The 72,089-nt window shown below is 39.3% G+C and overlaps 3 protein-coding genes across 3 annotated transcripts; all 3 read right to left on the reverse strand.

Moving 5' to 3' along the window:
- Positions 1–3,475: 3,475 nt before the first annotated feature.
- Positions 3,476–17,525, reverse strand: LOC119501238. Its single transcript, XM_037791475.1, has 4 exons — positions 17,465–17,525; positions 16,840–17,163; positions 4,105–4,239; positions 3,476–3,945 (listed from the first exon to the last, which is right to left on the reverse strand). The coding sequence occupies exons 1-4, from the start codon at positions 17,523–17,525 to the stop codon at positions 3,584–3,586; spliced, it is 882 nt and encodes a 293-aa protein (XP_037647403.1). The 3' UTR covers positions 3,476–3,583.
- Positions 17,024–34,823, reverse strand: LOC119501239 (deleted in malignant brain tumors 1 protein-like). The gene is made up of 7 exons (XM_037791476.1): positions 34,551–34,823; positions 29,245–29,305; positions 29,100–29,135; positions 28,981–29,002; positions 27,932–28,218; positions 27,196–27,489; positions 17,024–17,163 (listed from the first exon to the last, which is right to left on the reverse strand). Exons 1-6 carry the CDS (start codon positions 34,821–34,823, stop codon positions 27,386–27,388), a joined length of 783 nt encoding a protein of 260 aa, XP_037647404.1. The 3' UTR covers positions 17,024–17,163; positions 27,196–27,385.
- A 3,803-nt stretch (positions 34,824–38,626) lies between these two features.
- LOC119501111 lies at positions 38,627–56,050 on the reverse strand. The gene is made up of 7 exons (XM_037791241.1): positions 55,977–56,050; positions 55,834–55,869; positions 54,220–54,528; positions 53,468–53,761; positions 51,094–51,417; positions 43,355–43,510; positions 38,627–40,323 (listed from the first exon to the last, which is right to left on the reverse strand). Exons 1-7 carry the CDS (start codon positions 56,011–56,013, stop codon positions 39,953–39,955), a joined length of 1,527 nt encoding a protein of 508 aa, XP_037647169.1. The 5' UTR covers positions 56,014–56,050; the 3' UTR covers positions 38,627–39,952.
- Between the last annotated feature and the right edge of the window lie 16,039 nt (positions 56,051–72,089).

Consider the following 72,089-nt stretch of genomic DNA (forward strand, 5'->3'; position numbering starts at 1 on the left):
CGCACATTCTCCCGTCAAGTTTGTTTTTATAGATCACAACTGTTGCGTGGGAAGTGGCGTACGCACATTTCAGGCCTCGTTTTGTGCATACGCAACGATTATAAATGAGATCCCTGGACACTTCCAGTCTTCCCCTCTCCATTCCACACTATACTGATAATCCAATCGTCATCAACACCCTCAAGATATGGTTTCAATTTAGACAGAACTTTGGGTTCAAACAATTCCTCAACACAAGTCCTCTATGCAATAATCACCTTTTACCCCCAAGTAGATTAGACTCGACATTCTCTCTCTGGCAAAGACAAGGCATCTCTAATTTCAAGGATGTGTACATAAACTGTGTATTTGCAAGCTTTGATGACCTATCACACAAATTCAGCCTCTCCCAGTCCAGCTTATTTCGGTATTTCCAAGTCGGCCATTTCCTTCAGCGTCATGACCCCAACTTCCCAAATATACCCTCCGTCTCAGGTTTAGATGAGGTGCTGGAGATCCCTTTTAACTCCAAAAGGCTACTTTCAAGATTATATGACTGTATTGCTTCTCTAAAAAACATACCTGGGCAGGTGAATTAGGAGAGGACATGGAAGATAATATTTGGAACTGTGCTCTACAAAGAGTGAAATGACAGTACCTCATGTCCAAAACTAAATATTATACAATTCAAAGTTCTACATTGAGCTCACTTTTCCAAAGCAAGACTAGCCAAAATATACCCAAATACAGCTGCACGCTGTGACAGGTGTCATAATACCCCTGCCAATCTGACCCATATGTTCTGGTCATAACTTACTGGTCTGTGATCTTTAAAACACTCTCAGAGGCACGTAGCATTGATTTACAACCTAATGCAGCAGCAGCTAGATTTGGCTTCACAGATGGAAAATACTCTAGAGTAAGGAAAAGACATAAAACCATTATTGCTTTTACAATGCTACTTGCACGCAGAAGACTATTACTGCACTGGAAATCAACTAACCCACCTAAAGCATCTACGTGGTTGAGTGACCTGATCCATTTTATACAGCTAGAAAGGATAAAATACTCACTTAGAGGGTCCAGAGACAAATTCCTATCGGTCTGAGATCTGACTCATTTAGACAAACTGAAGACTCTACCTGACACCCTTCAGCAGTTCCAGTCAATTTAGGACACTCAACCTCGTAGACTTCAACTTACAGTATAGTCTAACTATCATCCTGACTTATTCACTTTGTTTTATTCTAACCACTTTATCTTATTTATATATACAGTACATGCATGTGGGTATATGTATGTGTGTATTTATATGCAATATATATGTATATGTATGGGTATGTACATGTAGGTATATGTGCGTGTGTATGCATATATACATGTATATATTTTTTTTCTCAAATAGAATGCTTGCAACATTGCTTTAAACCAATTACTCTCACTATTTCTATATTTATCAATATTAGTTTGCTGTCAATCTGACATGGTGCTCTGTTTCCCTCCACATGGCACCCCAAATGTATAGGCTTCTTGGGAATATGTTATGCCTGTAGGTGTGAACCCCATGAGTAGGCGGGTGAGACAGGTGGGACGTTTGTTATATATGTACACTTAAAAAAAATAAATGGAAACACTCTTTTAAGTGTATGTTTCTCACCACATCATGCTACAAATATATACATCCCTTGAACATTGTACAGTGTCAATGTCTCCAAATAAATAATTATTGAAAAAAAAAACATGTATTAACAATTTATTTTACACTGAAAGAAATTCAACATTTTAGGAAATACACTTATTGCCTTTAAAACAACCTTAAAACGTATTTGCGTATTTGAGTATAAGAATTTTCACCAATGAAACAAAATATCATTATTAGCTGGTCATGTTGCCCTGTATCATAATCTATCGTTTTGGGGAACATGAAGCCAGTTAGTGCAACTCCATCAAAGGAGTACTGCTTGGTCTCCGAATGAAGCTTCAATAGGACTATAAAGCTTCATTAGGCCTATGAAACTTCATTAGGCCTATAAAGCTTAATTTACCTATAAAGCTTGGTTAGACCTATAAAGCTTAATTAGGCCTATAAAGCTTCATTAGGCCTATAAAGCTTCGTTAGACCTATAAAGTTTCATTAGGCCTATAAAGCTTCATTAGACCTATAAAGCTTTGTTAGACCGATAAAGCTACATTAGGCCTATGAAGCTTCATTATGCCTATGAAGCTTCATTAGAGCTATAACGCTTCATTAGACCTATACAATTAAAACAGTTTTAGTTCATCTATGTATAGGCTATTCAATTAAAAATAATGAGAAGTGAATGAATAGCTGCTAACTTGGAGCAATCCTTTGCAGTGGGTCAAAAAGTCTAAACCAGTTTCACGGGAAAGCGTATAAATACTACGACATTACACGGACATTCTGTTTGTTACGAGTACGCATTAAGCATTTTCATGTGTCATTTGTTGTTACGCCCTTGTCTAGGGGGGTCAGAGCGCAACATAAAAATATGAAGAATTTTCTGTCCCCGGTCCCCAAACCACAATCTCAGGACTAGATTTTTGATTTAAGTAAAAAGGTTTATTACCAAACTCAATTCAACAAACAAAACAATGAGACAAATGAACTCAGGGTAAACTAAGGCCAAAACAACAAACAAAATCTATCTTTTAAACACCCTGACTAACCTTAAACAAAAATAATCAAACAAACAGAATACAATGACTGAGTCTGGCTCCCTAGGATACAGCAGATGAACAGGAGAAAAAGTTAATGAAAGAAAACGGCAGTTCACCCCTACCAAACAATTTACTATTTTGAAACAAAGAAAAAAGACTATTTCAAGTTATATAATCTACCAAAAACTAAAGGCTACTAAATCCACAGTAATTCACAAGTTAACCACAAAGGTTTGGAGGCCGAGGGCAGAATGAGGCTGCTGTCAGTATCTGTCACCGGACTGCTGGGAACCAGAGCATTTTAAACTGCCGGGATGATGGAGGGACCAATCAGCAGCCAACACAGCCCAGACCGAACCCACACCTCCAGCCAATCAGAGAGCGAGAACCTAATAAGGAAAACAAAGATCCTCACCACGCAAAGACACTCACTCTCACACAAAACACAGTCACACAAAGATCCTCACAAGAAGGAGGACACTCACTCTTTGACAAATACATTTCAACATACGGCCGGAGCCGTAACATTTGTACGCCACACAAACGACCACAGTTACGTTTAGACAAGACAACCACTTAGTTAGGGTTCAGGAAAACATCATGGTTGGGCTTAAAATAAGTGACTAAACTAAGTCAAACATCCAGAAACAACATAACACAACTACAGAAAAAATGTCACAAATATCAATAAAAAACATGTGACAACCAGTAAAGTAACTTACAAAACAAACTCTTACCGTAGCATTTATACGTGGATGTGTTTACATTGCGGTCAGTACAGGATACATGGTGTACAAAAGACACGAAAATCGAGAAAGGCGTTGTTATTGCACGCTAAACACCTTGCGTATTATCATGGCATTAATACTCCTGTGCGAACAGGCTGAAAAATCAGTGTTTTATCCACTGTTGACCATTGGACACCTCAAAAGTTTTGATAAATATCATGTTCTCCATTAATGTCCACAATTTGTTCACCAACATCTGGCTGGGTTACATTTTCATAGTCATCTTCATCATCACTGGTTGTTTCTTCTTCTTCTTCTTCTTCTTCTTCTTCTTTTCTGTCTTCCTCTGCTCTGAAACAGACATGTGCATGGCCCACTTCCTCATAATCATGATCTTCGTCACTCTCTGGCTGCTCGTAATCATCACTCTCCTCTTCTTCCACTCTCCCTGCTTCCTCTTTGAGTTTCTTCACGATGTCCACTGGATTAACGTTACCGTAGTCATCCTCCGCGTCGTCATTCGTGTCATCTACGTAATCGTTCCTGACTGTGACAGCCACTGAAACACAAGCATCAGTGTAAAATGTTTCAAATCAGAAAAAATCTTTACAAGCATTCAGACACAAACGTTGGATGAAAATGTATTATGAAAAAATGGAAAGCTAAAGGCAACAGTTAGTCTTTTCATGTAATGTACTGTGTCCTGGTGAGCACCGACATTGAGTTTGGACGAGGGCTCCGGGCTGCTGGGCTCGTCGTCTTCTCTTGCAGACCAGACAGACCAGCACCAAGACCACCACCAAGACCAGCAGGATCCCAGCAGCTACTGAGGAAACCAGCAGCAACAGCGGCACTAGGAGGGAAAAACGTTCATCGGCTCAGTCCTCAGGCCAAAAGTCAACATTTATTGATAAAAGATAGATGTAATCATTTTCCAAAATTCACAACATGTTTATATCTAGCAACAATATTCTGCTTCAATCCATTGTTGGCGTTTAGCCTTTCAAAAACATTTTCACTGTGGTCAAAAACTTTTTAGGCTATACTCCCGCACGCACCTGTATTAACGGGGTGGTCTAGCATAACAGCACCATAAATTAATTTTATATTACCACAACAGAAAATCATATTTTATAATACAATTAAATAACTCAGCTCTTCTTATGCTCCTCCCTTTTTCTTACTGAACTAGGATAAATCCTCGGTAAGAAACATTTTCAAAACAACTGAACATTAGAAACATTTGTTTTTTCCGGCTACACAGGCTTTATAGTAAACAGCCCATGTAGCTTTAGCTTACAGGTTCAGTCTGCTGGGAGGCCGTATCTGACGGTCATAACGAGACAGAGCAGGGGAATGAGGTGAAGATGAGACAGCGGGTGTGTCCAACGTCTGTGGTGGTTCAGAGGCATGCAGGCTGCTGTAGCGCCTGCTGGGAGCAGGTTGAGGGGAGAACATGCATGTCCACTCACCCTCCGCCATCTCACTCTGGCTATTACCTTCAGATGGAGGCCCCTCTGAACCAACCCTCGGATTTTGTGATGGCATTGGCTCAGCCCCACACAGATCTACATGATTGCTACGATAGAGGGAGCCTTCGACCTCCACCAGATATGACCGTGGAGCCACGATCCGCATTTTTTTGACATGCTATACTATGACTTTTTTTAATATATATTATACTATGACTGTATTGGAACCAGTGTGTTGTGTTTCCTTTTATGTCCTTTGGCACCACCTAGTGGCGTCTGCAAATAGCTGTTATGAAGACGAAGTGAGGTCATTGTAAACAAAGAATAACAGGAAGTGGTGCTGAGAAACACGTTGCCTGCAACAATTTTGAGTGAGGACAGCATAATGACTTTTTTTTTAACATACTATAATATTACTTTTTTTAGACATGCTGTATTATGACTTTTTTTCATCATGCTTTACTGAGACATTTTTTTCCAACATAGTATACTATGACTTTTTTTGACATAATGTGCTATGACTTTTTGTCGAACCCTATACCTACTATGACTTTTTTATGACTCTTTTTTCGACCTGCTATACTATGACTTTTTTCAACATTTTATACCGACTTTTTAATGACTCTTTTTTGACATAGTACACTATGACTTTTTTGACATACCATACTATGACTTTTTTTTAATATACTATACTATGACTTTTTGACATACCATACTATGACTTTTTTTTAATATACTATACTATGACTTTTTTTATATGCTATACTATGACTTTTTTTTATATACTATACTATGACTTTTTTTCAAAATGCTATACTGTGACATTTTTCCCAAAATGCTACATTGTGACATTTTTTTCCTGTCATACAATACTATGACTTTTTTGGGCTATTTTTTTACATAATACATCATGACTTTTTGTCGTCATGCTTTACTGTAAAAAATGTTCTTCATACTATACTATGACGTTTTTTTGCATACTATACTATGACTTTTTTTCTACATAATGTACTATGATTTTTTTTTTGACATGCTATACTATGACTTTTTTTCGACATGCTATACTATGACATTTTATGACTGTTTTTTTGACAAACTATACTTTGACTTTTTTTTCGACATGCTATACTATGACATTTTATGACTTTTTTTGACAAACTATACTATGACTTTTTTTCGTCATACTTTACTGTGACATTTTTTTTCTTTTTTTTGTGATCAATTCTTTTTTATTGAAAAGGTATAGAGAAATATGTTACATATCATTCATTTTATCCCTTTTATACACCCCCCTTACCCCATACACAGGTACATATACAAAACCATCATTCCAGGTCTAATGCACAACCCTATGCCCCCCCTCCGTTCCCAAGGCGACCCGTAAATACCCCCCACCCCTGATCTCTTTCCCCCAAAACAAAAAAAAAACAAAGTTACTGTCGGTCATGCTATGTCTTATCTTTAACTAGATTGTAAGCTGCATCCCACGCTCTGAGGGTCTTACAGCTGGCCCCGTGCATTCGGGCCACGGACCCCTCCATCAAGATAATTTCTAACATCGAGTTAGTCCACTGTTGTCTAGTCAAGGAGTGCGGTGGTTGCCATCTTAAGGCCAGCATTTTCTTGGCTGCAGTAAGACCAGCCCATAAAATACGTTTCTGTTGCAAAGACAGATTTAAAGAGGAGTCATCAGTTAATAAAAATAAAATAGGTGAGAGTGGAATCCTAACTTCAAGAATGTCGCTTAAGGTGAGAGATATTTGCTTCCAGAATTGAGACACATCATGGCATTTCCAGTACATATGCAAGAATGAACCCAGAGCACCAGATGGACACAGATCGCAATTTGGAGATGTAATGATCTTCATAGAGTGACGCTTTCTAGGGGTGAGGTACATCCTGTGGGCAAATTTATAGTGTATTAATTGATGATCTGGATTTTTAGATGTACCACACAAATTTTTCCACACCGTGTCCCAGGACACCTCTTCGTCATTTATATCGGTTAAGTCCCTACGCCATGCAGCTTCTACTGATAAATGTTTACATGGTACAGAAATAAATGTGTAAAGTTTAGAAACCATCCCTCGTGTTAATCCCACTGAAGCCAATATTTTATGAAGAGGGTGTGTAGGGAGCGTTAATCCCCATGGTACACCATATGTCCGCATGGCTGACCTCAACTGCAAATAGAAAAAAAACGATGAGCCCGGGAGATCATATTCAGCGCGTAAATCGTTAAAGGCTCGTAAGCCATTATCACCATACAGGTCCTTTAATATATTTACTCCCCTGGTCTTCCATTGTGGAAATGAGAAAGGTATGTTGCCAGAAAGAAGGGAGAAATTATTGAAAATTGGTGAGTGATTGTGCCCTTTAAGATCTGCATGCGTCTGCTTCATTACAGTACTGTAGGTTACAAGTAGAAATTAAATTATAGGGCCTAAACGTAATTTGGCTTTTTTCAATGGTATGTTGGAATACACTAGGTCTTGTAGTCTATGAGGCGACGATAAATTTTCCTCAATTGGTCTCCAAGAGGCTGAAGAACTAGGGTTGAGCCATGTAGAGAGAGGACGTAACACAAAGGACCAGAAGTACACCTTAAAGTTTGGTAGACCCATCCCTCCCTGTGTCTTGTCTCGTTGGAGAGTTGTGAATTTTAAACGAGGCCTCTTTCCTTTCCATATGAATTTGGAGATTGACGTGTGAAGTTTTTCCCAAAACCCAATAGGAGGAGCAAGAGGTATCATAGAAGAATAAAAATGAACACGAGGGAGTACATCCATTTTAACTATTGCTATTCGGGCTTGGAGTGAATTTGGGAGATTTGCCCAGCGTTCGAAATCCTTCTCTAAGCAATTGTATATATTTTGAAAGTTTCGTAGTGCAATGGAAGATATAGAGGGGAAAATATCAACACCAAGATATCTGAAACACTTAACTATTGGTATATGGGAGGGCATGGGAGTTTGAGAAATAACTGAATTTAAATGCATCAATGCTGATTTTGTCCAATTGATTTTATATCCCGATAGCAAGCTGAACGAATCGAAAGTGGAAAGCAAATGTGGTAAAGAAAGACCTGTGTTACCTAAGTAAAGAAGGATATCATCAGCATACAATGATATCCGGTGATCAGTGTTACAAAAAGTGATGGGATGTACTAATGGATGTTGTCTGATTTTATGCGGTTCAAGGGTTCAAGGGACAGAGCGAATAGTAGCGGCGAAAGGGGGCAGCCCTGGCGAGTTCCCCTAGAAATTGGAAACTGAGCGGAGCAAGTATTGCCAGTGATGACCATTGCCGAAGGATTTGCATATAAAACTTTGATCATGTTAATGAATTGTGTACCTAGTCCAAATTTATCTAAAGTAGCCCAAAGATAGTCCCATTCTAGCCTATCAAACGCTTTCTCAGCATCCAACGATAGGACCGAACAGGGAGAGTCAATACTACCTGCTGCATGGATAATGTGCAACAGACGGCGTACATTATCAGATGCATGACGAGTTTTAATAAAACCAGTTTGATCATTGTGGATCAGTTTCGTAAGATGTACCTCTAATCGGGTTGCAAGTACTTTAGCATATAATTTAATATCTCCATTCAGAAGGGAGAGGGGTCTGAAGTTACCGCATTGAGTCAAATCTTTATTTGGTTTGGGAAGCACTGTGATTATGGCTGTGTTGGCACTTATGTTAAATTTACCCTTGCCAATTGCTGTATTAATCATATCCAATAGCAGTGGACCTAGTTTGTCCCAAAAAGTAAGATATAGTTCCGGTGGAATTCCGTCCAAACCTGGGGATTTGCCTTTCTTCATATTACTCAAAGCCATCCTTACCTCTTCTAGGGAAATGGGGGTATTGAGCACTTCGTTGTCATTGTCAGATACAGAAGGCAGATTGAGTCCTTGAAAAAAACCTGTACATGTACTTGTATCAAGTGAGATTTCGGATTTATAAAGGGTGGAATAAAAGTTCTTAAATTCAGTGTTGATATCCCGAGGGTCAATCAAAGTACGGTGAGGTGTTTTAATGGCCGTAATATTTGAATATTTTTCATGTTTTTTCAATCTTAAAGCTAAAAGATGGCTTGGTCTGGCTCCATTAAAATAATATGTTCTTCTGGTCCTGTGCATCAAAAACTCTGCTCTACGTCTCAACAAAGAGTTGAGTTCAGCTCTTGTCACCACTATACTCCCCTGTAACACCTCTGAATGTGTAACTTGTTGTTGAGCTTCAAGCTGAGCGAGAAGATTCTCCAGTTCAGCTATCTTGCTAAGTTTACTTTTATGAAGGTGAGAGGAGAACGCAATTGAGGAGTCCCTAATACAGCCCTTTATGGCATCCCATAAGAATCTAGGGTCGTCTACTGAGCCTACATTAAAACCTATAAAGGTATTTAGTTTTTCCCTAAGAGAGACACAAAATTCTTCATTTTTGAGAAGCAAGACATTAAAGCACCATCGTGATGCCCTGGGAGGCGTGCCCAGGAGTGTGAACTGCACTGAGACAATACTGTGATCTGATAGAGAGCAGGGCTTGATTACAACACTATGTATTTCAGAGAAAGATGCAGGTGAAGCTAGTATATAATCTATTCTAGAGAAACTTTGATGTCTTGCTGAGTAAAAAGTATATTGTTTAAATGTAGGATTGATCGTTCGATATAAGTCTGTTAGATTAAGTGCTGACATGAAGTTCTGAAAATCAAATACATACAAATACAAAAGAATTCATGTCTGCACCAATAACAAGTGAGAAATCCTGAAGATGTAGTAAGATTGCTTTTAAATTTGGAAAAAACTCTGGTTCATATTGGGATGGAGCGTAAACAGAAATAAAAGCGAATTTACGCCCAGATACACTAGTCTTGATATAAGAAATCCTACCGTCCTCACTACCAAATTGTCCTATTACATTAATTGAGAGATTACGTTTCAGTACTACTAATGAGCCCCTGGTTTTGGTATCTACCGATGCAGATGCAGCCACATAGTAGTGTTTATTCGAAAAACGACGAACATCTGCCGTTCTTAAATGAGATTCCTGTATAAAGGCAACATCCACTCGTAATCTACGCAGGAAGTCTAAACAGGCCGTGCGCTTAATTTGACCATTCAGCCCGTTTACATTCCAGCTGATTACATGTATATTAATCATTGACTAAAAATAACTAACATATGTTACAGTATATTTGAAATCAGAGAGGAAAAAATAGCATATTCCCCAAGTAATGCAGTGATCCGACCACAGTATGAATTTAGAGAAATGAAAGAGATCAGTCCCATAATAGAAACAATTGTATCATACCTTAGTAGTTTTAATTACAGAGTAGATTTAAACTACATGAATCAAGTGTACTGTATAAGTATTGAGTTTTAAGAACAAAAAGAGTGCAAGCTTAGGGCTTGTAGCTTATAGCACAATTAGCATCATTTTTAGCGACATTTTTTTCTGACATACTACACTATGACGTTTTTTTCGACATACTAAACTATGAAGTTTTTTTAATACTATACTCTGACGTTTTTTTCATACTATACTATGCCTTTTTTTCGACATGCTATACTATGACTTTTTTTCGACATATTATACGTTGACTTCTTTCGACATACTATATAATGACTTTTTTATAATGTTTTTCGACTCACTATACTGTGACTTTTTTCAAAATACTAACCCTACTTTTTTTCGACATATTATAATAAAGTTTTTTTTTCGACCTGATATACTTCAACGTTTTTTTCAACATACTATAATATGACATTTTTTGACATACTATACTATGACTTTTTACTACTATTTTTTCGACATGCTATACTATGATTATTTACTCAACATACTATACTATGACTTTTTTCCCGACATACTATACTATGACTTTTTTCAAAAGTATTAACCCTACTTTTTTTCGACATATTATACGATATAGTTTTTTTTTTCCGGCATGCTATACTACGATGTTTTTTTCAACATACTATACTATGACTTTTTTCGACATAGTACAGTATGACTTTTTTCAACATACTATACTATGACTTTTTTCAACATACTAAACTATAACTTTTTTCCAACATACTGTACTTTGACTCTTTTTTCAACATACTGTATTATTACTTTTTTCCCGTCATTCTTTACTGTGACATTTTTTCCAACATAGTATACTATGACATTTTTTTCGACACACTTTACCTACTATGACTTTTTATGATACTTTTTTCGACATGCTATACTATGACTTTTTTTCAACATTTTATACCGACTTTAATGACTCTTTTTGACATAGTACACTATTACTTTTTTTGACAAAGCATACTATGACATTTTATGACTTTTTTTGACATGCTATACTGTGACTTTTTTTAATATACTATACTGTGACATTTTTTACTGACATACAATACTATGACTTTTTTGGGCTATTTTTTGACATACTACATTATGACTTTTTTTCGTCATACTATACTATGACATTTTTTCCAACATACTATACTATGACGTTTTTTAACATACTATACTATGACTTTTTTTTCGACATACTACATTCACTTTTTGTGGTCATATTAAACTATGACTTTTTTAACATACTATACTTTGACTTTTTTCAAGGTACTATATTATGACTTTTTTATAAAGTTTTTCGACAAAATATTAACCCTGCTTTTTTTTGACATACTATACTACGACGCTTTTTTCAACATACTATACTATGACTTTTCCGACATAGTATACCATGACTTTTTTCCTACATACTGTACTTTGACTCTTTTTTCAACGTACTGTATTATGACTTTTTTGTCCGACATACTCTACTGTGACTTTTTCCGACATATTATACTATGACTTTTTCAACATACTGAACTATTACTCTTTTCCACATACTATAATGACATTTTTATTTGGCAAACTATAAATACTTTTTTTAATATACTATACTATGACTTTTTTTTCCACATAGTATGACTTTTTTTTCGACAAACTGTACTCCGACTTTTCTTGATACACTATACTATGACTTTTTTTCCGACATACTATGCTAAGAGGCTTTTTTTGTGACATACCATACTATGACTTTTTTCAACATATTATACAGTGACTTTTTTTGACATATTGTAATATGAAGTTTTTGCGATATACTATAACTGTAACTTTTTACTATGATTTTTTCGACATAATATACTATGACTTTTTTGTGAAAAACTAAACTATGAATTTTTTTCAGATATTATGCTATGACTATTTTCAACATATCATACAGTGACTTTTCGACATGCTATACTACGACATTTTTTTAAACATACTATACTATGACTTTTTTCGACATACTGTAATATGACTTTTTCCAACGTTATACTACAATTTTTTAAAAAATGTCACCATAATTTTATCCCCCGACATATTATACCATGACTTTATTTTTACACTACACTATACTATAGTATTACTTTTTTTGCGACATTCTAACAATGACATTTTAAGTTATTTTATGACTTCTTTTTGACATGCTATACTTTGACCCAACCTTATAACCCTGCAAAAGCTAACCAAGTAGTGTTGTTGCCTAAACCTAACCAAGTACGTTTGTTCCCTAAACCTAACCAAGCAGTTTTGTTGCCTAAACCTCACCAAGTAGATTTGTTGCCTCAACCTTACCAAGTAGATTTGTTGCCTAAACCTAACCAAGTACTTTTGTTACCTAAACCTAACCAAGTAGTTTTGTTGCCTAAGCCTTACCAAGTAGTTTTGTTGTCTAAGCCTTACTAAGTAGATTTGCTGCCTAAACCTTACCAAGTAGTGTTGTTGCCTAAACCTAACCAAGTAGTTTTGTTGCCTAAACCTAATCTTGTAGATCTGTTGCCTAAACCTTACCAAGTAGTTTTGTTGCCTAAACCTAACCGAGTAGTTTTGTTGCCTAAACCTAACCCAGTGATTTGTTGCCTAAACCTTACCAAGTAGATCTGTTGCCTAAACCTTACAGAGTAGTTTTGTTGCCTAAACCTAACCAAGTAGTTTTGTTGCCTAAACCTAACCGAGTAGTTTTGTTGCCTAAACCTAACCAAGTAGTTTTGTTGCCTAAACCTTACCAAGTAGATTTGTTGTCTAAAGCTAACCGAGTAGTTTTGTTGTTTAAACTTAACCAAGTAGATGTGTTGCCTAAGCCTAACCGAGTAGTTGTATCTCCTAAACCTAACCAAGTACGTTTGTTCCCTAAACCTAACCAAGCAGTTTTGTTGCCTAAACCTTACCAAGTAGATTTGTTGCCTCAACCTTACCAAGTAGATTTGTTGCCTAAACCTAACCAAGTAGTTTTGTTGCCTAAACCTAACCAAGTAGTTTTGTTGCCTAAGCCTTACCAAGTAGTTTTGTTGCCTAAGCCTTACTAAGTAGATTTGCTGCCTAAACCTGACCAAGTAGTGTTGTTGCCTAAACCTAACCAAGTAGTTTTGTTGCCTAAACCTAATCTTGTAGATCTGTTGCCTAAACCTTACCGAGTAGATTTGTTGCCTAAACCTTACCAAGTAGTTTTGTTGCCTAAACCTTGCCAAGTAGTGTTTTTGCCTTAACCTTACCAAGTAGATTTTTTTTGCCTAAACCTAACCAAGTAGTTTTGTTGCCTAAACCTAATCGAGTAGATCTATTGCCTAAACCTAACCAAGTAGTTTTGTTGCCTAAACCTTACAAAGTAGATTTTTTGCCTTAACCTAATCAGGTAGTTTTTTTTGCCTAAACCTTACCAAGAAGTGTTGTTGCCTAAACCTAACCAAGTAGTTTTGTTGCCTAAACCTAATCTAGTAGATCTGTTGCCTAAACCTTACAGAGTAGTTTTGTTGCCTAAACCTAACCGAGTAGTTTTGTTGCCTAAACCTAACCCAGTGATTTGTTGCCTAAACCTTACCAAGTAGATTTGTTGTCTAAAGCTAACCAAGTAGTTTTGTTGTTTAAACTTAACCAAGTAGATGTGTTGCCTAAGCCTAACCGAGTAGTCGTATCTCCTAAACCTAACCAAGTACGTTTGTTCCCTAAACCTAACCAAGCAGTTTTGTTGCCTAAACCTTACCAAGTAGATTTGTTGCCTCAAATTTACCAAGTAGATTTGTTGCCTAAACCTAACCAAGTAGTTTTGTTGCCTAAACCTAACCAAGTAGTTTTGTTGCCTAAGCCTTACCAAGTAGTTTTGTTGCCTAAGCCTTACTAAGTAGATTTGCTGCCTAAACCTTACCAAGTAGTGTTGTTGCCTAAACCTAACCAAGTAGTTTTGTTGCCTAAACCTAATCTTGTAGATCTGTTGCCTAAACCTTACCGAGTAGATTTGTTGCCTAAACCTTACCAAGTAGTTTTGTTGCCTAAACCTTGCCAAGTAGTGTTTTTGCCTAAACCTTACCAAGTAGATTTTTTTTGCCTAAACCTAACCAAGTAGTTTTGTTGCCTAAACCTAATCGAGTAGATCTATTGCCTAAACCTAACCAAGTAGATTTGTTGCCTAAACCTAACCAAGTAGTTTTGTTGCCTAAACCTAACCAAGTAGTTTTGTTGCCTAAGCCTTACCAAGTAGTTTTGTTGCCTAAGCCTTACTAAGTAGATTTGCTGCCTAAACCTTACCAAGTAGTGTTGTTGCCTAAACCTAACCAAGTAGTTTTGTTGCCTAAACCTAATCTTGTAGATCTGTTGCCTAAACCTTACCGAGTAGATTTGTTGCCTAAACCTTACCAAGTAGTTTTGTTGCCTAAACCTTGCCAAGTAGTGTTTTTGCCTAAACCTTACCAAGTAGATTTTTTTTGCCTAAACCTAACCAAGTAGTTTTGTTGCCTAAACCTAATCGAGTAGATCTATTGCCTAAACCTAACCAAGTAGTTGTGTTGCCTAAACCTTACAAAGTAGATTTTTTGCCTTAACCTAATCAGGTAGTTTTTTTGCCTAAACCTTACCAAGAAGTGTTGTTGCCTAAACCTAACCAAGTAGTTTTGTTGCCTAAACCTAATCTAGTAGATCTGTTGCCTAAACCTTACAGAGTAGTTTTGTTGCCTAAACCTAACCAAGTAGTTTTGTTGCCTAAACCTAACCGAGTAGTTTTGTTGCCTAAACCTAACCCAGTGATTTGTTGCCTAAACCTTACCAAGTAGATTTGTTGTCTATAGCTAACCGAGTAGTTTTGTTGTTTAAACTTAATCAAGTAGATGTGTTGCCTAAGCCTAACCGAGTAGTCGTATCTCCTAAACCTAACCAAGTAGTTTTGTTGCCTAAACCTTACCAAGTAGATTTGTTGCCTAAACCTCACCTAGTAGTGTTGTTGCCTAAACCTTACCAAATAGTGTTTTTGCGTAAACTTAACCAATTAGTTTTGTTGCCTAAACCTAACCAAGTAACGTGAGGCATTATAGGCTGATTATAGGCTGACCAATATGTACATTGACCAATGCTGTTCTGTTTTCATTTTTTATACTGATATTGCTATTTGGGAGTTTAAAGGATCTGATAACAATATATCTGCCGAGGGTAACTGTGTTTAACATGATAACATAACATAAACAACTTTGGTTGGTATCAACAGATCAGGACATTTGAGAATTATAAAATCCAATTGATGCTCTAAGTTAGACAAACTAGGTAATGATGACACAGCACTGCAAACTCTTGTTACTTACTGGCCAACACAAACCACATAAATAACATTGCCCAACATATATCTAAGCTAAATATGATATATATGACTTAAAATGTAAATATTGGTTATTATTATTAAATGGTCTTCCCTCTCTGCGTCATTTCTCCACATCAGCCTGTTTTTCCTTCTTCTCCTACTTGTCCTTCAGGCCTTTACTGCTCAGTGATGTTTCTCCTCCCATTCCCTTGTCTGTCCCCGTCACACCAACTCTTCTTAAAGTTCCAAGAAACTTCTCTAAATAGATTAACATGGAGTCATTGCTGTAAAATGACATTCTCAGTCCATGCCTGCTGCACTCTTCCACTCACAGGCCTAACAACACTTCACTGACAGATATTAGTGAGATACTCAATTAATTTTAAACTAGCTCACTCAAAGTGGCCACACCCTCAGTAGAGTGCTGCAGGAAAGAGTCCTAAACCCCAGAAATGAGTCAGCATTTTTGCACTACCAGTTCCCTAGTCTCGAAATCGGTGTTGTTGTTTTTTTATGGGTATTTGGTTAGATGCTTGAAATAAGGTCTGTGGTTAACACAAGCTTAAAGGTATAATATGCAAGAATTTCCTAAAAAACAATGGTATAGACCTATACAAAATGTATCCCTCTCAATCATCACTTAAGCCTCGACACACCAGGAACATCAGGAGCGCGTGGCGGCTGCGTTACGTGTTGTTTTTATTTTGGCGTCAGTGTTAACAGGTTAGAGCAGCCACACTGCCCGCGTGAGACGCGGCTGCGTCTCTTCTAGAGAATAGAGGTCTTGCCTATTTTTGACGCGTGCTGCCCGCGTCTCACAGAAACAACAGACAGTGAAGGGGATCTATTGACTACATAGTAACATCATATAAGCTACATTACTACAGCTTCGATGTCTATCTGTAGAATATGTTACGGAGATGAAAAAAAAGTAAAGACCGGCTTCATATCTCAGCACTGGAGGTTGCACTTGTGCAGTTTATTTGGGGGGTTTTGTTTGTGGCCATTTAGATTGTATTTTTTGGGAGTGTCGGGTGAATAGAGGGCGTTAGTCAAACCACAGCATGCTTATCGAAATGTGACTTTTTTTTTGTCTGGAGGCCGATCTTAACTGACATACAATATAATATTATGTTATGCTGTGTTAAGGTTTACCATAACAGTAATATGGTCGGTACATGCATAACCCACGCAGCTCATTATTTCTTTACTGGGAATCCCACTGTCAATAAGCGGTTGTGCTGCTGATACACTGTAAGTAGTAGCCTGTGTATCATTCAGCTATTGTGCATAAAATATAAAAACATTTAGTGTAAATTCTACATCCTACTTACTTTTAATGATGACACTCATAATCTCTGTCGTGGTAGAGGTGAATCTCCGTGTAGACAATGTGACTTCATACACACAGCTGTAGTTGCCCAGGTGTTCATACTCTGCTACAGGGAAGGTAAAGGAGGCCGAGTGGTTGACGGCCGGCACGGTGTTGGTGAGGCTGGAACCAGAGAAGATGAGAGAGAAAACTCCTCCAGGATAATGGGAGGAGATGGAGCAGGTGAAGACGAAGCTGTAACCCCTGGTGACCTCTGCACCTTCAGAACCCCAGACCAGCCCTCCGTTAGGGGATGTCAGGGAGATGCTGGGCTGCTGCAGTGGCACTGAGCACAAAAGGGACAACAGTATTAAGAGAATGTCAAATTCAGAGATTTGTAAATCAGCAACATTTTCTATCCCCAAAAAATATTCTTTTAACAGAAAATTTACAAATTAGTATGAAAGAGTGAAGGCAAAATGTTTGGCATGTTACTGCCCTGTGGAGTAATCTATTCTTATAAAAAAACAAAACAAATGTTGTGATTACATTCAGTGTTTCTCACTAAAACTCATTGTGTGCATCCTTGAGAAAATGAGCATTTTCAAAGCTCATTTCTGAAATATTTTAAATTCTGCATCGTTTACTTCCGTGTTTGGTAGCCAGCAGTCTTCTTCTCTGCCTTTGTTGGCGCCGGATGTAAATCATGCGGCCTGCGTGCTCGCGATACAAACAGCACTGGCACCACTAAATGGTGCCACTAAATGGTGATCCCCGTTTCGTTCTCCTCGGCGGCACCGATGGCGATAAGCCGTAACTGCAGGTGTGGTTTTGGGTCTCACTTCCCAGAGATCCAAACAGCGTCGTCTTTTCCCGGGAATGTTGCCACAGACACCCAGTTCGTAATACAGCAATTGCAAGGGCTTTCCCAGTGGTGGACGAAGTACCCAGATCTTTTACTTCAGTAAAAGTAGTAATACCACAGTGTAGAAATACTCTGTTACATTAAGTAAAAGTACAAAATTATTAGCATCAAAATGTACTTAATGTACAAAAGTAAAAGTACTCATTCTGATTATCAACGGCCCATTTCTCAATAATATATATTATATTGTATTATAATTATTGATGCATTAATGTGTTCATCACTTTAATGTTGCAGCTGGTAAAGGAGGAGCTACTTTTTTTACTTGCTGGGGAGCTTGTGAATTTCACCAGGGGATCAATACAGTTTTATCTTAACCTATAATAATACATGATAAATGAATTGTTGATTATATTTTGTATGATTAATCTCTTCAAAGTATCTCGGTTATTAAATAAATGGTGTAAAAAAGCACATTACATCCTCTGGTTGTAATGGAGTAGAAGTATAAAGTAGCATGAAATGGAAACACTCAAGTAAAGTACAAGTACCTCAAAATTGTACTAAAGTAAGTGTACTTGCGGTGTTGTTGTTTTTTTATGGGTATTTGGTTAGATGCTTGAAATAAGGTCTGTGGTTAACACAAGCTTAAAGGTATAATATGCAAGAATTTCCTAAAAAACAACATCACTGGAGTTTCATCAGTGGTCTATAGACAGGGGTGTAAATATATGGTGGCACCGGGGCCCGTGGGGTGGGAGCCCATAGAGTGGACTCTCCATCAATGTGTTGAGTGATGAACGGGCTCCTGTAAGTGATTCAGATTGTCACCCAACCAGACGGTATGAGGTGTGTGTGTGTGTGTGTGTGTGTGTGTGCATCCACTAGGGCCCGTCATACACACTGCAGCCCATCGTAAGATTTCACAGCCAATAGAAACGCTCTCTCTCTCTGAAATGACCTGTGATTGGTCAAAATCTCCCTTCACAGGCTAGATTAAAGTTTAAGCCTGAAAACAGAGCCATGAGGAGGAGCAGAAGTCTAGTTTTCTCTCAGAACACTTGAATTATAATATGCTGAAAGGTTATTATGGGATTTTAGCTCAATGATGTCATAATCATGCTGCCTACTGAAACTTTAACAGAAATGTATTTGAATGGAAATCTGCGAGATTAGAGATGGTAGTTTCTAGAAGGGAACCCCCAAGATGGTTAAGGTTAGGATAAGTCTTTGGGCAGCGAGTCTCGCGAGAGCTTTTGCAGAACTCAGATCAGATTTTGTAATTTTTAGGTTACCTTCTAGACACGACCCTTTATACTTTAATCAGTGAGTTTAATAAATAGCATTTTTTCCCTAGAGACTTAGGTCTGCAGCAATCCCAAAAGCAGTCTTGATAAAATCGTTTTATTCTCCCACCAGCATGACCATAACCAGGACTTTAGTTTTTTAGGTTGTTTGTTGTATTGTATGTTTGTATTGTATTTTAGGTGTACTCCTGTCTGTTTCTCTAAGCTGGGGGCGTGCTGATGTGACAGGCAAGAATAATGCAAGAATAATTAATTTTTCAGGCATAATTCATTTATTTAGAGAAAAGCTAATTTCTTTGTTGTCTCAGTTATTACTGTATCATTTTCAGGACATGTCATTTAATTTTTGGATGTAAATATGCATAAAAACTGGTCACTGTAGAGACTATGCAGCACATATGCAGTGAAATAGAAAGAGGAATAATGCAGATAGGTGATGCAGATCCTTGTGTGTGTGGGTTGATTTTGCATTGATCTGTTGGTAATGCCTCGGGGTTCCAGTAGGGGGATCGCGCTCCTCTTCCTCACTCAATACAGAGACGAGTGAAGGGAAGAGCTGCGTGTGATTCATTCATCCTTCTCTCTCACTATTTCCCCTGTTTAAGGGGCACAACATTTGGAGGCACCGCTGAGATATTTAGCTTGAGGATCATCACTGAGCTACAAGTGGAATCCTCTGGTTGATCATCTCCTCAAACAACCCAGGCATCGGAGAAAGGAGTTGGCAAGGCGGTCGAGGTGATCTTCAGACAAACATCGGCGACTTGTATCCTGAAGTGAGCAAAGTGACCACTAGGGAGCAGCAAAGGGCCAATTGAGTCAGATAAACCCTCGTTTCACTACTTCTGCCCGCTCCTTTGATAAAATGGAGTCTGAATTCGAGAAGCTAGAGCTGGAGATTAAAGGAGCATTATACAAACTGACTGTTGAACAACTGATTAAAGTGTGCAATGGACTTCAGATTTCTGGACCAGGAAAGGAACATGTGACTGGTAAAACACGCAGTCAATTAATTTCACACGTCATGAGGTACCTTGAACGGGTGCAATTGGATGATCGAGAGGATGAAGGTTTGTCAGAACTTCTTAACATTCAAGACATAATAGACAAAATCCAAATGGCAACAAACCTAACTGAGAGTGAAATTTTGCATCAAACTGACAGGCAGGAAAACCTCCAGAAAGAGGTAGAGGAGCTAAGACTGTCATTACAAGAAAAAGAGAATGAAATGCATGACCTCATGAACATAAGCATGAACCCCCCTGCCAGTTCCAGCACTCCAGCAAAGAACATGGTGCTAGCATCCCCTAACAGCTCTATGTGGCGCAAAGATTTCAAGATGGCAGGCCAAATAGGAGAGCCAGGACAAAAAGATAAGCTAACCTTTTCCAGTCTGGCCAGACAAATTGAAAATGGGCTCAATAAGGGCCACCCAGAGTCAGAGATCATTGATGCTGTAATCCGCGCCATCACACCAGGCCTGCAGTTACGAAGTTACCTTGAGGGGAAGGAAAAACTTACGCTGCCCGCCCTCCGCAGAATTCTCAGGTCTCATTACCAGGAGAGAGGTGCCACTGAGTTATATAAACACCTCACTTCTGAGGTCCAGAGCAGTAAAGAGACACCTCAAAATTTCCTGATAAGGGCAATGGACATGAGACAGAAAATTCTGTTTGCTTCTCAGGAAGATGAGTCAAACTTAAAATATGACCCAGCACTAGTCCAGAGTCTATTCATGCATACTGTTCTGACTGGCCTACAGAATGACAATATCAAAAGTGACCTGCAGCCTTACCTCCTGCAGACAAACACCTCAGATGAGCTGCTACTGGAGAAACTGAACATTGCATGCACCAATGAAAAGGAGAGACAGGACAAAAAGAAACATGCTGCCCCATCACGAGCAACGAATGTGAATACAGTCCAGTCCAGTGAAGTTCCAGTGGAAAAGAAAAGCACCACCCAGCAAAACACAGCCACTTCACTTCCTCCTGATCTGCTGACCGAAATCAAAGAAATTCGCTCTGACATGGTGCTGTTGAAAGATCTGAGAGCTGAAATCTCCCAAATCAGGGAAACCATCCAAAGGTCCACCCCTGCGCCCCCACAGTATCCCCCACCAAGCAGAGAACCAGCTAATATGTCTGCCCCATATCCAGTGTTTTCACCCCCACAACCCTCACCTTATAAAGCTGAGTCAAATGCCATGCCAGTGTACCACCAGCAGCCACCAGCAGCAGCGCAGGAGTACCGACCAGCATTCAGACCTGCGCAGATGAGGGAAACAGCTCAGTTCCAACAAAGGTTTGCACCACAGCGGAATTACCAAGCACCACGCCCCCGTCCTAGATGTTATGCTTGTATTCAAGCAGGCGAAGATTACTGTCAGCATTGCTTTAGATGTGGAAGCAGTGAACATTTCAGGGCAGGTTGCAAGGCACAGAGGGTAGTGGAACCCACTAGAAGGAGCCCTTTAAACTAAGGGAGGTTGCTTCCACGGGACATGGAGCAACCGGCAACATGGATAAGTCCCAACGTTGTGCAAGTTGCAAAGAAGAAAAAGACAGTGAGGAGCTAAAATGTTGCTCAATTTGTAAAACCACACTGTACTGCTCAAAAGACTGTCAGGAAACACACTGGCCTGCACACAAAATACATTGTAAGCCATATACATGTTCAAGTATTAAGAGAAACCCAAGGGCAAGGAAAATAGTGCTCCAGAGAAAATACCTACTGTAAGGGAGTTAGTAGGGAAGAAGTGCCTCATCAGGTGTTTCCTGCACAAACTCAAAACTCAGGCACTTTGGGATACAGGTTCACAAGTTTGTGCTATAGATGAGGTATTTAAAGGGAGACACTTACCTGATGTGCCGCTAAGGGATGTAGCTGAACTTGTTGACCCTCTTGACCCTTTACAACTTGAAGCAGCCAACGGGACAGACATGCCATACAGTGGTTGGCTCGAAGTGTCCTTTAAATTTGCTGCTAATGATGATGAGTTGCTAATACCCATGCTAGTGCTAAAAGGCAGCCAACAACAATGTCCTATTATTGGCTTTAATGTCATTGAACGTCTTGTGCTGGACAGTCTGCAAAACCAGACAACACATGGAGTCAAAGAGAAGCTTGTGAAGGCAGTAAAAATGGCTTTTCCTCATCTAAAGAAAAACAAAGCAAAGACCTTTATTAATGCTGTGAGTGTAGGACAGATGTGTGACCATAATGTAAGAACAGCAAATGAGAGGGTGAGTGTGCCTAAACATAGCTCCGTTCAAATTGAGTGTCGAGTACAGGCCCCAGCTTTCAAAGAGGATAAGACTCTGATTTTCGAGCCTCATGAAAACCCACAGTGGCCTGAAGGATTAGAGTTTTGTGATACTCTTGTGTCAGTGAAGGCAGGCATGGCCCCAAAAATCATTGTTAGTGTGCAAAACCCTACGAGTCATGACATTACGCTGTCAGGAAGGACTGTTATTGGGACTGTACAATCAGTCAGCTCAGTATATCCTGCAAATATATTTAAAACAGACCACCTACCTACTGCGTCCATTCACCATGTCAAAGCCCAGAGCTCCAGTGAAAGTGCTCCTGTCCACGAACAGTGGGATCCTCCTGTTGATTTGGCTCACCTTGATGAACACCAGAGACCAATAGTCAGAGTCATTCTCCAGGTCTAATGACGAGATAGGCTGTGTGAAAAACCTGCAAATGAACATTTCACTAAAAGATGGTGAGCCAGTGTCAAGAAAATATCTCTCTGTTCCAAAACCCTTATACAAAGAGATGAAAGACTACTTACAGGACTTGATAGCACAAGGGTGGGTTGAAAAGTCTACCTCTTCCTACTCCTCTCCAGTCGTCTGTGTGAGAAAAAAGGATGGCACTCTCCGCTTATGTATCGACTACAGGGAGCTTAACAGGAAAACTCACCCAGATCGCCACCCCATCCCCAGAGTACAGGACATTATGGACAACCTGGGAGGGAACACCCTCTTCTCACTGCTGGACCAGGGCAAGGCATACCACCAGGGGTTCATGACCGAGGACAGTAAGCATCTCACAGCTTTTGTGACCCCCTGGGGCCTGTATGAGTGGGTCCGAATTCCGTTTGGGCTTATGAATGCACCTGCAGCATTCCAGCGCTGCATGGAAGAGTGCTTGGACGGCTTAAGGGATGAAATATGTGTGCCATATCTTGATGATGTTCTTGTGTTTAGAAGAACATTTGAGGATCATGTCAGTGATGTCAGAAGGGTGCTGCAACGACTGAGAGGGCACGGGATAAAACTGAAGCCCAGAAAGTGTAACCTGTTTAAAGCAGAAGTACGGTACCTTGGAAGAATTGTGTCTGCTGAGGGGAACCGGGTGGACCCTGCCGATACTGCTGCTCTCAGGGCCCTGAAAAACAAACATCCAGGTACTGTTGGTGAGATAAGAGCAATCTTGGGACTATTAAGTTATTACCGGCAGTATATCAAAGATTTTTCACGTATTGCCAGCCCCTTGTATGACCTGTTTAAAGCACCTGTAGAAACCGAAACACTGAACAACAAAAAGAGGAAGTGGCAAACAAAGCGAAACAGCAGAGGAGTTCCATCCAACACACCCATTAAGTGGACTGACATGCACCAGTCAATCTTGGAACAGTTGATAGACTGTCTCACTCAGCCTCCTGTTCTAGGCTTCCCAGAGTTTTCACAGCCATTCGTCATCCATACTGATGCTTCCAACCAGGGACTAGGTGCTGTATTGTACCAAAGGCAGAATGAAAAGCTTCGTGTGATTGCTTATGGCTCCCGAACTTTAACTACAGCGGAGGAAAACTACCATCTACATTCAGGAAAGTTGGAGTTCCTAGCCCTCAAGTGGGCGGTCACAGAAAAATTCCGTGATTACCTGTACTATGCACCATTCTTCACCGTCTACAGTGACAACAACCCACTTACCTATGTACTGTCCGCTGCCAAACTGAATGCAACAGGGTGTCGATGGGTAGCAGAACTGGCAGATTTCCACTTCACAATCAAATACCGTCCGGGTAAGGAAAACATTGACGCAGACAGTCTGTCCAGAATGCCTTTAGATATGGAAATATTCATGAAAGAGTGTTCAGAGGAAATATCACAGGATGTGATTGGAGCAGCTACACAGGCAGTGGAAAGTCAGGATGAATCCAGTGCATTATGGTCCATGGGTGTCTCAGTACAATGTGCAGCAATAGCTACAGACACGCCCCTCATTCCACTAACAGCAGGACAAATCAAACATGACCAAAGGAATGACCCCACTGTCGGACCAGTGATTCAGTTCAAACTGGCAGAAAAACGACCATCAGGTCCAGAACTCAAACAACTCAGTTCACAGATCTTATGTCTCCTTAGAGAGTGGGATAAGTTGGAGATTTCTGAGGGTGGAGTGTTGTTCAGGAAAACTGCAAGCAGAAAACAGCTGGTGCTTCCAGAAGCACACAAAACTACAGTGTTAAAAGAACTTCACGATGAAATGGGTCATCAGGGTGTAGAAAGGACTACATCCCTGGTACGGGACCGGTTTTACTGGCCGTATATGCAACGGGAGATCGAGGATTATGTCATGAGAAGATGTGTGTGCCTCAAGCACAAGAAGCCAAGCCATGGGACAAGAGCACCACTGACGAACATTGTAACCACTCAACCATTTGAACTTGTTTCAGTCGACTTCTTGCACCTTGACAAGTGTAAGGGTGGTTATGAGTATATTCTTGTAATCATTGACCATTTTACACGTTTTGCCCAGGCTTACGCCACAACTTCCAAATCAGGCAAAACAGCTGCAGACAAGATCTTTAACGACTATGCACTGAAATTTGGCTTCCCAACAAGAATACACCATGATCAGGGTGGCGAATTTGAAAACCAACTGTTCGCTCAACTGAAAAAGTACTGTGGAGTTGCTGGGTCGGTAACCACTCCCTACCACCCCCAAGGGAACGGACAGGTAGAGCGGTTTAACCGAACACTGCTCCAGATGTTAAAGACCCTCACAGAAAGACAAAAGACTAACTGGAAAGACTCACTAAACAAACTGATTTACGCGTACAATTGTACTCGCAGTGAAGTGACTGGTTTTTCACCTTTTAACTTGTTGTATGGGCGCTCTCCACGGTTGCCAGTTGATATGTTGTTCAACTTGACCTCAGAACAGGGAGACAGTAATCATCATAACTACATGGAAAAGTGGAAGCAGGGCATGGAAGAAGCGTACGAGATCACAAGACAAAATGCTCACAAAGCTGCCATGAGAAGCAAGACACACTATGACAGTAAGGTGAAAAGCTCAGTGCTACAGCCTGGTGATCGTGTTTTAATCAGGAACATGACACCTCGTGGTGGTCCAGGAAAACTGAGAAACCACTGGGAGGATACCATCCACACAGTTGTGCGTCAAGTGAGTGAAGATATCCCTGTTTATGAACTCAGACCTGAGAAAGGAAAAGGGAGATCAAGGGTTTTACATCGTAATCTTCTCCTCCCATGTGACCACTTGCCACTGGAAACGCCAGTACAGCCACGCACAAAGAAGAAAAGTGTGGAGAGAAATGAGGAAGTGGAACAGTCAGAGGACGAGGAAGATGATGAGTATCATCTTGTGACACTTGAGCAGCAATCCAAGACATGCACACCTGAGACAGTGAATCCTGTGTGCACTAGTACACCTGTGGAGATTGAATGCATACACCCTGAGGAAAACATAGCACCTGAACCAGAGAAAGAACAAGAAACACCAAACCAAATGGAGCACTTATTGGAGCGAGAGGACAGTTATGTGGAGGACCTACCTGTGGAGGATGCTGTTCCATTACCTGTTTCAAGTGATCCCAGCAGTGAGGAGCGTCAGCGGCCTAGACGACAACACAGACGGCCCAAGGTCTTCACATATGATAGGCTTGGCTCACCTGCATGCTACAACCTGAGGACAACACCTTGGCATACAAACTTTAACGTGCCATGGACACTCACTGTGCCGCCATACCACTTCCAGCAGTGCTATTGACATGGAAGGTAGAAACATTGCACACCACTGGACTGAGTAAATGCACATACATTACACTCAAAGAAAGAAAAAAAGGGACTGTTCAACACATAATTCACATTCAAATGGACTGTTGAACATGAGGAACTTTTGACAGTGGATACACTCAATATACACATTTACATGACACTGTTGCAGGCTATCATATCACGCTCATGGACCTGTATTAAAGGAGAGTGTAGTTGACTTGGACATGCTGCACAAATAGAACTGTTAACAAGGCGGCAATGGACTGTGTCGAAACAATGCATAATAAAGGAGGTCAAACAAATGACCAAAAGAGAAAAAATGGACACTGAACGACACTGGGTATTTACCCATGTCTGAAGGAATGTATGAAAAGAGTTCCAGTCTGTAAAACTGCACTACTGCACTATACAAGATCAAATGTAGCAGGATTGTTAGTCTGAAGTGGTAATAAGGATATATTTTGATGGTATTCACTTTAACCCTGTATTTGCACTAAAGGTCAAAGGTTAGCATGTTGAGGACAACATCTGTTTTGAGGGGGAGTATGTGACAGGCAAGAATAATGCAAGAATAATTAATTTTTCAGGCATAATTCATTTATTTAGAGAAAAGCTAATTTCTTTGTTGTCTCAGTTATTACTGTATCATTTTCAGGACATGTCATTTAATTTTTGGATGTAAATATGCATAAAAACTGGTCACTGTAGAGACTATGCAGCACATATGCAGTGAAATAGAAAGAGGAATAATGCAGATAGGTGATGCAGATCCTTGTGTGTGTGGGTTGATTTTGCATTGATCTGTTGGTAATGCCTCGGGGTTCCAGTAGGGGGATCGCGCTCCTCTTCCTCACTCAATACAGAGACGAGTGAAGGGAAGAGCTGCGTGTGTGATTCATTCATCCTTCTCTCTCACTATTTCCCCTGTTTAAGGGGCACAACACTGACTGTTATCTACTGTAGGTAATACACACTATGGAGAAGTACCTCATACCACCCCACTTCAAAAGATCAGAACTATCCCTCTAAGAAACCAATCTTTTGTAATGTGTCTGTAATTGTAGAAAGTAGTTCTCAGAGACAACACAGAGGACATGACCTTAGTGTCCTCAGCCAGATTTATGTGTTGTGTTGTCTTATTTTATTTATTCATTCATTTGTCTTACCTCTAACAGAGAGTCTGAGAGAGTCACTTAGGGGGGAGCTGAAGTCTCGACTTCAAACCGTTGTCTGATACTGGCACTGGTACGATCCTTCGTTGTCAAAGTCCACCTGTAAGATGCTGAAGGAGGCAGAATTGGTACTTGATGTTTGGGTCTTTCTGAAGGAGCCTGAGGTCTGCTGCAGGGTGAATGTTCACCCTAAATGCTGAGTTGAGATCGAGCAAGTGATGGCGACGTCCTGACCCCAGGTAACCTCTCCAATGGGATTCATGGAGATGCTGGGCTTTGGGAGGCTTGCTGAAAGAAAACACAACAATATATAATGTGAAATGAATTATATGTTGATCTTGGCTGTACTAGTGTTGTTTTTTCATCTTTCTTCAATAAGCATGTACGTAATAGCTGGAAGAGGGCACAGCAGCTGCCTGCCAAAACCCACATACAATACAACCCATCACTCACGATCGCATTACTGAATTCACCTCTAGCGCCACCATGAGGTTGGTATATTTAGTCTTTAATATAAATGTCTTAACAACTACCTGATGGATTGTCATGCAATATTTTACATCCATTCATGGTTCTCCGGTGAATACACCTCTAGCGCCACCATGAGGTTGGTATTTTTAATTTTTAATAAAAATGTCTTGACAACTATTGGATGGATTGCCATAAAAAAAATGGTACTTTGGAGCTAGATTAAAAGTCTAGCTGAAAATCATCAAAAAATAATTGTCACCTGAACAGATAACACCAGCATCCTCATGGTGTCTACAGTTGTGGCTCCCAAATCCTCCATGCTGACACTCTGTTACAGACCTTTCACCTCCTGAGCAGCCCACATCATCAAGCCAGATCGATCCGGTTCCTTCACCAAAGTGGGCCGACTGAGGGGCACTCGGTGCTGTACCACAGCCCAACTCCCTGCACACTACCTCAGCATCATTTAAGTCCCATCCGTCATCACAGACTGTTCCCCAGGAACTGTTGTAATAGATTTCAACTCTTCCAGAGCACCGAGTAGACCCAGACCCAGCCAATCTGATCAGCACACCTAGCCACAGAACACAGAAGACAAACCATTGCCGGTTATGATTAACCATCTGAGACCCACAATAGACCTATTTAGTCTACTTTAGGCGGTCTTTAGGGGGTCCAGAGGGTCTTTAGGGGGAGATAGCAGGTCAACAGTAGATGTCACATAGAAGTGGTGTACATCATCTGAAAGCTGGATTCTGAAGATTAATCTGAGATGCAGCTCAGCACTGTGTGTCAAATTATTCTAGTCATTAATAAGAAATAAACATGAATGAATGAATGAATAAGAATAAATTGTGAAATTGTATAAGGGTTTAGAACATTATGATAGAAGTTTATAATGACCATTCCAATGCTCTATTATGTCTCAGAAGTTGTTGCAGCAATTTTTGGGTTGACACCATTTGTTACACAGATTTGATGCTAAATTTAACCATTTTTTACCACTGGAGAATTGATCAAAATGATAAATAATCCCTCCAAAATACCACATTAAGACACCAAGACCTTGAAGATGCTGACACTCTGTTACAGACCTTTCACCTCCTGAGCAGCCCACATCATCAAGCCAGATCGGTCCGGTTCCTCCACCAAAGTGGGCCGACTAAGGGGCACTCAGTGCTGTACTACAGCCCGACTCCCTGCACACTACCTCAGTATCATTTAAGTCCCATCCATCATCACAGACTGTTCCCCAGGAACTGTTGCAAATAAATCTCAACTCTTCCAGAGCAGCGAGTAGACCCAGACCCAGCCAATCTGATCCAACCATCTGTCAGAAGCATAACATGCAATATGTAAGTATTTGACAAAGAATGTAAACTGAACACTGAAAGGATTTTATGCATCGCACCGTAGAATTGACTGACCTGCAGCAGATGAAGTTGAAGTCAAGAGAAAAGAGACTATAGAGAGAACAGAAAGAGGCATGGCTCATTACATTCAAATAAAGAGAATGAGCTTTAAACTGACTTTGCCATACAATAAAACTGCTATACAATATATATGTCTTACCGAAGGCCAAATAGCGAAGGTTTCCCACGCTCCCAATGGCTGACACTGAGGCTGCTCTGTCCTACTTATCAGTGACAAAACAGACGACAGAAATTGAACTTAAAACCGCGGTGCCCAGAAACATTTCACACTGCTCAGTCCTTCCTGGAACACTTCCTTTTTCTCTTTCTGGCTTTTTTTGTTTTTCAGCAAAGGCAGCAGCACCAAAGCAACACGTCCGTCGCTAATTCAGCCTTTTAAATTGTTGTTGATCAAAAGAAAGTTCAACAGAGGGGTGTCCCACGAAGCGAGGTTAGTGGGTTAGCAAGTATGTTGAGTCTAAAGCCAGAGTTTTTAATGTCACAAAGGTGACTCTCCTGGCTAGATCGCCATGGCAACTAATGCTGCACACCTAACCTGCTCCGGAGCAGGGGTCTCATTTATAAAACAGTAGGATCCATACTAAAAATGTACGTGCGCACAAAAGCCGAAAATGGCGTGCGCCAAAAACAAATCTGACTTATAAAACTGTGCGTACGCACACCTGCAGGCAATGTTCCCTTTATAAATCACAGTCCGCCTGGAAATGTGCGCACATGGATCCGCCTCATATTCCGCCCTCTACACGCCCACATTCAACCATAAATGGTCGATGCAAAGCACCTCATGAATGTTTCTGCATGTGAATGAGCCTGTTGATCAGTGGATCTTTACGGTGAATCCCGGAGACTACCGAGAGGAAGACCGAGAAAAGGAGTTTTTCTGACACAGAGATGGAGGTGCTTGTAGGTGAGGAGGTCTCTGAACACTCGTTCCCTCCTGATTCTGTCATTCACATAGTGCTCAGTACCGGTATATCCACCATGCAGCATGTTACGAGTGTCACTGCTGTGTTTATATGTTTACAGCATCAAACTGATCCATTCACAACTTGCCAAAATGATCAAGACAATCAGTAATATCCCCCACCTGGATATCATTAGAAAAAGGAAATTTGACAGGTGAACACTATTTATTTATTTATTCATTTAAGTTTTTATAGTGAACTTGTCCTGCATTATGATTAGGACTGATAATGATAATGAGGATATGGAGAGTACTGATTGTGTGAGAGCTGTCACTGGCTTTATTTCCACACTTTGTTAATTTACACTCTCCATACTGGTGGAGATGTGCCGGGTGGAGGTGACTGGTGAAGATATGCCGGACGGAGGTGACTGGAGGAAGCAGAGTGTGTGTGGCGCACCGCGGTGGCACACTGAGACAGTCTGATAGCTGTTTTCATTTTGTCTATTTATACTGTATCTGTCCCTATCTAATAAACCATAAATAAATTAATAAGTCATGTCATCACTGCAGCGATTTATCACACAACAACTTTATGAAACTAATATCGTATTTGGTGATATCTGCACACTATTAGAAGATATTAAAAACTATTGGCGCTCTGTTCTGCCATTCTTTAATGCTATTTGAGATAATCTTGGATTTCTATAACCGATGATGATGATTTCATCAGCTGCTCCACAGCTGACTGCGAGTGTCGGTAGTCCGGTCCTCTCCCCTGAGATCCCTTTTAACTCCAAAAGGCTACTTTCAAGATTATATGACTGTATTGCTTCTCTAAAAAACATACCTGGGCAGGTGAACTAGGAGAGGACATGGAAGATAATATTTGGAACTGTGCTCTACAAAGAGTGAAATGACAGTACCTCATGTCCAAAACTAAACATTATACAATTCAAAGTTCTACATCGAGCTCACTTTTCCAAAGCAAGACTAGCCAAAATATACCCAAATACAGCTGCACGCTGTGACAGGTGTCATAATACCCCTGCCAATCTGACCCATACGTTCTGGTCATAACTTAGTGGTCTGTGATCTTTAAAAAACTCTTAGAGGCACGTAGCATTGATTTCCAACCTAATGCAGCAGCAGCTAGATTTGGCTTCACAGATGGAAAATACTCTAGAGTAAGGAAAAGACATAAAACCATTATTGCTTTTACAACGCTACTTGCACGCAGAAGACTACTACACTGGAAATCAACTAACCCACCTAAAGCATCTATGTGGCTGAGTGACCTGATCCATTTTATACAGCTAGAAAGGATAAAATACTCACTTAGAGGGTCCAGAGACAAATTCCTATCGGTCTGAGATCTGACTCATTTAGACAAACTGAAGACTCTACCTGACACCCTTCAGCAGTTCCAGTCAATTTAGGACACTCAACCTCGTAGACTTCAACTTACAGTATAGTCTAACTATCATCCTGACTTATTCACTTTGTTTTATTCTAACCACTTTATCTTATTTATATATACAGTACATGCATGTGGGTATATGTATGTGTATGTGTGTATTTATATGCAATATATATGTATATGTATGGGTATGTACATGTAGGTATATGTGCGTGTGTATGCATATATACATGTATATATTTTTTTCTCAAATAGAATGCTTGCAACATTGCTTTAAACCAATTACTCTCATAATTTCTATATTTATCAATATTAGTTTGCTGTCAATCTGACATGGTGCTCTGTTTCCCTCCACATGGCACCCCAAATGTATAGGCTTCTTGGGAATATGTTATGCCTGTAGGTGTGAACCCCATGAATAGGCGGGTGAGACAGGTGGGACGTTTGTTATATATGTACACTTAAAAAAATAAATGGAAACACTCTTTTAAGTGTATGTTTCTCACCACACCATGCTACAAATATGTACATCCATTGAACATGTACAGTGTCAATGTCTCCAAATAAAAAATGATTGAAAAAAAACATGTATTAACAATTTATTTTTACACAGAGAAATTCAACATTTTAGGAAATACACGTATTGCCTTTAAAACAACCTTAAAACATGTATTAACAAATTATTTATATAAATAGTCAATAACACTGAGAGTAATAGTTCAACATTTTATGAAACACCCTTAGTCACTTTCATGCTGAGAGTTAGAAGAGAAGAATGAAACCACCATGTCTGCAGAGAGTGGTTTCAATTCTCTCACCTAGCTCAGCAAGAAAGTGAAAGGTTTATTCCTTTAACTATAACACAAGAAGCTAAATATAGGTGTAGGTAAGCCAGTAAGATACATCAATGAGTACTAGTATTATTAATTAGAGAATGTTGCGATCAACTACAGTGAAGAGGTCTGCAGATCTTAATTGAAATACATTGAAATGAGTTTCAATGAACCATGCTGGACTTGGATAGTTCTCCAAAATACAGTTAGAAACATAGCATAGTATAGTATTCATCAAAAACATGCAGAAAAAAATATTTAAGTTGTTTTATTATGTAGGATAAAACTTGAAATTAATTATTTGTTTGGATTCTCTGTATAGCTTAATTAACCTCTCAGGGGGGCATCGGCTATAATTTGCTTTTGGCCATCTGCTGATTACATATAGGCCTAATGGAGCTTTAAAGGTTTTATAATAATAATAATAATAATACGTTTATTTGTAGAGCACTTTTCAAGCACAAAGCACAAAGTGCTTTCCAAGGAAATTCACATAATGTACAACAGAATACACTGAAACATAAATATTTAAATAAAAACAATAGGATGGAAAAATAAAGAATAAAGAAACAAGCATATACATAGTCACAGTTACATATGCCCATATATACACATCAGCACACAAGCATACAAAAGACTAAAATGCATCTGATTGAAAAGCCATTTTATAAAAGTGGGTTTTAAGACGGGATTTAAAAGTTGTGACCGAGTCTGCTGATCTAATGCCAATTGGAAGACTGTTCCAGAGTCGGGGAGCCAGAACTGCAAAAGCACGATTGCCTTTTGTTTTCAACCTGGTCTTTGGAACTGTTAAAAGACCCAGACTTGATGACCTGAGGGGCTTGTTTGGACAGTACCGTGTGAGAAGCTCAGTTTCATACTCAGAGCTTTATATGCGATTAAAAGCACTTTAAAATCAATTCTAAAAGACACTGGGAGCCAATGTAGTGAAGCCAGAGTTGGTGGAATGTAAGAGCATTGTTTGGTTTTGGTTAGCAGTCTAGCTGCAGAGTTCTGAACTATTTGGAGCTGCTCTGTTGCTCGATTATTTAAGCAGGTGTACAAGGCATTACAGTAATCGAGACCGGAGGATATCAGGGCGTGTATAATTTTCTCTGTGTTTTTGAATGAGAGAACTGATCGAATTTTCGAGATATTTCGTAGTTGATAAAAACGACTGGACTAATTTTTGAACATGGTGCTCTAGACTCAGGTTACTGTCAAGGATAACACCCAGATTTCTCGTGGCTGATTTTACGTTTGGAGTAAGGGGGCCAAGGAGAGGCTGTACCTGATTTGAGATGTGTTCTGGGCCAATGATGAGTACTTCGGTCTTATCAGAATTGAGTTTTAAGAAATTTTGTGACATCCAACCTGTTAAGTCTTGTAGGCAGCTCTGTAGGGGTGCTAATTTATTGGTGTCAGAGGGTTTAAATGATAGGTAGAGCTGTGTATCATCAGCGTAGCTATGGAAGGCTGTGTTATGACGACGGATTATGTTACCTAGAGGCAACATGTAAAAGGTAAAAAGAACAGGTCCCAGTGTAGTTTTCAGAAACTACTCAGTTGAGAACCACTGAGGCTAAAAGTTCAGAAAGTTAGAAACACAGGGTTACGAGTTGGGGGTCGATAAATGACTTTACAGAGTACTGGAAGGACAGAGTTCATTTTAAACATCATTCCCTCAAAACTTGTTAAATTATTGACAGCGATAAGGCTGCACTTAAAATGGTTCTTAAAAATGACAGCAAGGCCTCCTCCACGGCCAGTTGCCAGAGGAGAGCTGAAGAATTCATAATTTGGAGGGCATAGTTCATTTAACTGGCTGTGATCACCTGGTCTTAACCATGTTTCAGTTAGAAATAAGAAATTAAGGTTCTCCGTGCTAAAAAAGTCATTTAAAATAAAGGTTTTGTTGGAGACTGACCTCACATTAAGCAAAGCAATATAATTATTTTTTGTCAGTTCAGACTGCTGGCGAGCTGTATCATTAGACCCCACATGAACTATCACTCGGTTGATAGAGGACGGGAGTGAACGCAGTAGCCCCGGGAGTTTATCTCGGATGACCGTGACCGTGGCTCCAGGGAAGCAGTGAGTGACTGCGTTGAAGAAATGGATATTCCTGGTTATGGAGTCCCCAACTATTAAGGTGGTTGGGGGAAGAGTGTATGAGGAGATGATGGGGATTGGGGATGGGGTGACCAAGCAGGCGAGTGTTGTGGTGAGACAGTGTCTGCAGAGTTAGGAGAGGATGTTTCTGCCGGCTCAGATCAGGGAAAACTTACAGAGCGTCTCACCACGGCCTCTTTCAGGAGTTTGTGACGGGAGGATGAAGTTATGAGCCGAGATGAACGCCGTTGATCCGGCTTCACAGTGGAGCGGCGAGCCACCAGGGGCGAGGATGCGGTGTCAGCAGGAGCCGGCTGTGTCCTCGGAGGAGGGTCCAGGTCCGGACGAGTCTGAGCCGCGGGGACATCAGCTGGGTGGACTGGAGCATCATCGGACAGGGGTGCGTAGTGGTTGGACAGGCTTAGGCGAGCTGGTGAATCCCCGTCCATGTGTCCCTTGCGACCACGGACCACAACCTCAGACCAAGACGGATGGTGATGAGGAGCAGGAGGAAGGCCGTAGGCAGGTGGAGGTATCCAACATAACAGTTTCCTGGATGGTTGTGTTGAGTGAGGCTATTTGTTTGGACTGGCCCAAGGCCACCTCCATGAAGCTGGACAAAAGGGAATCTTTCTTTCTGAGTTCAGCCGAAAGTCGTTGGATATCCTCCTTAAGGTCAGTTATCTTTTTGTTTGCTTTTTGGAGCAGAATATAGTCTTCAGAGTTATTAGAAGCCATATTTTGGCTACGGATTGTTTATGAAGCTTTATAGGCCTAATGAAGCTGTATAGGCCTAATGAAGCTTTATAGGTCTAATGAAGCTGTATAGGCCTAATGAAGCTTTATAGTTCTAATGAAGCTGTATAGGTCTAATGAAGCTGTATAGGCCTAATGAAGCTTTATAGGTCTAATGAAGCTTTATAGGCCTAATGAAGCTTTATAGGCCTAATGAAGCTGTATAGGCCTAATGAAGCTTAATAGGCCTAATGAAGCTTTATAGGCCTAATGAAGCTTTATAGGTCTAATGAAGCTGTATAGGCCTAATGAAGCTTTATAGGCCTGTCTAATGAAGCTTTATAGGCCTGATGAAGTTTTATAGGCCTGTCTAATGAAGCTATATAGGCCTAATGAAGCTTTATAGGCCTAATGAAGCTTTATAGGCCTAATGAAGATTACTAAGACAAGTCAGATCAAAAATATTTATTTGATTTTTGGAAATACAAACTATATTCTAAATTCTTGTAGAAGTGGCGTATTTGAGTATAAGAATTTTCACCAATAAAACAAAATATCATTATTAGCTGGTCATGTTGCCCTGTATCATAATCTATTGTTTTTAGGGAACTTGAAGCCAGTTAGTGCAACTCCATCAAAGGAGTACTGCTTGGTCTCTGAATGAAACTTCATTAGGCCTATAACGCTTCATTAGACCTATAAAGCTTCATTAGACCTATAAAGCTTTGTTAGACCTATAAAGCTTAATTTACCTATAAAGCTTTGTTAGACCTATAAAGCTTCATTAGGCTTATAAAACTTCATTAGACCTATAAAGCTTTGTTACACCTATAAAGCTTCATTAGGCCTATAAAGCTTCATTAGACCTATAAAGCTTAATTTACCTATAAAGCTTCATTAGACCTATAAAGTTTCCTTAGGCCTATACAGCTTCATTGGACCTATAAAGCTTAATTTACCTATAAAGCTTCATTAGACCTATAAAGCTTTGTTAGACCGATAAAGCTACATTAGGCCTATGAAGCTTCATTATGCCTATGAAGCTTCATTGAGCTATAACACTTCATTAGGCCTATAAAGCTTCATTAGAGCTATAAAATTAAAACAGTTTTAGTTCATCTATGTATAGGCTATTCAATTAAAAATAATGAGAAGTGAATGAATAGCTGCTAACTTGGAGCAATCCTTTGCAGCGGGTCAAAAAGTCTAAACCAGTTTCACGGGAAAGCGTATAAATACCACGACATTACACGGACATTCTGTTTGTCACGAGTACGCATTTTAGCATTTTCATGTGTCATTTGTTGTTACGCCCCTGTCTAGGGGGGTCAGAGCGCAACATAAAAATATGAAGAATTTTCTGTTGTAGGGACCTCACGAGACAAAGAGCCTTGGCCTACATGGGAAACCAGAGACCTGATCACAGCAGGGGACCTAACTGCCCAGCTCTTAAAATTTCGCATCTACATGTGAAATTTCATTTTGAACCCAAACAAGGGCTCCCATTGGATGAGGCTAACAGGAAATGTGGGGTCTTTCCGGTGAAACGCCCACTATTCTCACAGGAGATATAGGCACGCTCACCTGAATCTCAGCCCTTTCCACTGCGACTCACGTTGCTACAGGAGGTACCCAACGCTGCGGCGTTCACCTTAAGACTCGAGCCACAATTTCCTGACCTCGCTGGACGAGTTTAAGAAATTGTTGTGTCCATCAGACTTTGATCCACATCCCTGCAGAAGGAAGACTACAGCCCGGCTTCACCAAGGAAGCCGAGGACAACCGTCTTCATCAAAGGAAACGAGCGCACCGCCTTTTCCTTCATTTCTGGCTGCTTTCCCCTCCGCTGCCACACGGAGGTCCAGCCTGCCGTTCATCAGACGTCCAGACCACCATACCTATAGAAGGAAGACCCGGATCCGCGTCCTTCACCAAGGAAGAGACGATCGCCCCGCCGTCTTCACATCAGCTGCTTCCATCCGCTGCCACACGGAGAGCCAGCCCTGCCGTTCATCAGCTGACGAGCATCATAACGGCCCGTTATTGTCCGAGCCAGCGCGACGCCGCCGGACCAATTAACGACGATATACTCCACTATCGCTCCGAAGAAGCGATTCAAGTAAGAGGCTTGTATCTGGGCAGAGACTAGTGAAATTGTATATTCCAATAAGTTAATAACTATTGTTGATTTATACTGAACGTACGGACCGCCGAGTCCGTCTGTTTGCTTTGTTTATTTTACTTGCTCTGCTTTGCTTGTTTATTTTGCTTTGTTTACTGTTGCTGACTGTCTGATTACTGTGTGCTCCTTGTGTTAGCTCCTGCCAAACGTGAAGATCTGTAGCTGTAGTTTATTATTAAAAGACCAGTGCACGGCTGACAAACGTGAGTTTGTCTGCCGAGCATCTGAGTAATAATAGCCCAGCTATTACATCTCTCGCGCGGCAGTTAGGATTCCTGCTGCTGCGGTGTTTACTGTTTTGACTGTGATACTGTTTTAAGGCGCTCCCCGCCTTTCTTTCCTCCACTTCTAACACACACAAACAAACACTTTGCCGACACGCGGGATCCCCATCCCGTTCGTGCGCAGTCGGTAATTTCCGTGGCGCTTCCGCCACCAGAGTAACCCCCACTTTTTCTCTTTCTCTCTCATCGACCACGTGGGACTTAAAATCCCGTTCGTACGCGGCCGGTGATTTCCGTGGCGCCTTTCGTCACCAGAGTAACCCCACTTTTTCTCTTTCTCTCTCACCGACCACGTGGGACGTAAAAACTCCCGTTCGTACGCAGTCGGTGATTTCCGTAACTCCTCCCTCATGTGACGTAACCGCTTACGTGGTGACGCCACCGTGAGCTTCCCCTCTTGCTCCTCCTACACACGCACACACATAGACACTCCTCCTTCACACCTAAACACATACACATTTGCATTCACACACATCTCTCCCTCTCTTACACACACATCTCTCTCTCTCACACATTTTCTTTTGCTTGTGTTTTGTTTAATTCTAGTTTAGGGCTTAGAGCTGCATTGTAGGACATCCATTTGTTTATTAAAAGTGTTGTTAATTAGTAATTACTGCTGTAATAACTATTGATTTAGATTAATGTTGTTAGAGTGTTTATTATTGATTAAGATTACTGTATTTAAATAAATGGTCTTATTTTAAATAGCAGTTGTCTGTGTTTATTGTGCATTCATATTGTAATAACGGCTGGTTATGAGAGTTAGTGCTCGGATTCACCCTTCGCTATTCACCTCCTAAATGTAAAGTAGTGTTTAAATACTGGCATTTGGAGTGAACAATCCCCTTATGAGACTGGATTAACGTTTTGGTTATTGGTCCCTGATTCCAGGGTGGTGCCCCGTTCATTATTAATGTTGATTAATAATTCTTATTAATAATAATAATAATTCTATGAATATTATTTATTAAATTAGCTAATAACCAAACCTGTTCCATTTGTAAATCCCTTACACTGTCCCCGGTCCCCAAACCACAATCTCAGGACTAGATTTTTGATTTAAGTAAAAAGGTTTATTACCAAACTCAATTCAACAAACAAAACAATGAGACAAATGAACTCAGGGTAAACTAAGGCCAAAACAACAAACAAAATCTATGTTTTAAACACCCTGACTAACCTTAAACAAAAATAATCAAACAAACAGAATACAATGACTGAGTCTGGCTCCCTAGGATACAGCAGATGAACAGGAGAAAAAGTTAATAAAAGAAAAACGGCAGTTCACCCCTACCAAACAATTTACTATTTTTGAGACAAAGAAAAAAGACTATTTCAAGTTATACAATCTACCAAAAACTAAAGGCTACTAAATCCACAGTAATTCACAAGTTAAACACAAAGGTTTGGAGGCCTAGGACAGAATGAGGCTGCTGTCAGTATCTGTCACCGGACTGCTGGGCACCGGAGCATTTTAAACTGCCGGGATGATGGAGGGACCAATCAGCAGCCAACACAGCCCAGACCGAACCCACACCTCCAGCCAATCAGAGAGCGAGAACCTAATAAGGAAAACAAAGATCCTCACCACGCAAAGACACTCACTCTTACACAAAACACAGTCACACAAAGATCCTCACAAGAAGGAGGACACTCACTCTCACACAAAACACAGTCACACAAAGATCCTCAAAAGAAGGAGGACACTCACTCTCACACAAAACACAGTCACACAAAGATCCTAACAAGAAGGAGGACACTCACTCTCACACAAAACACAGTCACACAAAGATCCTCACAAGAAGGAGGACACTCACTCTTTGACAAATACATTTCAACATACGGCCAGAGCCGTAACATTTGTACGCCACACAAACGACCACAGTTACGTTTAGACAAGACAACCACTTAGTTAGGGTTCAGGAAAACATCATGGTTGGGCTTAAAATAAGTGACTAAACTAAGTCAAACATCCAGAAACAACATAACACAACTACAGAAAAAATGTCACAAATATCAATAGAAAACATGTGACAACCAGTAAAGTAACTTACAAAACAAAACACTGGTCAACAACGGCCTTGAACGCCGGTCTCCTGGTTAAATGTCCGATGTCTGTTGGACCACTTCCCCTCCCACCCACCATCAGTGGTCTTTTTCTCTTCTTATACTACGTCACTAACTCTTACCGTAGCATTTATATGTGGATGTGTTTACATTGCGGTCAGTACAGGATACATGGCGTACAAAAGACACGGAAATCGAGAAAGGCGTTCTTATTGCACGCTAAACACCTTGCGTATTATCATGGCATTAATACTCCTGTGCGAACAGGCTGAAAAATCAGTGTTTTATCCACTGTTGACCATTGGATACCTCAAAAGTTTTGATAAATATCATGTTCTCCATAAATGTCCACAGCTTGTTCGCCAACATCTGGCTGGGTTACATTTTCATAGTCATCTTCATCATCACTGGTTGTTTCTTCTTCTTCTTCTTCTTCTTCTTTTCTGTCTTGCTCTACTCTAAAACAGACATGTGCGTGGCCCGCTTCCTCATAATCATGATCTTCGTCACTCTCTGGCTGCTCGTAATCATCACTCTCCTCTTCTTCCACTCTCCCTGCTTCCTCTTTGAGTTTCTTCACGATGTCCACTGGATTAACGTTCTCATAGTCATCCTCCGCGTCGTCATCCTCCGCGTCGTCATTCGTGTCATCTACATAATCGTTCCTGACTCTGACAGCCACTGAAACACAAGCATCAGCGCAAAATGTTTCAAATCAGAAAAAATCTTTACAAGCATTCAGACACAAATGTTGGATGAAAATGTATTATGAAAAAATGGAAAGCTAATAGTCCATGAGCCAGACCCCCAAAATTTAGCCGTCGTGCCACTTTGGAGGGATCATGTCTCATAGTTATTTTTTTAAAGGTCTATGTCCCTAGTGTTGGAAAACGCATGATAGCATTGCAGTAATGATAGCTTTCTATGTGCTACCGCTCCTTTTTTCATCCCTCCATCATTAAAACTTTTCCATCTTTTTTCGCCATTTTACACATAGATCCAGTATAAAAGAGGGAAACCAACACACAATATCATGAAGTCATATATCGGTGTAAAGCGTAGACTATAATCTATCCTTCAGTCACATTGTCATGACACTGAGGTCAAGAGAATTTGCCCTTTGACCTCTAATGCTGCAATAGGGCAAATTCTGAATGCAACTCCAAATGCCCTTATAACTAACTCCTTATTGATCGATTTTGCCCATGGATAGTTCCAGCATAAAGAGCACAAAAAGAGCTTTAAATTGATATATTATATGACTAACAACATTTCTTATCAGAATAAACGTAACTTTGTGCAGTTTGTATCTGATAGAATGTTCAGAACCTTGCATTGGATTCTGTTATTGGGGCAGTTTGTAAATGGCTTTCTTTGCAGCAGAAACACAAAATAATACAAAAACTCAAAAAACTTAACTAAGAAATTAATTCTCTATCCATTATTTTATGTTTTCCCACTCTTACCTCATTGTCAATATAAACATGTTCCAACTGATGAGGCCCTGACTCAGTGGCAATGGGTTATATTCCAGGTGATATGTGAAAATGATGTTCACTTTTTTATATAGACATGAAACTTGGTACGCTTGAACAATTTGGAGCCCTAAACATTTTGAGACATGTAGCCATCGCAACAAAAATTACCATAACCAAATAACCAATTATGTATTTTGCATCATAGCTCCTGTGCCAAACATGATAATACAGAAAAGGTGATGTCTATCCCTTTGTTTGGATGGCCAATGTATACAATGATACCATTCACAATATCATAAACTGTTCAGGTGAATAGTTAATGGTGAATTCAGTGATGTTGTATGAAGCAAATCACACTATCTGAGAACCTAGGCTAGACTTAACTACTACTACTTAACCAGACTATAATATCATGTCTGTTATGTGCATGTATGTTGTATAGAGTTTTAAAAAGCTTAATCCTTTTGTTCATTAACCCTGACAATACAGTGACTGTAAAGAGGAGAGCAATATTCAATATGACCATAACAACTTAAAGCTTAAAAAGAATGTCAAACACAAAAGATGAAAGATACATCCTGCAGATGTGCCGGGATGCATCATCAGTGATGGAACCTGGGGTCATTGGGTATTTCGGGTCTTTCAACATCAGACACTCTCGCCCAGGCGACCCAGCCAGGGTTGATTAGACCCCAGCTTGAGTCCCAGCAGCAGTCGCCCATGGATCTAGCCTCTTGATCCAAAGCCAGTCTGGTGGCTTTCTCTGCAGCTTCAGTAATGGATTTGATGGCCTTCCTCTATGGCCTCCCTGGTGATGCCCATTGCCTAGTGCCCAAATGCTTTGCAACCCACCTCCACAGGCTCACAGCGAGTTCGCCAGCCTTGCCTTCTACATTCTTACACTAGCTCCTGGTACTTGGTCTCGCTTCCTCTCATTGGCCTCATCCATACGCTCTTTCCAGGACACTGTTAGTTCCAGCATGATCAGTTGTTTGGTAGAAAAATTACCATAACCAAATTATGTATTTTGCATCATATCTCCTGTGCCAAACATGTTAAGGTAAAAGTAAGAGTATTGTTAAACTCTTCACAGTCACTGTATTGTCAGAATTAATGAACAAAAGGATTAAGACTTTATATGCAACAGACAGGATATTATAAAGTCTAGCCTAGGTTCTCAGATAGTGTGATTTGCTTCATACAACATCACTGAATTCACCATTAACTATTCACCTGAACAGTTTATGATATTGGAATGGTATCATTGTAAACATTGGCCATCCAAACAAAGGGATAGACATTACCTTTTCTTTGTTATCATGTTTGGCACAGGAGATATGATGCAAAATACTTAATTTGGTTATGGAAATTTTTGTTGCGATGGCTCCATGTCTCAAAATGTTTAGGGCTCCAAACTTTTCAAGTGTACCAAATTTCATGCCTATATAAAAGAGTGAACATCATTTTCACATATCACCTGGAATATATTCCATTGCCACTGAGTCAGTTGGAACAAGTTTATATTGACAATGAGGTAAGAGTGGGAAAACATAAAATAATGGATAGAGAATTCATTTCTTAGTTAAGTTTTTTGAGTTTTTGTATTATTTTGTGTTTCTGCTGCTAAGAAAGCCATTTACAAACTGCCCCAATAACAGAATCCAATGCAAGGTTCTGAACATTCTATCAGATACAAACTGCACAAAGTTACGTTTATTCTGATAAGAAATGTTGTTAGTCATATAATATATCAATTTAAAGCTCTTTTTGTGCTCTTTATGCTGGAACTATCCATGGGCAAAATCGATCAATATGGAGTTAGTTATAAGGGCATTTGGAGTTGCATTCAGAATTTGCCCCATTGCAGCATTAGAGGTCAAAGGTCAAATTCTCTTGACCTCAGTGTCATGACAATATGACTGAAGGATAGATTATAGTCTAGGCTTTACAACGATATATGACTTCATGATATTGTGTGTTGGTTTCACTCTTTTATACTGGATCTATGTGTAAAATGGCGAAAAAAGATGGAAACATTTTAATGATGGAGGGATGAAAAAAGGAGTGATAGCACATAGAAAGCTACCATTGCTGTAATGCTATCATGCGTTTTCCAACACTAGGGACATAGACCTTTAAAAAAATCACTATGAGACATGGTCCCTCCAAAGTGGCACGACCAACCCCCTGGCTCACGGACTATAAAGGCAAGTTAGTCTTTTCATGTAATGTACTGTGTCCTGGTGAGCACCGACATTGAGTTTGGACGAGGGCTCCGGGCTGCTTGGCTCGTCGTCTTCTCTTGCAGACCAGACAGACCAGCACCAAGACCACCGCCAAGATCAGCAGGATCCCAGCAGCTACTGAGGAAACCAGTGGCAACAGCGGCACTAGGAGGGAGCAACAATATTCTGCTTCAATCCATTGTTGGCGTTTAGTCTTTGAAAAACATTTTCACTGTGGTCAAAAACTTTTTAGGCTACATACACCTGTATTAACGGGGTGGTCTAGCATAACAGCACCATAAATTAATTTTATATTACCATAACAGAAAATCATATTTTCCTCATTTTTTATTGTGATAACGTCATAAAATATGACGCCAGACATTCAACGTTTCAATCGAACACCTCAATCAAAGTTTCAGATGTAAAAAATATGACAGTTGATAGAGCCTAGGCAACAGTTAATCCTGATCATTTTGTCCATTTTCCCGATTGGGATTAATAATGTGCTCTATCTACACGCTAACTACTAGCTTCTGAGAGAAGGCATTTTACTCAAATTATCAGCGCATACAACGGGGAATTTAGCAGCAAGTTCAGGAGAACAGGTATGTGCTCAGTCTGATAATCACCCATGTGAAACTGTGTTGGAAATGTGAAATAGTGCATTATATCGTAAAGTCATAATTGTGTGTAATTTCCTGGATTTGCACCTGTCCAAAGTAGTTGTTGCCCCACCATTTTCCCCCACCTAAAAACACCACTTTATACTTCTGACAGAAGTTGCCGGTCTTTTGTTAATTAAACTCTTATTGTAAAAACAAGCTGTGACTTAACCAAAGATATAGTTGTTCAACACAAAGTAAACATGACCTTGAAGCAATTAAATAACTCAGTTTTTCTTATGCTCCTCCCTTTTTCTTACTGAACTAGGATAAATCCTCGGTAAGAAACATTTTCAAAACAACCAACAAACAGTCCGAACACTGAACATTAGAAACATTTGTTTTTTCCGGCTACACAGGCTTTGTAGTAAACAGCCCATGTGGCTTTAGCTTACAGGTTCAGTCTGCTGGGAGGCCGTATCTGACGGTCATAACGAGACAGAGCAGGGGAATGAGGTGAAGATGAGACAGCGGGTGTGTCCAACGTCTGTGGTGGTTCAGAGGCATGCAGGCTGCTGTAGCGCCTGCTGGGAGCAGGTTGAGGGGAGAACATGCATGTCCACCCACCCTCCGCCATCTCACTCTGGCTATTACCTTCAGATGGAGGCCCCTCTGAACCAACCCTCGGGTTTTGTGATGGCATTGGCTCAGCCCCACACAGATCCACATGATTGCTATGATAGAGGGAGCCCTCGGCCTCCACCAGATATGACCGTGGAGCCACCATCCGTATTTTTTTGACATGCTATACTATGACTTTTTTTTATATATTATACTATGACTTTTTTAACATACTATAATATTACTTTTTTTAGACATGCTATATTATGATTTTTTTTCATCATGCTTTACTGTGACATTTTTTCCAACATAGTATACTATGACTGTTTTTCAACATTTTATACCGACTTTTTAATGACTCTTTTTTGACATAGTACACTATGACTTTTTGACATACTATACTATGACATTTTATGACAATTTTTTCGACATGATATACTTTGACTTTTTTTTAATAAACTGAACTATGATTTTTTTTTATATACTATACTATGACTTTTTTTTATAGACTATACAATGACTTTTTTCCAAATTCTGTAATGTACTATGACTTTTTTTCAATATATTATACATTGACTTCTTTCGACATACTATATTGACTTTTTTTGTCATATTAAACTATGACTTTTTTTTCAACATACTCTACTATGACTTTTTTCGACGTACTATATTATGACTTTTTTATAATGTTTTTCGACATACTATACTATGACTTTTTTCAACATAGTATATTATGACTTTTTTATAACGTATTTTGACATACTAAACAATGACTTTTTAAAAAATATTAAACCTACTTTTTTTTCGACATATTATACTATGACTTTTTTTTGACATGCTATACTACGACATTTTTTTCAACATACTATACTATGACTTTTTTCGACATAGTATACTATGACTTTTTTCCTACATACTGTACTTTGACTCTTTTTTCAACATACTGTATTATGACTTTTTTGTCCACTATTCTATGACTATTTTTTCGAAATGCTATACTATGACTTTTTTATGACTTTTGTCGACATATTAAACTGTGATTTTTATAGACGTACTATATTATGACTTTTTTATAAGGTTTTGCGACACATTATACTATGACTTTTTCTATGACTCTTTTTCCGACAAGCTATACTATGACTTTTTTTCGACATATGATACTGTGATTTTTTTATTAATCTTTTTTGACATAGTACACTATGACTTTTTTCGACGTACTATATTGTGAATTTTTTATAAAGTTTTTCGACATACTATACTATGACTTTTTTCAACTTAGTATATTATGACTTTTTTTAACGTTTTTCGACATACTAAACAATGACTTTTTTAAAAATATTAACCCTACTTTTTTTCGACATATTATACTATGACTTTTTTTTCGGCATGCTATACTACGACGTTTTTTTCAACATACTATACTATGACTTTTTTCGACATAGTATACTATGACTTTTTTTTCGAAATAGTATGCTATGACTTTTTTCCTACATACTTTACTTTGACTCTTTTTTCAACATACTCTATTATGACTTTTTTGTCAGACATACTCTACTGTGACTTTTTCCGACATATTATACTATGACTTTTTCAACATACTTTTTTTTGACAAATTATATAATTACTTTTTTATATACTATTCTATGACAATTTTTTCGAAATGCCATACTATGACTTTTTTTCAACATACTGAACTATTACTTTTTTCCACATACTATAATGACTCTTTTTTCGACAAACTATACTCCGACTTTTTTCGATACACTATACTATGTCTTTTTTATAACTATTTTTTTGACATGCTACACTATGACTTTTTTAAATATACTATACTATGACATTTTTTTAACATATTATACTATGACTTTTTTTCCACATACTATACTATTACTTTTTTTCAACATACTATACTATGACTTTTTTAAATATACTACACTATGACATTTTTTTAACATACTATACCATGACTTTTTTCAACATACTATACTATGAATTTTTTTCAACATACTATACTATGACTTTTTTTAATATACTATACTATGACGTTTTTAAAAAAAATTAACCCTACTTTTTTTCGACATATTATACTATGACTTTTTTTTCGACATGCTATACTACAACGTTTTTTTCAACATACTATACTATGACTTTTTTGACTTAGTACATTATGACATTTTTTGACATATAAGTACTATGATTATTTTAAGACTATTTTTTCGACATACTATACTATGACTTTTTTTCTGACATACTATACTATGTCTTCTTTTCCAACATACTATACTATGACTTTTTTTGACAAATTATATAATGACTTTTTTATATACTATTCTATGACTATTTTTCTGAAATGCTATACTATGACTTTTTTATGTCTCTTTTTTCGACAAACTATACTATGACTTTTTTTCGACATATAATACTATGATTTTTTTATGACCCTTTTTTGACATAGTACACTATGACTTTTTTGACATACCATACTATGACATTTTATGACTGTTTTTTTGACAAACTATACTGTGACTGTTTTTTCGACATACTATACTATGACTATTTTTAATATACTATACTATGACTTTTTTAATATGCTATACCATGACTTTTTTTCGTCATGCTTACTCTGACATTTTTTTCTGACATACTACACTAAGACATTTTTTCAGACATAGTACACTGTGACGTTTTTTTCGACATACTAAACTGTGAAGTTTTATCGATATATTATACTTTGACTTCTTTCGACATACTATATTATGACTTTTTTATAATGTTTTTCGACTCACTATTCTGTGACTTTTTTTCAAAATACTAACCCTACTTTTTTTCGACATACTATACTATGACTTTTTTCCCGACATACTATATTATGACTTTTTTTTGACAAATTATATGACTTTTTTATGACTCTTTTCGACATACTATACTATGACTTTTTTTCCCGACATACTATACTACAACTTTTTTTTGTCATATTAAAATGTGATTTTTATGGACGTACTATATTATGACTTTTTTATAACGTTTTTCGACATATTATATTATGACTTTTTTATGACTCTTTTTTCGACCAGCTATACTATGACTATTTTTAATATACTATACTATGTCTTTTTAATACTATACTCTTACATATTATACTTTGACTTCGTTCGACACACTATATTATGACTTTCTTATAATGTTTTTTGACTCGCTATACTGTGACTTTTTTGAAAATACTAGCCCTACTTTTTTTCGACATATTATATTATGACTTTTTTTTCGACCTGATATAGTACGTTTTTTTCAACATACTATGCTATGACTTTTTTCCCGACATACTATACTATGACATTTTTCGACATATTATACAATGACTTTTTCAACATACTAAACTATGACTTTTTTTCCACATACTATGACTTTTTTTTCGACAAACTATACTCCGACTTTTCTCGATACACTATTCTATGACTTTTTTCCCGACATGTTGCCTATGAGACTTTTTCTGCGACATACGATACTATGGTTTTTTCTACATAGTATACTATGACTTTTTTGTGAAAAACTAAACTATGAATTTTTTTCAGATATTATGCTATGACCATTTTCAACATATCATACAGTGACTTTTCGACATGCTATACTATGACGTTTTTTTAAACATACTATACTATGACTTTTTTCGACATACTGTACTATGATTTTTTCCGACATGATATCCTACGATTTTTTTTTTTTACCATAACTTTTTTTCCCGACATATTGTACCGTGACTTTTTTTTTACACTACACTATACTATAGTATTACTTTTTTGCGACATTCTATGACATTTTAAGTTATTCTATGACTTTTTTTGAAACACTATGACCCAACCCTATAACCCTAACCCTGCCAAAGCTAACCAAGTAGTTTTGTTGCCTAAACTTAACCAAGGAGTTTTGTTGCCTAAACCTTACCAAGTAGTTTTGTTGCCTTAACCTTATCAAGTAGTTTTGTTGCCTAAACCTAACCAAGTAGTTTTGTTGCCTAAACCTTACCAAGTAGTTTTGTTGCTTAAACCTAACCAAGTAGATGTGTTTCCTAAACCTAACCGAGTAGTTGTGTGACCTAAACCTAACCAAGTAGTTTTGTTGCCTAAACCTATCCAAGTAGATGTGTTGCCTAAACCTAACCGAGTAGTTGTGTAGCCTAAACCTAACCAAGTAGTTTTGTTGCCTAAACCTTATCGAGTAGATTTGTTGCCTAAACCTTATCAAGTAGTTTTGTTGCCTAAACCTTACCAAGTAGTGTTGTTGCCTAAACCTAACCAAGTAATTTTGTTGCCTAAACCTAATCAAGTAGATCTATTGCCTAAATCTTACTGAGTAGTTTTGTTGCCTAAACCTAACCGAGTAGTTTTGTTGTTTAAACCTAACCAAGTAGATGTGTTGCCTAAGCCTAACCGAGTAGTCGTGTCTCCTTAACCTAAACAAGTAGTTTTGTTGCCTAAACCTTACCAAGTAGATTTGTTGCCTGAACCTTGCCAAGTAGTGTTGTTGCCTAAACCTAACCAAGTAATTTTGTTGCCTAAACCTAATCAAGTAGATCTATTGCCTAAATCTTACTGAGTAGTTTTGTTGCCTAAACCTTGCCAATTACTTTTGTTCCCTAAACCTAACCAAGCAGTTTTGTTGCCTAAACCTTACCAAGTAGATTTGTTGCCTCAACCTTACCAAGTAGATTTGTTGCCTAAACCTAACCAAGTAGTTTTGTTGCCTAAGCCATACCAAGTAGATTTGTTGCCTAAACCTTACCAAATAGTGTTGTTGTCAAACCTAATCAAGTAGTTTTGTTGCCTAAACCTAATTGAGTAGATCTGTTGCCTAAACTTAACCGAGTAGTTTTGTTGCCTAAACCTAACCAAGTAGTTTTGTTGCCTAAACCTTACCAAGTAGTGTTTTTGCCTAAACCTTACCAAGTAGATTTTTTGCCTAAACCTAATCAAGTAGTGTTGTTGCCTAAACCTTACCAAGTAGTGTTGTTGCCTAAACCTAACCAAGTAGTTTTGTTGCCTAAACCTAACCAAGTAGATCTGTTGCCTAAACCTCACCAAGTAGTGTTGTTGCCTAAACCTTACCAAGTAGTGTTTCTGCCTAAACCTAACCAATTAGTTTTGTTGCCTAAACCTAACCAAGTAACGTGATGCACTATAGGCCGATTATAGGTTGACCAATACGTACATTGACCAACACTCTTCTGGTTTCAGTTTTGATACTGATATTGCTATTTGGGAGTTTAAAAGATCTGATAACAATATATATGCTGAGGGTAACTGTGTTTAACATGATAACATAACATAAAAAACTTTGGTTAGTATCAACAGATCAGGACATTTGAGAATTATAAAATCCAATTGATGCTCTAAGGTAGACAAACTAGGTAATGATGACACAGCACTGCAAACTCTTGTTACTTACTGGCCAACATATACAAACCATATAAATAACATTGTCCAACATATATCTAAGCTAAATATGATATATATGACTTAAAATGTAAATATTGGTTATTATTATTATATGGTCTTCCCTGTCTGCGTCATTTCTCCACATCAGCCTGTTTTTCCTTCTTCTCCTACTTGTCCTTCAGGCCTTTACTGCTCAGTGATGTTTCTCCTCCCATTCCCTTATCTGTCCCCGTCACACCAACTCTTCTTAAAGTTCCAAGAAATTTCTCTAAATAGATTAACATGGAGTCATTGCTGTAAAATGATATTCTCAGTCCATGCCTGCTGCACTCTTCCACTCACAGGCCTAACAACACTTCATTGACAGATATTCGTGAGATACTCAATTAATTTTAAACTAGCTCACTCAAAGTGGCCACACCCTCAGTAGAGTGCTGCAGGAAAGAGTCCTAAACCCCAGAAATGAGTCAGCGTTTTTGCACTACCGGTTCCCTAGTCTCGAAATCGATGTTGTTGTTTTTTTATGGGTTTTTGGTTAGATGCTTGAAATAAGGTCTGTGGTTAACACAAGCTTAAAGGTATAATATGCAAGAATTTCCTAAAAAAAAATGTATAGACCTATACAAAATGTATCCCTCTCAATCATCACTTAAGCCTCGACACACCAGGAACATCAGGAGCGCGTGGTGGCTGCGTTACGTGTTGTTTTTTATTTCTGGCGTCAGTTGTGCAGTTTATTTGGGGGGTTTTGTTTGTGGCCATTTAGATTGTATTTTTTGGGAGTGTCGGGTGAATAGAGGGCGTTAGTCAAACCACAGCATGCTTATCGAAATGTGACTTTTTTTTTTGTCTGGAGGCTGATCTTAACTGTCATACAATATAATATTATGTTATGCTGTGTTAAGGTTTACCATAACAGTAATATGGTCGGTACATGCATAACCCACGCAGCTCATTATTTCTTTACTGGGAATCCCACTGTCAATAAGCGGTTGTGCTGCTGATACACTGTAAGTAGTAGCCTGTGTATCATTCAGCTACTGTGCATAAAATATAACAACATTTAGTGTAAATTCTACATTCCACTTACTTTTAATGATGACAGTCATAATCTCTGTCGTGGTAGAGATGAATCTCTGTGTAGACAATGTGACTTCATACACACAGCTGTAGTTGCCCAGGTGTTCATACTCTGCTACAGGGAAGGTAAAGGAGGCCGAGTGGTTGACGGCCGGCACGGTGTTGGCGGGGCTGGAACCAGAGAAGATGAGAGAGAAAACTCCTCCAGGATAATGGGAGGAGATGGAGCAGGTGAAGACGAAGCTGTAACCCCTGGTGACCTCTGCACCTTCAGAACCCCAGACCAGCCCTCCGTTAGGCGATGTCAGGGAGATGCTGGGCTGCTGCAGTGGCACTGAGTACAAAAAGGACAACAGTATTAAGAGAATGTCAAATTCAGAGATTTGTAAATCAGCAACATTTTCTATCCCCAAAAAATATTCTTTTAACGGAAAATTTACAAATTAGTATGAAAGAGTGAAGGCAAAATGTTTGGCATGTTACTGCCCTGTGGAGTAATCTATTCTTATAAAAAAACAAAACAAATGTTGTGATTACATTCCGTGTTTCTCACTAAAACTCATTGTGTGCATCCTTGAGAAAGTGAGCATTTTCAAAGCTCATTTCTGAAATATTTTAAATTCTGCATCGTTTACTTCCGTGTTTGGTAGCCAGCAGCCTTCTTCTCTGCCTTTGTTGGCGCCGGATGTAAATCATGCGGCCTGCGTGCTCGCGATACAAACAGCACTGGCACCACTAAATGGTGCCACTAAATGGTGCCACTATAGTGGCGATGATCCCCGTTTCGTTCTCCTCGGCGGCACCGATGGCGATAAGCTGTAACTGCAGGTGTGGTTTTGGGTCTCACTTCCCAGAGATCCAAACAGCGTTGTCTTTTCCCGGGAATGTTGCCACAGACACCCAGTTCGTAATACTGCAATTGCAAGGGCTTTCCCAGTGGTGGACGAAGTACCCAGATCTTTTACTTCAGTAAAAGTAGTAATACCACAGTGTAGAAATACTCTGTTACATTAAGTAAAAGTACAAAATTATTAGCATCAAAATGTACTTAATGTACAAAAGTAAAAGTACTCATTCTGATTATCAACGGCCCATTTCTCAATAATATATATTATATTGTATTATAATTATTGATGCATTAATGTGTTCATCACTTTAATGTTGCAGCTGGTAAAGGAGGAGCTACTTTTTTTACTTGTTGGGTAGCTTGTGAATTTCATCAGGGGATCAATAAAGTTTTATCTTAACCTATAATAATACATGATAAATGAATTGTTGATTATATTTTGTATGATTAATCTCTTCAAAGTATCTCGGTTATTAAATAAATGGTGTAAAAAAAGCACATTACATCCTCTGGTTGTAATGGAGTAGAAGTATAAAGTAGCATGAAATGGAAACGCTCAAGTAAAGTACCAGTACCTACAAGGTGGCCACTGGTCATAGGCTCAATTACCATTGTGTTACCTCATTCTGTGATAGTGACTCCAGTGCTCCTCATGGTATCTGCAAGATTTCACAGCCTATAGAAACGCTCTCTCTCTCTGAAATGACCTGTGATTGGTCAAAGTCTCCCTTCACAGGCTAGATTAAAGTTTAAGCCTGAAAACAGAGCCATGAGGAGGAGCAGAAGTCTAGTTTTCTCTCAGAACACTTGAATTATAATATGCTGAAAGGTTATTATGGGATTTTAGCTCAATGATGTCATCATCATGCTGCCTACTGAAACTTTAACAGAAATGTATTTGAATGGAAATCTGTGAGATGGTAGTTTCTAGAAGGGAACCCCCAAGATGGTTAAGGTTAGGATAAGTCTTTGGGCAGCGAGTCTCGCGAGAGTTTCTGCAGATCTCAGATCAGATTTTGTAATTTTTGGGTTACCTTCTAGACACGACCCTTTTTACTTTAATCAGTGAGTTTTATAAATAGCATTTTTTTCCTAGAGACTTAGGTCTGCAGCAATCACAAAAGCAGTCTTGATAAAATCTTTTAGCATGACCATAACCAGGACTTTAGTTTTTTAGGTTGTTAGTGGTATTGTATGTTTGTATTGTATTTTAGGTGTACTCCTGTCTGTTTCTCCAAGCTGGGGGCGTGCTGACTGTCATCTACTGTAGGTAATACACACTATGGAGAAGTACCTAATACCACCCCACTTCAAAAGATCAGAACTATCCCTCTAAGAAACCAATCTTTTGTAATTGTAGAAAGTAGTTCTCAGAGACAACACAGAGGACATGACCTTAGTGTCCTCAGCCAGATTTAATGGCCTTGCTATATTACTGTACTGGACTGTGTTTCTTTCTGTTGGATTATTCTTGGTATTGCTATTCTATGTTATGTGTTGTGTTGTCTTATTTTATTTATTCATTCATTTGTCTTACCTCTAACAGAGAGTCTGAGAGAGTCACTTAGGGGGAAGCTGAAGTCTCGACTTGAAACCGTTGTCTGATACTGGCACTGGTACGATCCTTCGTTATCAAAGTCCACCTGTAAGATGCTGAAGGAAGTAGAATTGGTACTTGATGTTTGGGTCTTTCTGAAGGAGCCTGAGGTCTGCTGCAGGGTGAATGTTCCTCCTAAATGCTGAGTTGAGATCGAGCAAGTGATGGCTACGTCCTGACCCCAGGTAACGTTACCAATGGGATTCATGGAGATGCTGGGCTTCTGGAGGCTTGCTGAAAGAAAACACAACAATATATAATGTGAAATTAATTATATGTTGATCTTGGCTGTACTAGTGTTGTTTTTTCATCTTTCTTCAATAAGCATGTACGTAATAGCTGGAAGAGGGCACAGCAGCTGCCTGCCAAAACCCACATACAATACAACCCATCACTCACGATCGCATTACTGAATTCACCTCTAGCGCCACCATGAGGTTGGTATATTTAGTCTTTAATATAAATGTCTTAACAACTACCTGATGGATGTTCTTTAAATTTGGTAGAGACATTCATGGTTCTCCCCTGAATACACCTCTAGCGCCACCATGAGGTTGGTATTTTTAATTTTTAATGAAAATGTCTTGACAACTATTGGATGGATTGCCATAAAAAATTTTTTAACAGATATTCATGGTACTTTGGAGCTAGATTAAAAGTCTAGCTGAAAATCATTAAAAAAGAATTCTCACCTGAACAGATAACACCAGCATCCTCAGAGTGTCCACAGTTGTGGCTCCCAAATCCTCGATGCTGACACTCTGTTACAGACCTTTCACCTCCTGAGCAGCCCACATCATCAAGCCAGATCGATCCGGTTCCTTCACCAAAGTGGGCCGACTGATGGGCACTCAGTGCTGTACCACAGCCCAACTCCCTGCACACTACCTCAGTATCATTTAAGTCCCAATCGTCATCACAGACTGTTCCCCAGGAACTGTTGTAATAGATTTCAACTCTTCCAGAGCACAGAGTAGACCCAGCCAATCTGATCAGCACACCTAGCCACAGAACACAGAAGACAAACCATTGCCGGTTATGATTAACCATCTGAGACCCACAATAGACCTATTTAGTCTACTTTAGGCGGTCCGGGGGGTCTTTAGGGGGTCCAGGGGGTCTTTAGGGGGAGATAGCAGGTCAACAGTAGATGTCACATAGAAGTGGTGTACATCATCTGAAAGCTGGATTTTGAAGATTAATCTGAGATGCAGCTCAGCACTGTGTGTCAAATTATTCTAGTCATTAATAAGAAATAAACATGAATGAATGAATGAATAAGAATAAATTGTGAAATTGTATAAGGGTTTAGAACATTATGATAGAAGTTTATAATGACCATTCCAATGCTCTATTATGTCTCAGAAGTTGTTGCAGCAATTTTTGGGTTGACACCATTTGTTACACAGATTTGATGCTAAATTTAACTATTTTTTACCACTGGAGAATTGATCAAAATGATCAATAATCCCTCCAAAATACCACATTAAGACACCAAGACCTTGAAGAAAAAGCCGTGCTGTGATTTGGGATCAAAAACTTTTGACATTTGGAGATTTAGCATTTTTTATTAAAGACAATGAAGTCGGTTGGGATCATGGGCGGGTCTCAGGGGGTTAATTTACATACTTTGCATCACTCACAGAAGATAAGATGTGATGTTTTTCACAGTAGATCAAACACTCGATAAACTTCTATTTCTTTCGTTACAGTTTAATTATCAGTTTATTAAGCAACATTTCACACTCTAAAATCAGGCTGCGGGGTGTGGTTAACAGCTCTTTTTTCAGTGCTGCATCTGTACAGCTCATCACAAGCCAAAAAGACTAGAGCGTCTAAAATATACAGAAAAGGATCCACTTATTCAAAACGCTTTATCCAAAAGTTTTCTCACCTGAACAGATAACACCAGCATCCTCAGAGTGTCCACAGTTGTGGGTCCCAAATCCTCGATGCTGACACTCTGTTACAGACCTTTCACCTCCTGAGCAGCCCACATCATCAAGCCAGATCGATCCGGTTCCTTCACCAAAGTGGGCCGACTGAGGGGCACTCAGTGCTGTACCACAGCCCAACTCCCTGCACACTACCTCAGCATCATTTAAGTCCCATCCGTCATCACAGACTGTTCCCCAGGAACTGCTGTAATAAATCTCAACTCTTCCAGAGCAGCGAGTAGACCCAGACCCAGACAATCTGATCTGACCATCTGTCAGACGCATAACATGCAATATGTAAGTATTTGACAAAGAATGTAAAATGAACACTGAAAGGATTTTATGCATCGTACCGTAGAATTAACTGACCTGCAGCAGATGAAGTTGAAGTCAATAGAAAAGAGACTATAGAGAGAACAGAAAGAGGCATGGCTCATTACATTCAAATAAAGAGAATGAGCTTTAAACTGACTGCCATACAATAAAACTGCTATACTATATATATGTCTTACCGAAGGCCAAATAGCGAAGGTTTCCCACGCTCCCCATGGCTGACACTGAGGCTTCTCTGTACTATTTATCAGTGACAAAACAGACGACAGAAAACTGAACTTAAAACCGCGGTGCCCAGAAACATTTCACACTGCTCAGTCCTTCCTGGAACACTTCCTCTTTCTTTTTCTGGCTTTTTTTTTTCAGCAAAGGCTGCAGCACCAAAATAACACATCTGTCGCTAATTCAGCCTCTTAAAATGTTGTTGATCAAAAGAAAGTTCAACAGAGGGGTGTCCCACGAAGCGAGGTTAGTGGGTTAGTGAGGTATGCTGAGTCTAAAGCCAGAGTTTTCAATGTCACATATTCTTACCCCTTTCAGACCGAGTACTCAACCAGGGTTGAACCAGGGTTGGTTGTGTATATGTAAGGGTTAACCCGCGTTGATCGACTCGCTTTGCCACCCAGGTGTCATGGTCTGGCTGTGCCAGAGGACATTTGGACTTGTTTCCTTTTTGTTTTGATGTTGTGTCCTCCTTTTAGTCTAATAGTTCAGTATTAGTGATTTGGTTTTCTTGGATTTGGGTTTTCTGTTATTTTGTATGCGTTGTAGTGTTTCCTGTTTTAGTTTGAAATTCACTCCTCCTGTGTTCTGGTCTGGTTTTACTTCCTACCTTTGTTTGTTTTCCCGCCTTTGTTGATTGTCCGCCCCGCCCTGATTGGTTCCACCTGTGTCTATCACCCTCTTGGATTTGAGCCTGTGTGTTCCCCTCTGTCTTTGTCAGTTTGTTTGTCGTTCCTGCCTGGTTTGCCTTGTCTCCCGTTTTGCTCGTTGCTCCTGCGGTGTTCCCAGTGTTCCTCCTGCCCGTTTTCCCCGTGTCTACTGGTTGGTAGTTTGGTTTTGTTCTTAGTTTGGTTTTTGGTGTGTTTCATTTGGACTTTGTTTGTTTCCTCGGATCTGGACTCTGGTTTTGTTTTGTCACTTTGTTTGGTTGCTTCAGCTTTGGAATATTAAAAGCTCGTCTTTTGTTAAACTCACCCGCCTGCTTGATCTTTCTGCGTTTGGGTCCACCTTTTGAAACCGTAGTGCTGACACCAGGTCGAGAGGTGGGTCGGACGAGGGTTGGACCAGGGTCGATTTCGATGTGAATTGCATGGACCAGGGTCACTAATAAACGGGGCGGAACAAACATATTCGGTTGCAAATGAGGGCGAACAGTCCGTGACGTAAAAAAAGGAACTGTAGTTCTGTGAGTGTGAGAAATACAAGGAGTGCGACGGCGGCTGAACGAGATGTGACTAAACTAAGTCTCTCTCTCTCTCTCTCTCTCCTCTCTATCTCCTCTCTCTTTGCCTCCTCTCTCTCTCTCTCCTCTCTCTCTGTCTCCTCTCTCTCTCTCCTCTCTCTCTCTCTCTCTGTCTCCTCAATGTTGTCATGCGTGATTCACTCTGCATCACAAGGAATAATGTATATGATAATAAACAGATAAAAAGCAATCCTCTTTCCCACCACAGACGGTCTACTTGAATACTACACATATAATATAATAATATAATATTACTCAGGAATAAAGGTGAAAAGACTATAGTTTTACTTAACACTAAGTTGAAATTTTAAGGAAACGTTTTGTCCTGGTCACAATGCATTACCATATCAATGCAATGCTCTTGTTGGCTCTCAAAACTATAGAGTACGGTCTAGACCTACTCTGTATGAAAAGCGCCTCAAGATAACTTTTGTTATGATTTGACACTATATAAAAATAAATTGAATTTAATTGAATTCCTCGCTCATGCTATTTGCATAAATAATAATCTCAATACATAAATTGAAAATGAAAAATGAATGAAAATGTCCTTGCTTGTGGACATATTGGGGCTGGTCCCGTGGTAGAAACCTCAGTCTTGACTCGGACTCACGTGGACCTGGTGTTGGACTTGACTCGGACTTGATTAAATTGGACTTGACTACAGCCCTCACACATACTTGTACTGTGAGTATACTCTACATACTGTAGAAGCATATTAAGAGGGATTCATAGGTTAGCGTTACACAGCCCAACCTCTGCATCTTTAACAGTTAACGCCACAAAGCCACTTGTTCCTTCTATCCTGTTGGGGAAAAGTCAGATTGAAACCAACATTGGTTCCTTTAATAGTTTCATTTAGTTTCAAATAATACAAACTCATCAATAACACAAACGTCAGCTCTGCAAAGACAGGGCCACAAGGAACATCACTTCTGCAAAAGGCCTTTTTTTTTTTTTATTTGGAGGAAATAAAGCGAAGAGCTTAAGTTTTTGGTCTTCCACATTACAAACAGACAACAAAAGAGAGACGAGGAAACAACTACACAGACAGGAGACTTTACGAAATCACTGTAAAAAGAAAAGAAGTTATTTCACAGAAATACACTCTATTATTTCACAGTTACTTTGTTTTCCTACATTAAGTGTAAATGCCATAAAAATACTGTAAATTACTTCTATACAAATACTAACTGTAAAACTAGAAAATGCATTTCCTGCAGAAAATGCGTGGGAATGCTGACAGCTGAGATTAATTGCAAAGCATTGCAGAAAATGCAGAAATGTGAAATGACTTGTTAAAGCTCAAATGCATTGCACTGCACTGCTGAAAAACCTAAAAGTTGAAATGTACAACTGGCAGAGTTGGAAGCTGAACTGCATTATCCAAAGAAGCTAAGAGCTGAAATATAATGCTAGAAAAGCTGGAAGCTAGACTGTAATACTGTCAAAAAGTGGTAAATTTAAATTTTCCTGAATAGGCGGAAAGAAGAAATTCTTTGTATGTATATCAGACAGATGAACTGCATTGCTAAACACAAAGAGAGAGACAGAGAGAGAGTAGTATTTGGTTTAAATAAACCTTTAAAACTATAACTTGTTAGACATAAAGTAGTATTTGGATTGAATAAACATTTAAAACTACAAGTCGTTAAACATAAAGTAGTATTTGGATTGAATAAACATTTATAACTACAAGTCGTTAGACATAAAGTAGTATTTGGATTGAATAAACATTTATAACTACAAGTCGTTAGACATAAAGTAGTATTTGGATTGAATAAACATTTATAACTACAAGTTTTAAAGTTAACCAATCAGAAACACCTGTTTGTGTCTGAAAGTGCTGAATCATGGTTGGAGATGACTGGTTAAAACACAGAGAAGGTACTACCTGACAAAGACCCCCTTAGTTAAAAACGATAAGTTGTATACCTGAAATCTCTTCAGTTTGAGCACCTCAAGACTTTGATAAAGATGTAGACGTGTCATTTGTGTGGATAAAGTTTAAAATGACTGATATCTGGCAGTTTAAAAAGTCTCCCCAGTTGAGTTTTTGTTCCAGACTTTTAGAGGTGAATTAACATTGCAGCGGATGAGAGAGAGGAAGGGATCTCTTGGTGCTTTGAAGGAGATAAATCCCAAACTGTAAGACCTATTGCTTAAATGGGCACATCATCTGAAAGACGACAAAAATATCTATGTTTTGATGTAATAATTGTGTATGAGGAGTGGAAGTTGTGGGTTAGGGAGCAATTTGTTTGGAACATTTTCAAAAGATTTTAAAGCTTTCCTCCACTCTAACTGTGATGTCACACAATACACACCCATTCTAAAATCTGAAATGGTCTGAAAATTTCATAAAATGTAAACTGCGATAAATCAAAAACTGTAAAAGTTATCAAAAAGCTGAATCATATCTTAATAGTTCAAAGACTTGTAACCCGTTTAAAGTTTAAATGAAGTCTGTAGCTGAAAGTATGCGGAAGCAGTAGCATTTCAAAGTGGAGTAGGTTTCAGAGGATTTGAAGATTTTCTCCATTGAGTTACATTGTATAAAAAAAAGTGGAAAAAGCTTAATATTTTAAAAGGTATAAATAGTTGAAACAAAAAAAGTCATAGCACTAATGTCCTTAAAGAGCTGAATATTTTGATAGTTAAAGTCCAAAAAACGTATGGAAGAAATAGAAGTTGAATAAAGATTCAAATAACAATACTGGGAATGCTGAATCAGCAAATATATCATATCATATGACTGTTTTGTGCTTTCTCTTTGATGATCCAAGAGGATTCACTACCTCAAATGTGTCCTGGTACAAGATGAGCTTTAAAGGGACTGTTTGTAAGAATCAGAAATGTCTTGTTAACAGCGACACCTGTGGCCGTTATATCAACGAAAGTCAGCGTCCTGTTGCTGGCGCTTGTGCTCGCTCTACATAGACATGAACGAGCATCGGTCAATACAGTGAGGCGACACACGTCAGCTAAAACCACAATATCACTCTATATTTCAGCTGCTTGGCAGTAATGTTAGCTGACCAGACGAAGGTCTCTCCATGAATCAATGCTGATCCTAGTGTTGGCTTTTCCTGCCTCAGCCTCCCGACCGCAGCCGGAGGGAACAGGGGAGACACCGGAGTTTTGGTCGGAGACGATAACGTTTCTCTCTGCAGAGCCCCGTCACTTCACAAGACACGGGAAACCTAAGTTGGTCTGGAGGAGCTGCAGCAGTTATTTCTGCACAAACGTCCACTGTACATTCACTAGATATTCTCAGAGCTAAACTAACTCTTCTGCTGTGTGGAGTGTGCGCGAATGCACGTGTAGAGGTGGAGAGAGAGAGTGAGAACAAGCGCGGTGTGTGAGTGAAGGCAAGCAGAGGAGCAGAGTACAGCCGAGACTCCGGTCCTGGAGACCAAAGCTACGGTCTCCTCCGCGTCCTCTGACCGCGGCCAACACTGTTTAACAGACGGGCTTCACTAGATACAACCAAGAGGTTTTGGTGCTTCAATGTAGTTTGTGTTGGAGTCTGAGTCTGAACAGCGTAGCAACACGCGAGCGAGCATGGGACACCGACCCACAATGATTTATACGTGTAAGAAGTTACAAACAGTGCCTTTAAGCTTCTACCCGGCTCCATAAATAAGTGATTGGACTTGAAATCTGATCCATCACAAACAGCAGTGAACACATTAGTAGAAGCAGCATTATTTTGTGACTTCACACACTCTTGCCACACAACAGGGTGATTTAACATGGCTTTTATATCTACTGTGTGTAGAACTCCCTCCTTTTCTCATCTGTGCCTGGATAAACAGCCTGTGGGATGCACATATTAGGGATGTCATGCGAACCGATACTTCAGTACCAAGTCGATGCCAACTTTCTGAAAATGTGACAGTACTCGTTTTTCTACAATAGCGTAGGATATTGGGGGTCAGGGCTCGAGGCCAATGGCGTCCTGTCATCCTGGGGACAATAGAAAATTTCCCTGATAATGCTACATGTGTGAACAACAAATGTGCGTTATCGGCAGGACGATAGCTAACGCTAGCTGCTGCTGTAAGCTTAGTCCTGCTTGTGGAGCTAACAGAGGTTGCATTGAGTAACATTATGATGCTCTACTCAGTAGAAAACGAGTATTGGGCGAAGGTAAATTATAACGTTATCATTATGTGTTCAAATATAATCTTTTAAAATTTTGTTTTTGGCAAGAAACTATGCAAATCATCAAGGATTAATAATACATTCACAGGAACCTGCATGTATGTTGAAGTACATGGGATTTATTGTTTGTTTTTTCACCGTGGTATCGAGAATCATGGAATTTTCACTTGTATTGGTATCGACTGCTACATTTCTGGTATCGTGACATCCCTAGTACATATGAAAAGTTATTTTTGTACTCAGTGGAAAGATGAGAGCTTCTAGAAGAAAACAAAACACTGTCAATATCAATCTCAGACAGGTTGGTTTTAGCTGCCAGCACCGACTCGAATTCCTTCTTAGTGTACTAATGACATTTGTCATTCAAACATTTCTTCAACAATCATTTGCATAGTTGATGATGGAATAAGTTATTTAGCCTGCAGTTGCATGTAAAACATGCATCATTATTTTGATACAGCGTTGATCACTGTCAGATCCACTCCATGAGCTATATCTAAATTACTTTCAACCTCAGCAGCATCCCGAGTCGACTCTGCACAATGTGTAGTGGTTGCAGATGTAACCCGGGCACTTAGTAAAAACCTAGGCTATTAGAACCCGACAACGCCACTCTGGGAATTTCACCCAGAGAATAATCCAACCAAATAACACAAGTTCTTTGATAAAGAGACGGGGCAGAGACGTGAGTTTCAAGATTCAAAATCAAATAACTTTTATTTAAATTCAAAAATGGTGATTAGTTGCTGCAATGATAAAAGCTGCAAGAGAGGCAGGCTAGAAAAATAATGTGCTTTATTACAAAAATAAGGAATGGAGTGAGGGGAGAGGAAATGCAGAATACTTCACCACCACCAGTAGTTGGATAAACACACAGTTACCTACACTCACCTGTAAGATAAAGAACACACACGGGTTAGGAGGACACAGCAAGCCACCTGCAATAAGAACCCCAACACAGGAAGAATCCCTCCACCCAGTGACCAACCACCTGCAAGGATATAGCAACCCAACCGTCCTGTTAACTGGCAGAGGGCTAGGAATGTTCACTTCCCGATTACCTCCACAACAGTTGGTTTACAGATAAACTAAATAAATGCCCTCCTCACCTATTACAGCAAGAAGCCTTGGTTGGTGTTGGGCCACCACTTTAAACAAAAAGAAAAAGATTAACAGATTATTACAATTAACATGAATAACATCTATAAAAAGGAAACCGGTAAGGGGCATACCTTAGTCTGATATTCATCTCCCTCAATAGCAGTAACGGGGCAGAACAGAGAGAGCCGAGCCTCCGCTTGGCCACCAACTGCTCCTTTTCAGGGACTGCTAGACTGGGGGAGTAATCAAGGTGTCAACTGTTCTCAGTCTCAGCGATTAAGGGGTGTGGCAACGGGGGAAAGCTCCCCATTACACACAGATTGCTTTTCTTTACTTAATTTCTACCTATTTTAACATTGGATATAGTGTATCAACATAAGGATGCCCCCCCGAAACCCGGTTCTGAATTCTTTTATCGGTCATTCTGTATGTTTTGGTGTAATTTATGGTGGTGGTGCAGTTTGTCCTCTCTGTCCTCCTGGGAGTGGAGACAGTGAACCAGGTGAAGTGAAAGATAACGTTTTACTCCAGTTGATGACATCTACGCTTGTTCCTGTAAGTACAATAAAAGATTCACAAGTAAAAAGCCAATACGAGTCCTTTATCAAACCACCTGTTCAACAAGCATAAACATGTAGAAGAGGGATATTTAAACCTGCTTTACTCGCATCCACCGTTGCTCTGTTTGTGTGCTGGTTAGGCTAACAGCAAAGTGTTGTAAAACAAACGCTGCCTGTATGTAGCCCAACAGTTTCTTAGTTTGTAACACATCTTAAAACTAGTCAGGTTCTTAACTTAGCTACTGTCTGAGGCATCCAGCACCCTCCCTCTACAGCGGTACCTACAGGCACGTCTTCTTTCTAAACTTCACTCAGCATTTTAATGTCAGAATATTATTTATTGTATTGACATGTTAGATTTGTTTCCAGTGAGATATTACTGAGTTTATATACTTATAGACTTTGCTGTAGTAAAAATGACTGTTGCTGCTCTAGAATTCCGTTCTGAATATATTCTTTTTTAAATAATATATTTTTAAAAAGCAGTCCTTTATTAATGGGAAAGTACAGATAGTATCGGTAAGAATAGTAGTATCGATAAAATCCTAACAATAGCCATCCCTAGTCAACATTAAAAACTATATTGTATGCTTGCATCAAGCAGAGAGTGAGAGTGTGCAAGGAGGAGGTCACAGTGATCTGATTAAATATTATATTGGAGTCAGAAAACGCTCTTCCTTTGTTAAAATCAGAGCTGTCTCAATATTTTTTCCCATTTAATATGAAGCTCAAAATGTGGCAGTGTTGAAGACACAGTTTGTGGTCTGAGCACCTGCTGACAGTCAACATGCTGTCATACAATCGTTTTAATGTATCCAAGCTACACTGCTAACATGCTAGTAAAAATGCAGGTAAGGTATTTATTATGTGCACACTGCAATTGTTGCACTGATAATTGCATCTATAACTTGCATTGATGATTTAACAAGTTTTGTATGTAAATGAATAATTAGTTTCACAGCAAACAAAAGCAGTTATCATAATATTAAGCTGAATTTCTCATATAATTTAAGCATGGTGTGCTTCCATCACAGTTTTTAAGTCAATGAAACAATTTATGTAGAATGTAGGAGAACAGATTTATATAAATCAATACCATAACAGCCATAAAAGCCAGGGTAAAGTAAACTACTAGGAGGCCTGTCATATGGGACAAGCTAAAATCACTTGTTGACACTTACCAAACTCTGGTGAAACTGTACATAGCTCAAATGAAGGTTGTGGTGGTGATGAGGTCTCCCCTTCTTGGTTTGAACTTCCTGAGAGCTAAACACCACAGACTGACACATTTATTAGCATTTCTGCAGAACATGAGGTCCACAAGAAGAGCACTACACTCCTACACACTTTAAAAGCTCAAACATAATGTGTAATAGGCCTCAGACAGGTCTTTGTATAAAATCATTTCTTTTTGAATTTGAAAATCACAGCCCCATCATTATTACCTGGGTTTGGTGTTTTATGTATTCCATGCGCCTGGATAAGCATTTATTGTGATGCTCCCTCAGGCGTTGTAAGTGTGCCTTTAACCTTGTGGATGGTGCCCTCTGTCTGCAGGAGATTAAGTAGAAACCAGTTGATGTATGAATGCACATTTTTACACTTCTGATGAAAATATCTGTAATTTGAGTCAATAAAACTTCATCATGTTTACAGCTTCTGTAGATAAAGGAAATCAAGTCCATGCTTAAATCTATTCAGACACAACAACATCTCCCCTACTTAAAAGGATGTTATAGAGACGATAAGCTGGCTTGAATGAAGTTCGTGAAGCTCTTATCAGTGTGTTTATATGCACTGCATTAACCAGGTTACAGTGGCTTTCTCCAGTCAGCCCATTAACTGTCAACAAGAAGCCTGGTTTCTGTAGGCAGCAGGGTAGTGGATTACAGGTGAGAGGAGCGGCAGGATGAAAACAGAAATCTTTACACGGAGCAATGCGTCCTCACATTTAAAATAACTGCAACCAAAGTCGGACTGAAACTTAAACTAACACAAAGCAGCCTGTAGAAGCCTGCATAACTCTTTTTCCAGCGCTGAACATTTCACTGTTTGTTACAATCAGCCATCAACCTCCACCCCCACACCGCCCGATAAAAAGGGAGCGTCTGCTATCACTAGTAATTACAATAATATTAATAATTAAAGCTGCGAGCAGCGATGGACAGGCCCTCGAACCTTCCTGCACGTCGGGGGTACTGGCTGGACACCGATCGACACGGCCAGGCACAGTGAAAGCGGAACTCTGATGAGTGCAGTGACACCTTCCACAAGACTCTACGACAAACGGTTCACGATTTATGAAAGGGGGCGTTGCTAATGTGTAGGGGGCGGGATAACAATACCAATGAAGAAGGAACTCTCTGCTGAGTACAATGACACCTCCCACAAGACTCTACGACACACCGTACATGAGTTATGAAAGGGGGCATCGCTAACGTCTTGGGGCGGGGCTATGAATCTAATTTGACATGAAAATGACCTCAGGCCTGGACCACCATCATGGCTAAGAAATTTGGGGCAGATTTAAGAAAGTACGGTGGTGGCTTCCGGTTTGCAGAGGATGGAGTAGGCACGTAGTGTTTTAGCTCCCACTGCAAACTTTTCACTCTCCTTTTAAAACCCTATTTTTTCTTCTACGACACGTTAATTACTTCTTACATTTGGAATGGCATACACCCTCGGTTACGGAAAGCATTCCTTCAAAGACCCAAGCAAGTGGGGGGAATGGCTCTGCCCAATTTTCAATACTATTACTGGGCAGCAAATATTCGTAGTTTGATGTTTTGGATGCAATTTCACCTTGAACCCTCATGTCCGGCCTGGGTAGCAATGGAGGTCAGTGCTAGTGGCCCAGTTTCTTTACCTGCCCTATAAGGCGCCGCACTTCCACTTACTGCTAATATACCCCGCAGTAACCCAGTCGTAAAGCAATCCCTACGAATCTGGGCCCAATTTAGGAACAATTGTGGAATGCAAAGCTTCTCTCTTCGAAGCCCTATAGCCCTTCTTAGTCCCGTAGCAAAACTTCGCTTTTTGTTTAAATCTGTGCCTATATTCACTGCATGTAGGAATAAGTTATCACCATAGGTTGTATTTACACTTCACTGTCTGGTGTTGCTAACTGTCAGAAGATTGTTTGTATGTATATCAGACAGATGAACTGCATTGCTAAACACAAAGAAAGAGACAGAGAGAGGGAGAGAGAGAGAGTAGTATTTGGTTTAAATAAACCTTTAAAACTATAACTTGTTAGACCTAAAGTAGTATTTGGTTGGAATAAACCTTTATAACTACAAGTTGTTAAAAAGTAGTATTTGGGTGGAATAAACCTTTAAAACTATAAGTCGTTAGACATAAAGTAGTATTTGGATGGAATAAACCTTTATAACTACAAGTTGTTAGACATAAAATAGTATTTGGGTGGAATAAACCTTTATAACTGCAAGTTGTTAGACATAAAGTAGTATTTGGATGGAATAAACCTTTAAAACTATAAGTTTTTAGACATAAAGTAGTGACGTTCAACAAAACCTCCCAATCTTCACAAGTAAGCATCATCAAGGTCTTAAAGGGACTCTATGTAAGAATCAGAAATTGCTTGTTAACAGCGACACCCGTTAAGTCAAGAAAAGTCAGCGTCCTGTTGCTTGCGCTTGTGCTCACTCTACATAGACAGTGAGGCGACACACGTCAGCTAAAAGCACATCACTCTATATCACTCTATATTTCAGCTGCTTGGCAGTAATGTTAGCTGACCAGACGAAGGTCTCTCCATGAAACAACGCTGATACTGTGTTTCCTGCCTCAGCCTCCCAACCGTGGTCAGAAGGAACACGGGAGACACCGGAGTTTTGCGGTGTGTGAGTGAAGACAGGCAGGCAGAGGAGCAGAGGAGCAGAGTACAGCAGAGACTCCGGTCCTGGAGACCAAAGCTACAGTCTCCTCTGTGTCTTCTGGCAGTGGTCGGGGGGCTGGAGCAGGATTAGTTGACACTGTTTTGTGGGACGGGCTTCACTAGATATAATTTTGCGGTTTTGGTGCTTCTGTGTAATTTGTGTTGTAACAGCGTAGCCACACACGAGCGTGCATGAGACACCGACCCGCAATAATTTATAAGAGCGTAAGTGTAAGAAGTTACAAACTTTCCTGACCTTATTTGAGGTAGATGAATCATTAGAAGAACTATAGGCCCTTGGACTGACGTTGGTGCTCGGGTCCTAATAATAATCATTAGAAGAGCAATAGGTCCTCGGACCGACGTTGTCGGTTCTAATAAACATAACGATTTCAATAGGGCCTTGCCGACCCCTGGTCAGTGCTCGGGCCCTAATAAGAATAACAATAATCATTACAATTTCAACAGGTCCTCAAACCGACGTTGTCAGTGCTCGGGCCCTAATAATAAACGAAGCAATTTCAATAGGGCCTCACCGACCTTCCGTCAGTGCTCGGGCCCTAATTATATTCAATTTCTGCCAATAGATCCCCTAAATGCTACACAGTTTTCCTTTAAGGAAATAATAAGATATATTTTTCAAATTTTATGGACATATTGCACTATATGGGATTTGCATCTCTCTCTTTGGGCATAAATATTAAGAATATTATTTATTATTTGTTGACATTTCTACACCAATTCCATCTACAGTTAAAAAAATTCATGCACTTATTGCACTTAGAAACTGATTCTGATTGATTACCCCGTACTGTGGACTTTCTGTGGGGAAGGTGGCACTTAGTCCACTTAAGACAAATGTATTTCTGAAATGCTTTTAACAAACAGCTTTGACACAGAGCACTGATATGAAACAATACAATAAATACAACATTAAACATCATACTTAACACTCCTTGAATTATATCAGCACATGACAAGAAAAGTGTGTGAGCATTCAGTGTAAGTAGAGAGGAGCTGTCGCAGAGGACAAAGTGATGTGAGGAAGCCTGATGTCTGCGTGTCAGGTTTCAAAATGCTAGAAGGATTAAAACTTCTCCAGCTGTTGGGTTACATGGCTCAAAATGTAATGTAGAAGGTGGAGGAATAACTATTCTATTATTCTCCTTCCCCATTTCTTCACTTTAGCCTAAGGATGTCTGGATATTGGTTGAAAGTATATAAACTGAACAGTGTTATTTTCATTATTTTATGCTACCTTCTTTTCACCACAAGAGGGCGCTGGTTATCTAGATGTAGCCCGAGCTTTGGACTAAACACCCTCTCAATGGTTGTCTGTGTCTCTTTTGAGAAAGTGGCTCAGAGGTGAAAAAGTGATACAAACAAAACAAAAATTTCATCCACATTTTCTTAAAATTTAACAACATATTGTTTGTTATTGTTTTTATTGTTGTTTTTATTGACTGTCTGTTACTACAACTACTAGATAATGTAACATACATTTCCAGGGAACACATTTCAAAATGTCACAGTGGGAAAACACTGGTGTGTAGATGATAAAAAATAAATAATGATGGTTGAATTCCATTTAGCTGCTTCAGTTTCAGAGTCCTGGCATTGTGCCTAGTATTTTGAAGAAATTCCTGTAAAAAAAAGTCACAGTATAGTATGTGAAAAACATTTCTGAAAAAAATTCATGGTATAGTATCTCGAAAAATTTCCTGAAAAAAAATCACACTATTCTATGTCGAAAAACTTTGAAAAAAAGTCATACTATTGTCATTAGTCATAGTATGGCATAATGAAAAATGTCCTGAAAAAAAACAGTAAAGTATGTCGAAAAAGGTAGTGAAAAAAAATAATAGTATAGAATATCGAAATATTTCCTGAAAAAAGTCATATTATAGTCTGTTGAAAAATGAAGTGAAAAAAAGTGATAGTTTAGCTTGTCGAGAAATTTCCTGAAAAAAAGTAACAATATTGATGTCGAATAATTTCTTGAAAAAAAATCATACAAGCCTTCATTAATGTTATTAGTAACACCTGTACTTTTCCTATTATGACACATCAAAACTGCTGTAAACATGAATCACTTTTAAAGGCCCTGCACGTCCATGGTAAACATACACAGGGGATTGTAATTAATAATACCCAGGATAGCACTGTGTGTAATTCACTTCCTTCTGTACTTACACTTGCTATTTTGAGTGCAAACGTTTATTCACGCTGACAAAATATGGCAAATGCAGTGCACTATGACTACCCGGATGGTGTACTCATAATGGTCAAAAAGTTGAGTGTGGAACGCTGAACACTTCTCATCCAGTGGTCGCCATCTTGGCTACGTAGCGGAAGGGCGATTTTCCACCTTGCGTGAAACATGGGGCACATTAGTAAGTATGAGTAAAATCACGTTCATCATTATTCAGTTTTAATGTCATGCAATTGTGAAGAGCAAACACGTCAGCAGATATTTTGTCTGATCTCTAACCAAATGGTAATTTTCCGTCGCCGTCCGGTTGCAATTTGCCATTAAAAAGAAGAAGAAGAAGAATAAGAAGAAGAAGAAGAAGAAGAAGAAGAAGAAGAAGAAGAAGATGAAGAAGAAGAAGAAGAAGAAGAAGAAGAAGCAGTCAAATGCTGCGTTCGTCTTTTCTGGGAAGTGCACAACAGCCGTGTTTGATTTGAGACAACACTACCCTGTTGAAATTCACGCACTACACAAGTAAGTACATAGTGTCCACAGTGTACTACATGGAAGTGTACTAAAGGAAGTATTCAAATTGAGACACAGCAGAGGTCTAATTAGCCAAATTAAAAACACATGTGTGGGTGTGCAGAGCTTTAAGACATAGCAAGCTTGAAATGCATTTATTCGCCTTCCCATGAGATCACTTTGAGTCGTGAGATGATTAAAGGTAGGGTCGGTAATGTTGAGAAACTAGCAAGAGTACGCTAGATTTTAAAAATGATCCAACCTAAAAACCCAGCCCGGTTAGAGACCAGACAAATATCAGCTCCCTTGCTCAGACTTGAAGGCCATTGCAAAAATAAAACATTGTCGTATGAACCTGAATCGCCGCCCCAAACTAAAAAGTTCTCATGCGACCTTTGATTAGAGGTTACCGGCAATCTTGAAAATGTATCCAGTGAAATCTCTCTCAAATTTACTGCTAATGAAAAGCGAAATGCACCGATGGAAAGCTGAAGATCTTGCCGTTCTATAGGTGTACAGGAGCAATTGTTGATGATTTGCTTCCGTAGTTGGGCATATATCACGCCTAGTTAGCAATACAACCCACAGTTCTACCAAAGTTCAGTATCACTTTAACTGTGATTGGAGGTTACTGGTGACCCAGACATTTATCCATACTGTATCTCTGTCAATTTTACTGCTAATGAAAAGATAAATGTGTGACCACTCTGTTTCTGTTCTGCATGTTCACTCATTTATGGCACAGGAGTCGAGGTGGATGGAGCACTTGCGTATTTATTTCTCTGTGTAATGGGACACACACAACCAGACAGGAATCAGGAATACTACTGATGGTCAGCACAGCTTACTCCAACCACAGCATGAGAGTCTCTTTCTGCTGCTTTACATTGTGATCGTATAGGGATACATTTCAACACAGGTTACAATTAAAACATGAACATGAAATACATAAAACATCTTTCCACATCCATATAGTCATATCAATTTAAAATGAATTAAATGTGATTTTTACCAGTACAGTTTAGGGGTAGGGGTGTATACCGGTTTTATACGCGGTATTAAAAACATGAAAATAGTAATATCGTGTAAATAATCCAGCCACGATTTATCGTGTTTAATTCAATTTAGCTCTTGGTTTAGCTATTTCTCTTTTGTGTTCTCCCGCACGCAGTAAATAGAAGCTTATCGCAGATATGACGTCATACACACGCGTCACAAACAGACTTTAAAGTTAACACACCACAAGCAAGCGCGCCCCTTGTCTTTGTGGATAGATATACTGTTTATAAAATAAAAGCTCTAAAACCGTTGACGTGTTGGAGACCCCCGGCCTATAGGACAACATTATTATTTATGCTATCAAAAAATCCACAGAAAAACAAACGTCTGTTCGCTTCCACTGCAGCGTGATATGATGTGATGTATGTGGGATGAGGTGCGGGGAAGAGAGACGCTGTTGGACGCCAAAGAATCACCACCACACGTGGAGCCGATCCGTGCAGCTCTGCAGCCTGGAAACAGTAGGTGCATGTGAATAGATGCCCACATGTACAGGCAGAGAGAGAGAGAGGGAGCTGTAAATAGACATAGAAAGACCAGGCCTGAATGCTGTGATGCAGCCATGAATAAGAGATGTTTTGAATGCAGCTTTGTTGATGTGTGCACACACACACACACACACACGCACACACACACACACACACACACATACACACACAGCTCAGCGTTCCATTAGAGGAAAGCCAGGCCATTAGTAGTTTTATCTTCTTTGTGTGGGACAGCACTGACAAGACTCCCCTTTTCCCCCCCCCCCCCACCTCCCACCCCTCTCTCCCCACCCCTCCTCTCACCCATAATCACACACCAACACACACACAGCCAGCCTGTGTGATGCAGATGTTTTGGATGGGTTACTGTGGAAGTTCTTATTGGACTTTATTAGTTGTAATCCACAGAAGACATTCCACAAATGTGTACCATGATTTCCAAATATTTCACTATCCACAAACATGTATTTTTATATTTGTGTTGTGTAAAGTCACATCCACAAAAATACAGGGCGATTTGTAAATACGCATAACTTACTCTGTAAATACGTATTTTAAGGTTTACATGTCAAGTGATATATACGCATTTGTGCATCTATTTCTATACGTGGAATGATATTTGGACATTTGCAGATCACTTCCTGTGGATTTATGGGCCACATGACATTTGTAACTTTCCTTCTGTTTGTTTACGGAATTTTGTCCAATATGATCTGCAGCAGATCTGTAGATAATAGTTGTAATCCACAGAAGACAATTTACAAATATGTACCATGATCTACAAATAATTCACTACCCACAAACGTATTTTTGTATTTGTGTTGTTTAAAGTCACAAC

This window comes from Sebastes umbrosus, chromosome 14, assembly GCF_015220745.1.
Source record: "Sebastes umbrosus isolate fSebUmb1 chromosome 14, fSebUmb1.pri, whole genome shotgun sequence".
In the NCBI taxonomy this organism is placed as follows: domain Eukaryota; kingdom Metazoa; phylum Chordata; class Actinopteri; order Perciformes; family Sebastidae; genus Sebastes; species Sebastes umbrosus.

Excerpts from the sequence above, each read along its gene's own strand:
- LOC119501111 (XM_037791241.1), bottom strand. The coding sequence starts at position 56,013 with ATGGGGAGCGTGGGAAACCTTCGCTATTTGGCCTTCG. Across the intron at positions 53,762-54,219 it reads TGCTGGTGTTATCTGTTCAG|CAAGCCTCCAGAAGCCCAGC; the intron begins GTGAGAATTCTT and ends GTTTTCTTTCAG. Across the intron at positions 43,511-51,093 it reads TATGACTGTCATCATTAAAA|TGCCGCTGTTGCCACTGGTT; the intron begins GTAAGTGGAATG and ends GCTCCCTCCTAG.
- LOC119501238 (XM_037791475.1), bottom strand. The coding sequence starts at position 17,525 with ATGATTTACATCCGGCGCCAACAAAGGCAGAGAAGAAGACTGCTGGCT. Across the intron at positions 17,164-17,464 it reads GCTGGCTACCAAACACGGAA|TGCCACTGCAGCAGCCCAGC; the intron begins GTAAACGATGCA and ends TTTTGTGCTCAG. Across the intron at positions 3,946-4,104 it reads AGCCCTCGTCCAAACTCAAT|TGGCTGTCACAGTCAGGAAC; the intron begins GTCGGTGCTCAC and ends CTTGTGTTTCAG.
- LOC119501239 (XM_037791476.1), bottom strand. The coding sequence starts at position 34,823 with ATGGACGGGGATTCACCAGCTCGCCTAAGCCTGTCCAACCACTACGCA. Across the intron at positions 29,136-29,244 it reads CCTTCGCTATTTGGCCTTCG|TCTCTTTTCTCTTGACTTCA; the intron begins GTAAGACATATA and ends TTCTCTCTATAG. Across the intron at positions 27,490-27,931 it reads TGCTGGTGTTATCTGTTCAG|CAAGCCTCCCAAAGCCCAGC; the intron begins GTGACAATTATT and ends GTTTTCTTTCAG.